Genomic DNA, 72,089 nt, shown 5'->3' with positions numbered 1-72,089 from the left:
TCTACTAAAAGTACAAAAACAAACTAGCCGAGCGTGGTGGTGGGTGCCTGCAGTCCCAGCTACTCGGGAGGTTGAGGCAGGAGAATGACGTGAACCCGGGAGGCAGAGCTTGCAGTGAGCAGAGATCGTGCCACTGCGCTTCAGCCTGGGAGACAGAGCGAGACTCCTCTCAAAAAAAAAAAAAAAAAAAAAAAAAAAGAAAGAAAGAAATTTAACCTGTTTTCATCAAGTTCTCTTAGTAATCCTCTGTTCTGCAGTTCTTCATCCTTGTTATTCTCTTGGTGGGTTTAATTTACAGTGGTTTTCCATTTTCACTCTGGGTTTGGAATATTGAAACTTTTATGGCAGAAACAGAATTGCTTTTGAATGCCCCTCATAAGCAGAAAGAACAGAGAATGATACAAAATAGCCATTGGTAAAAGAAGTCGAAAACAAAATATCTACCTCCTAAATCTACTTCCTAAATTCTGAAGGTAGATATTGCTCCAACCTTTGTTATATATGCACCCCAGTACATTGAGAATTCTTAGTGAACTTTAGTAATGGCAACAACGTCGTAAGTGCAGAATGCCTATGTTTTATTTCTTCTTGGTAAATTCATCCTTATATTTTTATGGCTAAAATAATTTGCTCTTAGATTAAATCTTTCTCCTTTGATTGGAAGAGTATTAAATCTTTATTTTTTTCAGCGGTTTGTGCCTATTAGCATATTTGAAATGAAAGAGAACTGTGTGTTGTTTCCTCTGATATTGTAAAAGGTAGATGATTTACTAAGAAATAAGAAATTACTCTTACAAATTAACTCTGTTCGTGGTTATTATTTTTCCCTTCAGCAGAACTGAACTCTTTTAATGGGCTTCCATATAAAACATATACAAATTCTATGGCAGAATGATTCAATGTTTGTACAAGTAAAACTTTAGAAACCGAGGGACAGTTATATATGAATTTCTGGAAATTGAAATTCTAGGAAAAATCCTCATCTTAAATTATCCTCATTATTTATAGGGTGCTGCAGTTCTCCTGTGGTGTGAAAGGATGTAGATTTTTATTAGCTCTCTAAACTGAGAGTGAGATGCCATCCATACAGGGACATTGACAGAATATTATTGATTCTGTCTGTAATAAAGCCAAGTCAGGGCAACTATTGTGTGCTGAGCCACCTTACTCTTCCACTGCTGCCAATTGTTTTCCTAGAGAATTGGGGTATAAAGTTGATCCTTATTAAGATTTCAAATTAGTGTAGGCTTTTTTTTTTCACTTGTTAAAACAAACTGCCTCTGTGTCTTCCACACTAGCCTTCTTGACCTGACCATGTTTTGCCCTTCTTTTTCTGCTAAACATATGAAATCATTTTAAAATGAACCATTTTCATAATTATGCAAGAGAGCGAAATCCCTTTACATTCATAAAAATATGTACTATTCCTTGGGGTGGAATAGTGAAACTGAACCCAGGTCCTGCGCAACCAATGCCTACCGCAACTGTGAGATGTTGGTGGAAGATGTCTGGATTTTTCCTGAGTAGCTGATATTGCAGAAGTGTCCGGTTGCTTCTAGGATTTTAAGTATAAACTTAGCTTCAGGAGTACAAGCATTGAAAAACTGATGTTAGCAGGGTGTCTTCCTAAGATATGTCATCAGTCTTAACATTTTGGTCTTCCTAGTGTTGTCTGTGGATTAACAACTTGGCTTCTAGGTAGACATGGCTTTAAAAATATAGGTGTCTTCATACACACATTTTCCTCCTGTGCTTATTTCACTCTCTAACCCTTCAGCATAATTCAAAGTATATTATGCTAGCTTATGAGAGATTTTATGGATTTGGATGGGAGTAAATATAAAGCTTAGTGTTATTTACCTTCTCACTTTGATACTTTTTTTTGACTGCCATGCAGAGGTGTGGGTGACATTTAAAGTACAGTTAACTGATTTGGAAGAATCTTTTTTAATATAATTCTAGAGGCTTTTAAAAGTATGAGTGGGCTTTGCATAGCAGGTGGTGAATGACAGCTGTTTGGGCAGAATACAAATGAGAATATGAGACACCTCCACATTATAAAAGTTTCAGAAACAAAATATGTTGGGTCTGATATGCGACAATGCATGTAAAATTATATTTGCTTTTTTCCTTTCTTTTTTAAGTTCTGGTTATTTTTTCTTTAGTTTTAATTTAATATAAAAATAAAATGGTTTAAATAAAATTAACCATTTGAATTGCAAACCCTATACGATGTTTCACCAATAATGTAATTGTAGTTTTAACTATTTCAAATTTTGTGCATCTTTTTTGTTGTTTTTGTAAGAAAATAAGCGGAAAACATTGTAATTAGAACACCTGAATTTAACGTTTGGATCTGACTTCTGATCTCATTTCAATTAGTACCATTTTAAGGGAGTTAACAGAGGTGAATACTTAAAACTGTTTTTAGTATAAAGTCTTAAAATCAATTTCTTCTTTTCAGCTGACATTTATTCATTCATTGATTTTTTTCCAATTTCTGAATATATATGAGACCCCTTGTATCTAACATATGGTCATATATATGATTTATATATCATGTTAACATTGTCAATGAACCTTCCATCCTTGGAGAGTGATACTGTGTGATATGTTTCACTCTGTGTCCCCACCCGAATCTTATTTCAAATTGTAATTTCCAAGTACGGGGAGGAAACTGGTGGGAGGTGATTGGATCATGGGGAGCAGATTTCCCCTTTGCTCTACTCATGATAATGAGTGAGTTCTCATGAGATCTGGTTGTTTTAAAATGTGTAGCATGTCCCCTACGTGTAAAGACATGATCACTTCCCCTTTGCCTTCTGCCATGATTGTACTTTTCCTGAGGCTTCCCTGAGCCATGCTTCCGATAGAGCCTATGGAACCATGAGCCAATTAAACCTCTTTAAGAAAAAGAAAATTACCAAGTCTCAGGTAGTTCTGTGTAGCAATTTGAGAACAGACTAACACAGTATGTAATGTAAATAACTGTAAATATATGTAGAGGATGATTGCATCATAATGTGGTCATTATGTTTTTAGAATTTGGAGCATTTCTAATTGCCTGTAGTTGAAGTGTGGAATTGGGAATATATCTGTACTGTATTTTGAGGAATGGCTAATATTTCTACAAAAGAAGAGTTGGGAATCTTCAAAGAATGGTTTGAGCAAATATTTGAACAGTGGAAAGTATTGAGTATGTGCAGAGCACTAAAAGATGCTTAGCTCAGCAACAGCGATTATTTAACAAAGGGCGGTTGATATGGTTTGGCTGTGCCCCACCCAAATCTCAACTTGAACTATAGTTCCCATAATCCCTACGTGTCATGGGAGGGACCCTGTGGGAGGTAATTGAATCACCGGAGCAGTTACCCCCCATGCTGTTCTCACGATAGTGAGTGAACTCTCACAAGATACGATGGTTGTTTTTTTGTTTGTTTTTGTTTGTTTGTTTGTTTTTTGAGATAGAGTCTCACTCAGTCACCCAAGCTGGAATGCAGTGACAAAATCTCTGCTCACTGAAACCTCCACCCCCAGGTTCAAGCAAATCGCCTGCCTCAGACTCTCAAGTAGCTGGGACTACAGATGCCTGCCACCATGCCCAGCCAATTTTTGTATTTTACTAGATATGGTGTTTCACCATGTTGGCCAGGCTGATCCTGAACCCCTGACCTCAAGTAATTCACCCACCTCGGCCTCCCAAAGTGCTGGGATTACAGGCATGAACCACCGTGCCTGACCAAGATCTGATGGTTTTATAAGGGGCTTTTCCCCCTTTGATCAGCACTTTTCTCTCCTGCTGCCTTGGGAAGAAGGATGTGTTTGCTTCTCCTGCCCTGATTGTAAGTTTCCTGAGACCATCCCAGCCATGTGAAACTGTGTGTCCATTAAACTTCTTTCCTTTATAAATTACCCAGTCTCATGTATTTCTTCATAGATGCGTGAGATGCACTAACACAGTAAATAGGTATGGCAGAGTGAGACACTACTGTAAAGATACCTGAAAATGCGGAAGTGACTTTGGAACTGGGTAACAAGCAGAGGCTGGACTAGTTTGGAGGGCTCAGAAGAAGACAGGAAAATGTGGGAATGTTTGGAATAATCTAGAGACTTGGAGCATCAGAAGACCAGAACATGTGGGTAAGTTTGAAACCTCCTAGAGACTTGTTGAATGGCTTTGACCAAAATGCTGATAGTGATATGGACAATGAAGTTCAGGCTGAGGTGGTCTCAGATGGAGATGAGGAACTTGTCAGAAACTGAAGTAAAGGTGACATTTGCTATGCAAAGAGACTGGTGGCATTTTGCCCCACCCTAGAGATCTGTGGAACTTTGAACTTGAGAGAGATGATTTAGGATACCTGGTGGAAGAAATGTCTAAGCAGCAAAGCATTCAAGAGGAAGCACAGGATAAAAGTTTTGAAAATTTGTAGCCTGATGGATGTAATAAAAAGCAAAACTCCATTTTCTGGGGAGAAATTCAAGCCAGCTGCAGAAATTTGCATAAATAATGAGGAGCCAAGAAAATATATCCAGGGAATGTCAGAGACCATCATGGGAGCACCTCCCATCACAGGCCCAGAGGCCTAGGAGGGAAAAATGGTTTCCTGGACTGGGCCCAGGGCCCCCCTCTTCTATGCAGCCTCGGGACATGGTACCCTGCCTACCAGCTGCTTCAGCTCCAGCTGTAGCTAAAAGGCACCAATGTACAGCTCAGTTCGTTGCTTCAGAGGATGCAAACCCCAAGCCTTGGTGACTTACACATAGTGTTGAGGCTGCGAGTTCACAGGAGTCAATAATGGACATTTGGAAACCTCTGTCTGGATTTCTGAAGATGTGTGGAAACACCTGGATGTCTAGACAGAATTTTGCTGCATGGGCAGAGCCAATGTGGAGAAACTCTGCTAAGGCAGTGTAGAAAGGAAGTGCCCTAGCAGAGCCCCCACACAGAATCCCCACTGGACCACTGCCTAGAAGAGCTGTGAGAAGAAAGCCACCATCCTTCAGACCACAGAATGGTAGATCCACCAACAGCTTGCACTGTGTGTCTGGAACTGCCACAGGCATTCAATGCCAGAATTTGAAAACAACCAGGAGGGGGACTATACCTTGCAAAACCACAGGGGCAGAGCTGCCCAAGACTGTGGGAGCCCACCTCTTGCATCAGTGTGACCTGGATGTGAGATATGTAGTCAAAGGAGATCATTTTGGAACTTTAAGTTTTACTGACTATTCTGTTGGATTGCGGACATGCATGGGACCGCCCCTTTCTTTTGGCCAATTTCTCCAATTTGGAACAGACATATTTACCCAGTGCCTGTACCCCCATTGTGTCTAGGAAGTAACTAACTTGCTTTTGATTTTACAGGCTCAGAGGTGGAAGGGACTTGCCTTGTCTCACGTAAGACTTTGGACTTAGACTTCTAGGTTAATGCTGGAATGAGCTAAGACTTTGGGGGACTGTTGGAAAGTCATGATTGTGTTTTGAAATGTGAAGACATGAGATTTGGGAGGGGCCAGGGGCAGAATGATATGGTTTGGCTGTGTCCCTACCCAAATCTCATCTTGAATGATAGTTCCCATAATCCATACATGTCATGTGAGGGATCCATTGAGAGGGAATTGAATCATGAAGGTGGTTACCCCCTTGCTGTTCTAGTGATAGTGAGCAAGTTCTCATGAGATTTGATGGCTGTATAAAAGGCTTTTCTCCCTTTGTTCAGCACTTCTTTCTCCTCCTACCTTGTGAAGAAGTTTATGTTCACTTCCCCTTCTGCCATGATTGGAAGTTTCCTGAGGTCTCCCAGTCATGTGAAACTGTTAGTCAATTAAACTTTTTTCATTTATAAATTTTCCAGTCTTGGGTATTTCTTCATAGTAGTGTGAGAATTGATTAATACAATAGGACTGATATAAAGGCTAGGAAAATAGGGGAGTTCCAGCAGTACATGGCAAAGACAAAAATCAAGAGATGAGAGATAGTCAAGACAATTAAAAATGATTATGATAAAATTAAAAAGCTTCCTTTTACTAAGAGTACTTTGACTCTTCAACAGGGCAGATATCAAATATGTATTAATTGGAGAAATGTGTTCTTATTTACTCAACCATTTACATGTGGTAGAAATAATTATTTTTATTGTATATGGAAAACTGATAAGTGAAAAACAATTAGCAACTTGAGCACATCCTAAATTTAAAATAGCTGTTAAGTTTTAGAACTCAGATTTAAAGTCATCTCATTAGACTCCAGTTTTTATGCTTATAACCAACATAAAATCCTGTGTGTTCCAGGAAGGGAATTCAAATACAGACACTCATAGGCTCTAAGATGTACTTGTCATTAAATAACTAGAGTCCAAGCAGAGAAACGATTTGAGGGAAGTGATGTTCCAAATTCAATGTCAGATCTACCACAAGAGTGGCTTGCTGCAGAGTTGATAATTCACTGATCTGAGGTAGCCGTTCCACCTATTAGTCATAGCTAAACTCTGGGGTAGGAACAATAAACGAGATAGGCAATTGTAATATCCACCACTGTTACAAAAAAACTTCACACTATGTTCATTAAATGTGTTAATTTACATAGAAATAAAAGCTTGAGTCATTATTCCCTAGTGGATTCTTCTTACCTGGTCTGTTCAATCTACTCTTAACTGGTCTGTGAGAATCCACCTCATCTAGGTATAAACCTATTATTTCATCCTGACTCATGACTTTCAGAACACAACAAAAAGGTAAACTGAGATAAATAGAAGCCATGTTTTGAATAAAAAACTAGTCTATTTAAACAGTTAAATACACATAAAAATGTATGTATATACCATATATAATTATTGTGCAAATGAGATATTATTCATAAACGTATGTATAAAATCTCAATATATACCTCTCAAGCCACCCCCCGCCCCATCTAAATGTGGGTCATTTTAACTCAGTTAGCAATAGCTCAATACAATATGTTCATAATTCTCTTGATATTATTCAATTATATTAATGTCAAATAGAAGCATGCGTATTTTGTTTTAAATAGGCTACTCAATGAAATATATGATTGGGAAAATCTTCTTAGTTCTAAACATTGAGCACAAATGAGCTGCTAAAATTCAAACCACATTCCTGATTCTGATCCCCCACACCAATAAAACAACAACAACAGCAGCAACAACGACAACAACAACAGTATTTCAGCAAATGCTTTTATTTCTATATAAATATATTCTGTGTACTCAGGTGACTGTTATTTACTTTTTGTCGGTATGAGTTTTAGGCACTATGGTAAACTTTTTATATATATTATATCATTTAATTGTCATCCATTTTAAAATTATAAATTTGAAATCTCAGTATCCTCTGATGCAACCTGTGGCCATATAACACAGTTTTGGCCAATGTGGTCAGGCAGAAGTCCCTTGGGAGGAGTCTGTTCAGAAAAGAGGGCAGTGCTTCAATAGAAAGCCATCTTTTCCACTTTTTAATCAACTCTCCTATCTGTTGTGAAAGCAGACATCATGCCTATAGTTGATGCAACCCATTTCAATCATGAGAACAAAAGGCACACAGGAAGAAAAATAAAGCAAAAACATTAAAGGCATCCAGGCCACTGATGTCATATGATGCTAACAGAGCAACCCTGGCCTGCTTATTATGTGAGAAAAGTGATGCTGTAAATTTTTAAAGTCACTGTTAATTTTTGGTTAATAAAATTACCACACAGACAGGAAGTTAAGGGCTAGGATAAAACATGAGTATTAGTGACTACAAAGCCAGTAATTTTTTCCTATTTTGCCAAAACTGTCTGGGTTCATATCCTTAAGGAACACATGGATTTCATGAAAAGGTCAATAAACAGCTAAAGTAATAGTAGCTTGGATATCACTACAATAATAAGTATAGCTTCATTAACACTTTATGTCATGTAATTCTTCTTGACAGTGTCCTGGATTTTGGAGAGCTAACCGTGGCAGAATTAATTTGCCCTTCCACCACCTTTTGATCTCTCTGCACTCATCCTCCTAGAACGTGTCTCCTAGAATGTAGGAGAAAATGTTTTTCACAAAGCAGGAAAACGTTAAAAAGAAAAACTAGAGAAAACTTTGGGCATTACATGAAAGATATTTTCTTTCTAAATTAATGTTTGTTTATATTCTCAGAGGTCATAAAATTATTTAAAATTTTAATGTGTATTAAAGAGTTGTTCAGAAGTTTAAGTATTTAGTGTCACACAAACTGCTTATAAAACAGTTTTTACTCTGCATCAATCTGCAAATCACAGTGGCAGTAAATGTTTCTGGAAATGTCAAATACTTTCTGGTTTAAAATCACTCCAGAATACCAATAGTAGCTCCTCATTGACATTTTACTATTCTGCTTCAAGCTAAAGACAGATGGCTCTTTATATGTGTGATATGAAAAGCAATATTCTTTTTAAAATCAAGTCGTAGTAAGGTTTCGCTAAACTTTTTGAAAAGGTGTGTGACTTCTTGTTTACATGTTTTCCATTCTGAATTGCCCTATAACTCAACAGTTTTGCTTCTTTCAGTCTTGAAGTATGGCAGAAAGCAATTAGAAATAAGAATTTCAATATGAACATTATCTCTTTTGGAGGCCCATTGGAGTTAGTGGTAAAGCAATAATAATGATTAGGTTAAACAATACTCCAGTCTGTCACCTGTCAGGGGAATTCTAAATTTGAATATTAAAGTTTGTATTTTAACGTACTACACATGCTACTTGAAATTATAAAACTATAATTAGCTGTAAGTGTGACACCTATTGAAATTAAGGTTAAAACAATGCTTATAAAATGTCGTTATTATCCATTTTTAAGCACAAGTCATTGCCTAGCATGTTTCAAAAGATGGGGGAAGCTATTTGATCTGGTAAAGTAACTAAAAGTTGTCAGTTTTTAAATAAATAGGACACCATGGCAGTGTATTTGGAGAGGAGTGATTTTGTAAGTATGATCATTAAAGTGGCTTTGTTAATACCAATCCTCTTTTGCATTTGCAAAGTATGCTTCCTTCGAGAGGCTTAGAGTGCTTTTTTAATATCTTTGTACTGCTTCACAGTAACTGTAAAAAATGAAACAAATCTCCTCTCTAAAAATGTCATTGCATAAAGAATTTTCTCTATGGGAATAAATGACCTAACATTGAATAAATAACCAAAAAAATCTATTGCTACCTTTATCTGTCTCAAAGTGTGTAGTCAGATCAATGATCCCATTGAACTTTGCATTAGTCTGAAATCATTTGATATATTTGATCAATTTAGGGTGTAATATTTTGAAAAGGAGTTGTCGATTGTGTTTAATTTATCAGTTTGTGTATTCTCAGTACTGCTTATATGCACGTGATATATAAGGGTTGTTTAATACCTGAATTAAAATCAGATGTTGACTATATACACGCAGTGAAAGATGCAGAGGTTTTGAGGTTTAAAATGTATTAGTTTGCTTTTTATTGCTGTGTAGCAAATTAATACAAACTTAGAGGTGGGCCAGAATTCTGGAGAGGGCTCAATTTGGTTCTCTGCTCAGGGTCTCATCAGGCTGAAATCAAGTTACTGGCCGGGGTTGTGTAACTATGGGAGTTAATATCCCATCACACTTTGCTATGTAATATGACCTAAGTAAGCAAGCGAGTGACTACTGAAATATGAACATGTTAAGCCTACACTCAAAGATACATGGTTGTAAGTCCTATAAACCAGGGAGTGAGCATCCTGGGAAACTTGGACGCCATCTTAGAATTCGGCCTACTGTAAGAAGGACACACACACACTCACACACACACACGAAGGCAGCATGAAGGGAAAACCTCATTTGAATTTTTTGTTGTTGTTGTTTCTTCACTGTTATCTCCTATCAGGAATAGAGATAAGGGAGAGGATTAAACATTCTCTGCTAGTTGTAGTTCAGCTATCTGAAAACTGACGTGTTTGATGAAATAACAGCTAACATGGATTGAATGCTTATGTGCCAGACACTCTTAAATTTTAGCTACATTAGCTCATTTAATCCTACAAAAACTGTGTAGAAAAGGTAACATTATTGTAACCTTTTTCATAGTTGAAAGATGTGAGGCACAAAAAGATTAAGTTGTTTATCAGGTTCAGAATGCTGGTGAGTGGCAATGATAGGATAATATGCCAAATATTTATTATATGCTCAATAAATGTAGTTATTAATTTGATTGACTATTATTTAGGATCATTAGAAAAGCAAATAGTATAGAATAACCTAAAGCACGCATACATTTTGCTGACTAGCACTGTTGGTCTTTCATATTAGAACTAGTGGAGGATTGTAGCCATCCTCATGCCAGAGAAGTACAAAATCAAATTTGAAAGAACTTCTAATTCAAAATAACTTCTGTTTAGCAGTGCCCATGACTTCTGTTTAGAAGTTCCAACACTGCCCACCTTCTCAGTGTATGGACCAAGGAAATGGAGGGAAAAAAAAGACAAAATCTTATAATGATCATAAAAATTAAAACAGAATGGCCAACCACCACCGGGTAGAATCTTCATTATATTGAAGAAAGAAGATCGATGATGAAGAGCATTCAGCCCAGGTTTGATTCAGTGGCATAACCTGACTTTGACCTCATGGAAAAAAGCTAACAAAAATAACGTGAGATGTGTTGTTTCTCTCAAAGCTTGATTTTGGCTTTTCCAAAATAAATAGCCACAGTACTGTTTCTTTTCTTTGACTTCTACCCCGCTGTCCTCTGCCCTCAAATACCGATTGTATCAACATATTATGTTCATCTAAGCAGAGGTAACAAAGCCCAGCAAACAGCTAGGATTTGGAATCTGAATCAGAATTGCTCTAGGGGGTGAAGGTGGTTGTGGAAGGAGAAAAGAAGCTGCAGCAGACAGAGGTGTAAGAAATTTAATGCCGAGACCCAATGCTACAGGAAGAAACCTGAGAGCAGAATATTACTTGCAATGTGGTTTTTCATACATTGCAGCAATTCAGATCAGCAGGGAAATATGCTCACGTCCATGAATTATTATTTTGTAGGACTCATCATAAAATTTTAAGACACTCTTTTACATGCTCAATATGGTTTCAGAAAATCTGACTTTCTTTGTTAGGAAATGTAAAGAATTACTGTTTATTTTGATTTCAAGAGAATAGGCCAGGTATCAGTTGAGACTGTAATTCTATGATAATTTTACTAAAATAATTTTATTTTAAGATAAACAATGATTCAGCAGATGTCTGCCACACTATTGTGAATAACAACGAAATTTTAATCTTGTTCAAATAGGTAAGCATGGGACATAGTCAATAGAGAAATATGTATTGGTTGCCAGAGTTAAAAAATATTACTTATACAATTGATGAGATGCAAAGAGATAGCATAATTATAAAGTTGACTTGGAATTACTGGATTAGTAGAACTATTGGAACTGTGTTTGAAGTTGAAAACTTGCATTGATACATTTTCTGAAGGCAATGAACATATTAATAAGGTAATACAAAGGATTGCTAATTCTTAGAGTTTGTTATTATTCTGCAGAACTGTCTCTTCATGTCTCTCAGAATGAGAGCATATTAGTTGACATCATCAAAGAAAAAGTTTGTTGTAATCGTTGAGTCATTCCTTATAATAATTGCTTTTAAAGTCCTGAGGTTGGCTTTAAAAGCTTGAATTATGAATATTTCATATTATGTTATTTTCATATTCCATGTGCATAGCTCATGCAAATTAATTTTCTTATAGCTTCATACTGACCTTTACTTCATTGAAGGAAATTAAATTGTAAAATGAATCTGCTTGGGAAAATCTTTTTCAGGAAATATCCCTTCCTCTATTTTGTTGAGGTTTAAAAGAAGCCTTTAGCATTCCAGGTTATTGATCTTATTATATAATATAATGAAATAAAAATTTAGATACTTAATAAAAATTATTTGTTTAAAGTTTAAAATAAAATGCTAATGTTTAAAATGTTGGAATACAGCAGAAATGAAATGTAGCTGTTACAATTACCTCCTAATATTTTTAGGATATGAGGGTAATTTTCACATCATATAGTGGTTTATTTGATGTTTTTCCAGACTGTTTGAAATTGATAAAATACATGTTGAGACATAGATATTCCATAAATATCTAAAAATCTTTAATTTGTATGTCCAATAATATAGTTACCATGAAGAAATTAAAATATACCTTAAACACCTAGAAACAAAGCAGATGTGTTTTTTACATGTAGTTATACACAATAAGCTGTTTTTTGTTTTATCTGAGGATGGCTTTGAAGAATTTTTTACATCTTTGATGATCTCAGATAGAAAATAGACTGAGGATTGTGTATTTTCTCTTCATAATATCTCAACTACCTCCAAAAATTCACAAATGTAACCTTACAATGGCTGGTGACACTGATGTTTTGTATACAAAAGAAGGGGAAAAACTTTGAGCTTCCCATGCATCATTTATTTTAAATTCACATTGCATTTTATTTTCAAAACTCTAAAATCATATTACATGGACATTACCTCCTTTATCTAAACATTATGATTCAATTTTCATATTAAAGTGTTTTTCAATGTAACATTATGCATGGAATCAAAAATAGAACTTTGGTGTTTATTCTTACACCAAAGAATAGTTTTGTTTATAAGACAAATTTAAAGAGAATATATTTATAAAGAGAGAGTCTATGGACTTTAGAATAATCTCAATAAACAATTAGTTTGGGAAGATGAAGCCTGAGAGATAAAATAACCAAATCCATAAAATCACGAGTATGAACACAGACTTGTTCACTGAATCAAAAGTAAAACAAAGACCTAATTAGTTCTTTAAGAAATTTCAGTTTTAGAAGAAGTAAAAGAAAGAATAATAATGTCTGTGGTAGTAAAACTATTAAGCTTGTTAACTTGAGGAGCTGTCAAATACAAAATATAAACAGATCTAATAATGGTTTAATAAAGTCTATGATGTCAGTTACATAAAATGTACTAAGACACGTACAAAATTCTTTCTTATTTGAACACATTTTCATAGGGATTATGACTTACATTCAAATACTATGCCAACTCTCTGGTTCTCCCAAAACCTCCCATTCCTACCTCACCCCCACTGTAGTATTTCTGTCAAAGCTTAAATTTTCTTCTCTATAATTCACTGTTTTGCTATATTTTTATAATTCTTTATTTATGTAGCACAATTTAAACTTTAAAAAAGAATGTTTATAAAAACCTGTAAACGTGTCATCATAATTTTAAATTTGATATCAACCTTTTTTGTTGTTGTTGATGTCAAGTCTGGTCTAAATCATTGCTTACCTTTTGAAGGAACTTGATCAACCAAACCATTCTGTATCTTTGCCAAAGAGTCAGCCATATAATGTGGAAGGGAAAAATTAACCTCTGTGCTCAAACTTACTAATATAATTTAAATGTTCACCTTTTATACTATCGATTTTAATCAGTATTAGTAATTCTAGTATTTATTTTATAGATGAACTAGAATCTTGGAAACAAGCAAATACTAGGTATTTTTCAATATTTCAGTATATGTAGCATATATAAAACATTAAAGAGAAGCAATGAGGCATTTTATAAAACAAAAAAATAGATTAGCAGTGCTCATTGTTATAAAAGTATTTAACCTAATATCTAAAAATGAAGGTAGCTTATAGTTATAAATGAACATAATAGACATAGGAATACATATCTTTGGCTTTTGAAGCCAAAGACAGAAATAACTTGGTGTTTAATAATTGAGTATTTATTCAATTAAATATGCAATTTTAACATAAAACATATTATTAAGTATCTAAGTTCTTATAAAACTCTGAAACTCTGAAATTATATACACAGGACATATGTGTACATATATGACTAACATTTTAATATGGATACGTGTCATGCATTATGTCTTACATTCAAATTTATGCTAATAAATATAATTAATGTACTTCATTTCTTTCGTGAAATAAAATTCTCTAAATGTTCACTCTCCCAAAGATTAGCATTCAGTTAAATGGTAGTGTCCTTAGTGTTTTATACGTAAAGTTTAAAAATATCGATTTTAATATAGCTTTCATTTCTTTCAACCATTATGTATGTGCATGTTTATGAACATATGTAAGCATAACATTAGCAAAAGTAAATTTCAAGGAAATAATGTAGTTTTATATTGAGTTTTGATTAATGTTTAATTCCCATGAAAGTAAATGAGATAACTCTTGTGGCAGAATAATGAACATACCTAACATTTTGCTTTATTAGAAGATAATCTTGATACTTTGTAGTTACTAATAAATTAATGGTCGATGAGAGGAATACATAAATGATATTGGTTGATATCTGAGTGACATTTTTGCTAAAATTCCTTCTTTATTAATGTTTTAAATTAGTCTAGAAATGACTTCCTTATTCTACTCTACAAAATGTGAAGGTTTGTTGGGACATGAGCTCTAATTTCTTTCCAGCACCAGTGTTTAAAGATCAAATGAAATTTTAAAAATCTGCAGAGTGTCTTATTCAGACTCCCAGTAATGAAGTAGATTTCCCTTATTAGAACAGTGTCATGCTTTTAATAGACAATTCAAATATTGCAAATGTTTTATTATTCAAAATATATCACAATGTGCATTATTTGTAACGAAACACTGCATTTTAGAATCATTACTGTATCAATATTGTCTGGTTTTGGACTCTATTTTTTCTCATTCTTTACCTTCATATCTTTTATAATCCAAGTTTTTAATATACTCTGTCTAGGATTTACCTCAAATATATAATCACTTTTCCATTTTGAGATTTGAATATATTTTATTCTTAACTTCAATCTAGTTCTAGTTCATATTGATACCATACAATACATTTGGAAAATTAAGTATTTTTTCACACATTAATACTAGCTTAAAAACTTGATTTTTGTAATTAATATAATTCTATAAAAATTGATATTCATATTCATAATCCATTATTTCAATGACAAAAATTTGTAGATTTTTGAAATATTAGAAGAATATAAATGTTAAAATGTTTATTTTTGGAATGAAAAATTAGACTTATTTTTTATTCAACTTATGCTCCTCACATGTTGTTTTAATTTATCTTTAAGTGATATGTAGAATTAATCATGTTAAATCTTCAATATGTACACTCTATAACCCTTTATAGAAACCATGGTATGATTTTAAAGTAGAGATGGTGGTTCAGAATATTATAATTTTCACTTTTCTGTAATCATTTTTCCAGAATATATACATTGCTTTTATTGCCAATATATATGTCCTTGAAATGAAAGAATTTCCCCCATGTAACCTTTTTTTGTTATGTTAAAGATAATTTAGACATGTGTCAATCATTTGTTGAAAAATTAGGTTTGAAATATTATAATATGCTATAATAATTACTGAACTCTGTCTCTAGAGATATGTTTGTTGACTCAGCCATTCAAGAAAATGGGACTTTCTATCTAAAATATTTTTAAGTTTCTGAAGGCCTCAGAGACTCTGTATGAAAAATGAGAAAAATGAATGTGAAATACTCTCTTTTTTCCTCAGAAAGATAATGGCAGTTGCTAGAGTGAACTCCATCAATAATTTGCAATATTCAGTGATCAAAATAATGCTTAGTTTTACGTGATTTTAAAATCACTACAACTACTATTTCATTGATTTCTCCAATTACTATTATCAGTTATTTATAATCCCAGTTTTCTCATAAAAGTCTTCTGAATGATATAAGTGTTGTCTTATTACATCACTCCAAACACTTCCCTAAAGATTTCTTCAATGAGGAGGAAATACTGATATTCCACAGCAGAGAAAATACACTCTACCCAATTGACTGAAAAATGATTGTAATAATTATACATTTCCTTTTAAAAATCAAAGTGTGTGTGTGTGCATGCGTACACATGTTACTACATGTGTAACACGCTGAAAACTTCTTTTATTTACAAATTTTTGTCAAAGTAGCTGCCTGGAGAAAGGATAAAACAGACAAAAAACAACAGAATAAAATATATGGTGAGGTTATTACCAAAGAAAAAAATATGTAATGGGACCAAACTGTAAGATTAGTGTTCTCTTCATGATCATGTGAACTTTTTAGATAATGTGTTTATTACATTTTTCAATAGAAGTGTTGAAGAATAATACAAATAAATAGAATTTCATGGGTTGAATCATGATTTTCCAGTGAACTTATTTAGTTGTCTCAGTTATCATACATGTATGATCTTTTGGTTGATACTCATTTATCAGTATCTCTTAACATTTTTTCACAATTCCATCAAAAATTTACTTCCAAATCCTCTGTGTTAAATAATTTTCCATTAATATAGCTCGAATACATTTCTGGAAGCTTACATTCTAATGTGAGTGATGCCCATTTATGAGATCAGTTTAGGTTTCTAGAGATTGAGGTTTTAAAGCAGATTTCAGTATGAATTTAGCAATTTAATACCTAATCCCATACTATAAAATATACTCAGACATATGGTGAAGGCACAGGGGCATGACTCTGCTGTTTAGCTACATTGCATGAAATTGTCTTGCCATTTCTTAGATATAAGGAGTCAAGATATATATGTGAATGTTTCACACATCATAGTAAAACAACTGATTTTTGTGTTTGCCTACATAGGAACACCATTCATTGTAACACTACATTGATAGCCTTTACATTATTTTATTTGTCTTTGTATCGCTACTGTTCCATATAGTGACTGGGACAGAGGTGAAGCATGGCAAACATTTGTTGAACTACAGGACCCTATGATTAAATAACAATAAATGAAGTATAAGATATTCCAAACTATGGGTTGTTAAATACATTTATTCCTGCTATCATTGATACTGATTTGATCTCACTTGGATTCATGTTTCAATATTTCAGTTTCTTTACATGTAACAACAATTCCACATTGAAAAAAGTGATTGCTGGGTTTTACATGTTGATGTCAATCTTTCCAAATGTTTTTTATTCACTTTCTTGCTCTAGTAAATAGCATCTAACAAAAAGAATTTTGACATTTTTTAGTGGATCAAAATATAACAATGATTCAGTCTTCATTTTTCTCACAATTATCTTTTTGTTACAGTTAGATAACAAAATCAGAAATAATAAGATTGTAGACAAAATATCTAAAATTTAATATTGTTATTTTAGCAAATGTCTGACATTTAAAATAGTTGCTTTGCTTATTACTTCTAAAAGTTTCATTTCTACTCTATAAAATTTAATTAGTAGGTAAGATTCCAGGTAAATATATATATTTACTGTTAAATAATTACGTCTTTAAAAACACAGCTTAATCTCATTTTTTAAATTTTCCAAATGTAATATTTTACTACCTGTGCTGCTAAATTTGTATTGTTTCCCAAGTGATTTAATTTTTTAAATGTTTCTTAAACTTTTTGTTTTTTCATCTTCAAAGGACCCCTCTGTAATTGGTTGATTTATAGGGCAAAACCAATAAAATGAAATGACCAAAATCTTCAAACCCTTAATAAAATGTATTTATACATACATATACTTTCCGTTCTGCTTTTGTTTTATTTATTTTCTTTATTTATTATTATTTTTTTTTTTGAGACGGAGTCTCGCTCTGCCGCCCAGGCTGGAGTGCAGTGGCCGGATCTCAGCTCACTGTAAGCTCCGCCTCCCGGGTTTACGCCATTCTCCTGCCTCAGCCTCCCGAGTAGCTGGGACTACAGGCGCCCGCCACCTCGCCCGGCTAGTTTTTTGTATTTTTTAGTAGAGACGGGGTTTCACCGTGTTAGCCAGGATGGTCTGGATCTCCTGACCTCGTGATCCGCCCGTCTCGGCCTCCCAAAGTGCTGTGATTACAGGCTTGAGCCACCGCGCCCAGCCCTGCTTTTGTTTTATAAAAGATGCACAAAGATATGCAAGTTAGTGAATCTTTTGTATTGTCCTTAAATGAGGAAATTAGCTACTTAACTCCCAGCTTCAAAAGATAAGTGGTAATCTGCACAATTGGTTGTAGAAGGATTTGCTATTTGGGATACATGTGAAGAAAAGTTTAAAACATGGCTCTCAGCTGCGTATTGCAGAATGCAAACTTTATCAGAGAATATACCAGGAAGAGAGTTTTTCTTTCTCTCACTTTCCCTGTCACTCCCACTGTTAAATTCACTTTTGGATGCCCAGAAGCTAGCAGTAGCAATCAAACACAAGTGTTCAATAAATACTTGTTCATTTATTCAAGTTACAGAATATGAGTTTTGATAAGTTGCACCAAGTTTTATTTTCATTGCTGAAAAGGCTTCAGATGACATAGCTAAACAAACATGGTTAAATTTGTGTTGGTAATTTTTTTCCTTTTTAGACAGATGATAAAGAGTCAGGAAATTAAATATAAGAACAGTCAATGTGGCACAATGAAAATAAATTAATCTTTTTAAATTTAGTTAATGCCATAGCTAAGACTTAGCATCTGATGAGGTGGGTCGGGGAGGGTATACATCTTCACCATGCTTTGTCTTTTTTTTTTTTTTTTTCCCCTCTTAACGAAGATCTGCACTGCACATAACTAAAAAGTTAAGGGTTTTTTTTTTTTAAAAAAAGCTTTTTCTTTAGAAAAATGCTTATGCTTAAAATGTTCCCATATTTGAATTTAGCTGAAATATCATTTTTTATGAAGTAAAAATTATAAAAGTTTTGAGGAGAGCAATAGTTATCCCCATACTTTAGTCAAGAAAAATCTCATTATTCTCAAAGATATTTTTTGATTTGCAACCAAGACATTATTAGAAAAATTTATGTTAAAATTAAAATGTGACAGTTAAACACAGGGAATAATTTTTAAAATCCATCCACACGCTGAAGTCAATTAATACTGTAGTTGGCACTTTGCAAATGCTTACAATTGAATCACCATAAAAACATTGTGAAAATTTTATTCCAATATTACAAATAAAAAATTGAAGATAAGAATTTAGGTAGCTTTCTCAACATAGTACACTTGGTAGATAGTAGAGACAGAATTCAAATAAAAATGCACCACAAATTAAAGACTTTACTCTGCTGAAATACGACTCTAACTTCCTTATAATGCTTCCTTTTGATTTCACCTGACTTTGCAATCACTTATTGATCTTTTATTATGTTCATAACTTGACAGCCTAGGTATTTACTATTGCTTATGGACTTCAAAAAATGCCCCAAATTATCTAATTCAACCCAATTTTATTTATCATCCAATACTTTAAAGACATTGTTATCATACACTGGACTGGTCAAAAAAAATTCAAGCTCTATTTCCTGAGGCTTCTTTCCTTCATATATTTCTGGGTTTTCTATAATCTTGTGCCCTATTCCTAGACAAACATCCCATGTTAACTTTTAGTCTTAAGTTTTCCTTCATTAATTATACTTATTTGCCTCTTTTCCTTGGATACACGTCAAGAGTTGCTTTGGAGAATATCAAGTGAACAAATTAGAATTAATGAGTGTGGGGACCATAAAGAACACTAGAAAGTAGAAATCCTGAGTCTTTATCTTAAAACGAATGTGGATGGAGAGAGTCCTTAGAAGTTATATAAACTTCTGAGGATCCCACATCCAGTTAGGGGAACTCGCATACTGAGGCTCTCAAGTCTAGTTTCAACTTGTGCATTCTGTCATATTCAGCCAACACTCAGTGCTTTCTGTGCATCTGTGCTTGGCTACTTTCAGTTGTCCAATTATTTATTTTGTTTCTGTATTTGTCCATGTTTTCTCCTCCAGAGAGTGCAAAGTTTTTGAAGTCAGTGATTAATTTTATGAAGAAGTCCTGGTATGTTTTTGAAGCATCTCATTGAATATTTTATAACTTAGCAAAGAGATCAGATGATTTTGAACAGCATTATATATGGAAAAGCTACATGATACATATTTGTGGTACCTGAACAATGCTATTAAAATCAGCCCATGATGTTTCTGATGAGATCACAAAGTTTGTATCAAGTCTTAACTCTGTATATGAAACAATTAAATTCTATACAGAAAAAGAAAACAGGAATTAACCAAGGAAAACATAAAAATCACCTTTTTAGTTGATTTCTGAAATGCAAGATACTTTGTTTTTATATTCACAACAGTTTAAACAACTGATATAGCATTAAGATCAATGATACAATAACTCAATACTTTCTATCCCAATATTACTCTAAAAGAAGAAAATATGTTTATTCCTTGTTACATAACAGGAAGGATAATCAACATTCAGTGAAAGCTTTTATTGTCAGATAAACTTAACTGTATGAATGAAGTTAAAAATATTTATCACTACAAACGATCTAAAGTTTTTACATTTTACATTTCCACTAACATTATGTTTCCCAAGCCTAATGCACGGCATTTTTAAATACAAATATTTACAGACCATGTAACACATTTAAAATTAAATATCTCTTTAAAACAGTGACATATAAATGCATTAGTATAATCTTATTTGAATAATAATTACTTAAGCAGATTTGTTTAACAAGAATATAATCAATGAGAGAACACTTTCTGAATATGAACCAATGCGGTAGATGACCAAATCGCCAGGGCCTTAGACTCCTTGCTGCTTCCCCTCATTTTGTTTCTGATTTCTACCCACAATTCCAAAGGGCCAAACATGAGACCTCCTGGGCAAACCCTTCTCTGGTTTTTATTCAAGCCATTGATGGCCTAATAGTTTAGTAGCAAGTTTTCTTAGCAGGTGATAAGGTAGTCTATTCGGTTCCCTACCTGGAGATATGCAAAATCTAGTCATGTTTCTGTGACCAACAGAAGTGCTTTTTATAACTGGGTATGTCAATGCTCACTTAGGAATGAGTTCATATGTGGATCTTATTCTCAGTCATTAATCTAGATTATATTTAAACTGAAGTTCTGTAGAGATGAATGTGTCTTCACAAAAGTTCCTGTTGCTGTTTTATAACTAGAAGTGATGTTACTATTCTTGGGACAGGGTTAGTAGTAACCCAATAATAAATGTTCTTCCTCTCCCATTGTAAGAATCAGATCACTTCTGCACTATTACTGAAAAAAGAGAACATTCATTATGGAAGATGCTATATGAACATTTGGATATCTGAGTATTATTTTGTTTATATAACACATATTATGCTGCTTTTGTAAAAAAATCCCAACTAGATTTTTGTTTGAACTGTTGACAACTTTGCAAAAGCTTAACTTTTACTTAACTCTACAATCTTATAAAACATTATTACTTTTTTCTACTGCCTTTTAATTAACAAATAAGTTTTTTTCTGATTATGAATGGAATGACATCAAATAGAAGGTTTTATAGAATATACTGGCAGATACTGTATGTATTTTGTTAACAAAAAGTTTAGTTTTTACATTTTTAAAATCATTTCACATGACATATTTCAGTTTAAAGGATGGGACCAGATCTTAACATAAACATGCGATATGTTAGAAGCAGATGTATAAGTTTGTCATAAAAATGAGCAAAATAAATTTTCTTTATAACCAAATGGCAACATCTGATTGTACATCTTGGAATTCATTGCAGGTAAATGAGCGTGATCGTCTCCTAAGATTTGTTGGTCTCTGAGGTCTTCCTTCAATCAAGTCTAAATAGATGTCAGATTTCAGAAAACGTGTATAACTGTCTTGTTCCATGAGCTGATATACTCTGCTTTGTGCAGCATCAAAACTGTGGAGGGTAGGTTGAGTGATGCTCTTTGTAATGACTTCTTTGGTGTGAAAATCAAGGTTAACCTGGATAAACAGGAAAAAAAGTGATATTATAGTTAATATGCTTATATAAACAACTTTGAGAAACAGTACAGGACTGATGCAATGTTGGAGTGGGCATAGTGGACTTAGAAGCTGATATAGTTTGGATGTGTGTAGCCTGCCCAAACCTCAGGTTTAATTGTAATCCGCAGCATTGGAGGTGGAGCCTGGTGGGCAGTTATTGGAACATGGGAGTGGATTTCTCATGAATGGTTCAGAACCATCCCCTTAGTGCTGTCCTCGCGATAGTGAGTGGTTTCTTGCAAGATCTGGCTCTTTAAAAGTATGTGGCACCTCACTCTCTCTCTCTTTTGCTCCTGCTCCTGAAATGTGAGATAACTGCCCCTCCTCTGCCTTTTGCCATGATTGGAAGCTTCCTGAGGTCTTCTCAGAAGCAGATGCTGTTAGGCTTCCTATATAGCCTGCAGAACCATGAACCAGTTAAAGTTATTTTCTTATAAATTATCTAGTCTCATGTATTTCTATTTTTTTTAGCATATACCAAAAACTTTATTCTTTCTGTGGCTGAATATTCCATTCTATGGGTATACCACATTTCATTTATCCATTCATTTGTTGCTAAACAATTGGGTGGTTTCCACATTTTGGTTATTGGGAACAATGCTGTTGTGAAAACTGGTGTTTATTACAGTGCAAGAATGGCCTAATATAGATGCTTGAGTGTTTTCCTCTATTCTTGACTAGCATTTCATCTGGTTCTTATCTCCTGGAATTCCTGGTCCTTCTTACTCTCTACGAATTTAGAATAATGGCATATTGAACTGCTAAAGATCATTTAAATAATTAAAGCATAACTCATTTTCAAAATAGGTAACTAAACCTCACAGAGGTTAAATTATTTGAGTCTTGGGAAAAAATGAGCTGGGGCATATTCGAGATTTTAATATGGGACTTCTACTTATTCCAGTGCTTATTTCATTACATTATGATGCTTTCCTCCAAGCAAACATATGCTGCAGTATGAATGTCTTTTAAAGATATAAAATTCTTTAATGTCTTGTATCATAGCACTGCATATATATCTGGTTCTGATGGTAGTAGGTTTTCAGGTAGAGGCTTTCTTTCCCCTTGTCCATAACACAATGCAACTAGTTGCCTTTTTAAAAAACCAAAAACAAACAAACAAACAATAAAATGATGTAAAACGTTGGTTTTGGGAGAATCACTATTTATAAAACACATATTAGAAACATTGAAACTCTATTTAATTAATATTTGAGGGCAGTCAAGTCATATTTGCTAGTCTTATAACCATTTTAGCAATTGTTTCACACAATTACTTCACACTGAGTTTGGAGTAAAAGAAAATCTCAATTGTTTTCCACTTGAAAACTTGCCTAGTTAGGTTTACCTCAGTTGTAAGATTTTTCTCTATTGTAAGATTTTTCTTTTAACCTGTCTTTAAAGTAGCCCTAAAGCAAACAAAAGTCTGTGTAAATAGATGAGCCAAAATTAAAATGGTACATGATACAAACTTCTTGATGTCTCTTGACTTCATCACTTATAGAAATCTTTAGTTTCTATGAGAGGTTGCTTGTGCTAAAGTGATTAATTAAGTGAATGAATCTAAATGTTTCAATTACTCATATTCACTCTTAGCCTAGAAAGAAAATAACTCTGAGAAGTGACTTTAATTGTACTTTTTCTTCTATGATAGTATTTTACAATGTCTTCCATTTGTATGGATAAATCTGTATAAATATCTTCACTCCAGCAACATCATGAACATTCTGGTAGAATGTATGAGGGTACAAATTTGATAAAGGCAGATTACCTAAAAAATTTAGCTCTGAATAGACATTTCTCAAAAAAGACATAAAGTGCCATTTTGGACAAAATGTTCAACATCATTACCCATCAGGGATATGCAAGTGGAAACCGTAATGAGATATCAACTCACTTCAGTTAGAACGGCTATTAATGAAAAAGACAAAAAATAACAAATGTTGGTGAGGATGTGGAGAAAGGGAAACTCATGCATTGGTGCACTTGTGGCGGGCATGTAAGGTAGTTCAGCCATTATAGAAAATAGTATAAGTATTTCTCAAAAATTAAAAATAAAACTATCAGATGATCCAGCCATTCTACTTCTAGGTATATATCTAAAGGAATTGAAATCAGCATGTTAAAAAGATATCTATACTCCCATGTTTATTGCAGCACTATTCACAGTATACAAGAGATGGAATCAACCTAAATGTCCATCAAAGGATGAATGTATAAAGAAAATGTGGTACATAGGGGACACTATTGAGGTATAAAAAAAAACAAAGAAACTCGGTCATCTGTGGCAACGTGAGTGAACCTGGAGGACATTATATTAAATGAAATAAGCCAGGCACACAAAAATAAGTACCACATGATCTGACCTGTATGTAGAATCTAATAAAGTTGCTCACATAGAAGTAGAGAGCAGAATAGTGGTTACCAAGGGCTAGGTAAGGTAGGAAGGATGGGAGGATGAAGAAAGGATGAATCAACAGGTACAGAGATAGATAGGAAGAATAAGTTCTGGTGTTACATTACCTAATAGGTGATTATGGTGAGTAATAATACATGGTATATTTCAAGAGTGCTAGAAAAAAACATACTGAATATTATCAACACAAAGAAATGATAAATGTTTAATTTGATGAACATGCTGTCTGATTTTATTATACAATGCAGTATATATATTAAAACATGACAATGTATTCCATTAACATGTATAATTATTACATGTCAATTATAAATAAAATTAATAAAAATAAGTTGGGAAAAATATAATTCACAATTTTAAAATAAAATTATTAAAAAATTTTGAAAGCAGTTATGCCTTTTTACAGTTATCTTTACTGTACCTCTTTTGGAGCATCAGTCTTTATAAATTTCTCATATATTGCTTTTGCTTTAAGGTGAATTTGTTGAGGTCCTTTGCTTTTCTTGAAATCTTCACAGGCTATCCAAAATTCAATATTTTCCTCACTGAATTCAGTTTTAAGAAATCTGGTAAAAGCCTCTAGTCCATCTATCAAGAAAATAAATAATATAACTACAAATATTATTAATGTTGGAAACATTTACTGATTGATAATAAATAAAACGTAGTTGGAAATATTAACAGAAAAGCTACATCCTCCCTCTAATGCAGCACCGCAGCACACATCTTGCACAATACACATGAGAGACCGCATGTAGTTTTCACAACCATAAAAGGAAAGTATTATTCCCACTGAAATAAGGCCAGTATCTCACTCAGGCTTAAGTTTGACTTTAGGACTAAGATTAAGAGGGACCCCCTACAGTGGACCTCACTTTGTGTCTCTTTTATCCATTCTCCTCCCAGAGCGTGAGGGGTGATTGCACAGAGTCAAGAAGCCATTACATTTGGAATGGATCCTACCTACTTCTACACCATGCCTTTGAATTTCAGGATCTTGAGACTCCCTGACTAAAAGCTCTATGCTTCCAGCATTTACACAGCCTTTTCTCCAAGTCCATCTACCAAAAACACACTGACTCACTGGTAGGTATACCCTTAGGCCTGACTATGAACAAGGCTTCAATTTGCAGGCTGAAGTGTGTACTCAAATGTGCGAAGAGCTGCTCACAGCGTGAAACCAAACCTTGGGGGGAAAGAAAAAGGTGCTAGGTCATGTTTACAGAGCGGAATTGTTAAGTGTCTGAAAATTTTAAATTCAAACATCATCTTCCAAGTGGCTTACAAAGTATATTTGTCAAAGCAGAAGGATAACATATATATTTATTTTAAAGTTATTAGTTTCTATAGCTCATAAACATTTAGACATACAGCATGGGACCTCTTTTTCACATTTTGTCTTGCCCTATAAATGTTAGAGGCAGGTATCAAGTCTTGTGGAAGACAGTCTGGGCTCAAATTAGTGTTCATTTAGTTACTCTGTGGCCCTTAGCGTATTACCTTTTCTTTGTGTGTCTTAGTTTTTCAATATTTATTTATTTATTTATTTATTTATTTATTGAGGCAGAGTCTCCGTCTGTGGCCCAGGCTGGAGTGCAGTGGCCGGATCTCAGCTCACTGCAAGCTCCGCCTCCCGGGTTTACTCTATTCTCCTACCTCAGCTTCCTGAGTAGCTGGGAGTACAGGCGCCCGCCACCTCGCCCGGCTAGTTTTTTGTATTTTTTAGTAGAGACAGGGTTTCACCGGGTTAGCCAGGATGGTCTCGATCTCCTGACCTCGTGATCCACCCGTCTCGGACTCCCAAAGTGCTGGGATTACAGGCTTGAGCCACCGCGCCCGGCCTAGTTTTTCAATATTTAAAATTAAGATAATAATGATCCCCACCTGATAGGGCTGTTGAGAAAATTAAATGTGTTAAAATACACAAGGTGTTTGAAACAGTAAGTGGGACATATTAAGAACTCCATAAGGGCTCTAATGGTGGCTGTGATGATGATGGTGATCTTGATAATTTTTATTTAAGGCTCACGAATATGACATTTACATAACTAAAAAAGTGGCAGACTTTGGATTCAACCCTAAGACAATGTGACTTCGAAACTAGGGCTCTTTCAACTATCCTTTTTAACACTCTACTTATTTTTAAGCCTTTTAAAAGTTAAACTTTTTTTATTTTGAGAAAATTATAGATTTACATGAATTCGTAGGAAGTAATGAGAGAGACCCCCATGTACTCTTTATCCAGTTTTCACCAATGTAACAACTTGGAAAACTACAGTGAAATATCACAGCTAGGATAGTGACATTAATTAATATAATCAAGATACAGAAAGTTACAAGTATAACTCATGTTGCCCTTTTACAGCCACCTTTACATCTCCCCACATATAACTCTTTTTAACCCCAGGTAACCACGAATCTGGTCTCCATTGCTATAATTTTGTCAACTCAAGGATGTTATATAAATTAAATCATACAGTATATGTTGTTTTAGATGTTTCTGTTTTCCACACAGCATGATTCTGTGGAGATTTATTCAGGTTGATGGATGTATCAATGGTTTGTTTCTCTTTGTTGCTGTATTATATTCCATAATATGAATATACTATCATATATTTAACCATTCTGCCATTGAAGGAAACATGAGTTATTTCTTTCTTTTTTTTTTTTTTAGTTATTACAAATAAATCTGCTATGAACATTTATGTATAGTTTTAAAAAATGTACACAAGTCTTTATTTATCTGGAATAAATTCCAAGGAGTGAAATTGCTTGGGTGTTTGGTAGCTGCACCATAGAAATGTGGAGGGAAGGGAAATATGTTCCTAATGGATTTTTCAGATAAACTTTCTCAGAATAAATCACATTCGAGTTGGATTTAAATGAGTTTTAGCAATCTTTCTTTAGATTCACTCTCACTCTCTAGTTATAGCCCATTTCTCTTTCTGCTGTGCTTATGTAAGTTATTGCATAAGGAAATATCATGAGTCCCATCTGGACTTCCCACTTGGTAGCATCTGATAGTACTGACCCCCTCCTTTTTCAAATACTCTTCCACATAGGATTGTAGGATGCCATATCTCCTAGTTCATACTGTGTGATCGTTTCTTTGCGTGTTGTCTGTTTAGGTTTAACTCCCTCTGTTCTCCATTAAATGTGCTATTTGCTAAAATTCTGTCCTTTACATTCTCCTTTTCCTTCTTCTTTCCTTTATCTTCCCTATTTGCCCATCTTCTCTCCTGACATTTTCCTGAACTCCTTTTTTTCTGACATCCAACTGTACTTTATGCATATTGTTAACACCTACAGACAAAATGAGGCATTAGAAACAATTCTGAAAAACAATAAACTTTTTCTTTTACATGTTGATATCATTAAAATATTTTAATCTTCTTACAAGAAATTTTTTTAAAAAATCTTAACTTCAAATATTCCTCTAGCTACTAACATATCTTTTTTCCTTACAAATATAAAATCTTTGATTAAGTTTTCTACACTTCGTCCCTTAATCCCCTCGATCTCATTTACTTTCCAACACACAAAAATGTGGTTTCTATTCAACACTTTACTAAAATTATTTTTGCCAAATTGACTTAATGTTATAGTTAGTGAACATTTTGTTTTCAGTCCATATGTTATTTCATCTCTCCACAACAGCAGGCACGGTAGAGAATTGCCTGTAATTCTCTTCAATGGCAGCTAAACTCCAGAGTTTCGTATTACACCTCTGACTATTGCATCCCCAAATCCTTCTCAGTTTATCCTTCTTCATCTTTCCCTTAAACTCATTTCCTGAAAAATTACTTCAACACCCAAATACAATCAATATGCAGATGATTCTTAGAACTTATCTCAAGCCTCTTTTTCCGGAGCTCCAAGTTCATATCAAGCAACATGTGAGAAATATCATTGAATTGGCCATTGAATTAGTCATATGAATGGTGCATTTATCATCTTTACCCCAAACCTTCCCTGCATACATTTCCCATTTATTGACTCTATCCACTCAGGGATATAAATGGGAACCCTGGCATTTATTCTCAGGGATTTTTAATTTTCCTCTTATCTCACACATAGCTGATAATCAAATCTTGTAAAATTTCCCCTTTCATATATCCTACGTCTGTCTTTTTATTTTTGTGCGATCTGTAATTACTTTTATTTAGACGGGAACTGTCTCTCACACAAATTATTATAAAAATCTCCTAACTAGTGACCCTGAATTGAGGTTTTCCTTGTCTCTTCCTCCAATCTCCAAGTGTATTATCCACATTCTAGTCAGCAATATCTTTCTGCAGTACAAATTTTATTATGATTCTTCACCGTTTAAAATGTCCCAATAGCGTTCATCTCTTCCTACCATGTTTTTACACTGATTTAAGCTCCACTCACAGAGAAACATGTATAGTTCCATTCATGTGCCATGTTCCTGAATCTCTTAGTTTTAGCTCCTGTTGAGAATACTTTTCCCTTCCTATTCTAAATCCATAAAGCAATTTTATTAATCTAATCCATACAGCCTATATTCATTGAGGTTGAAATTACATTTCATCTTGTCTGGAGAAACTTCACCAATCTCTAAAGAATGAGTTGGGTGTCCTTCATATATGGCCTTTTACTGTGCTGAGTAAACTTAAAATATTGTACTGCAGTTGCCTGTTAACTTTTGTTTTCCAGGCTACACTGTAACATACATAAAATGAAGACCCTTGTCTAATTTGGTGACCCTTGTCACCAAATTTCCAGTACCCAACATGAGAAATAACGCAATAATTATTTAATAATACTAAAATAAATTATCAACAAATAATTGAATTAATGATAACAATACAGAATTATATTTAAAAACATGAAACAGTTCTAGGAAATATTTTGTGTACTAAATGAAATATCAGACCTATCATATTTATAAGAGATATGGACAATCAGAGCTAGTAACATAAAGCAAAAAATAAAATAAAAATCCACAAAATTTTGTCCTATTGTGAATATGGACAAAAATATGTAATTAAAAATAGACCAGTTTATTTAAAAAGTTAATTCTTAGCTTGATGACGTTAAACAATTAATATTCTAGTTTCATGCTTGGCAAGCAAAATTTTTAATACACTTTGGCGGCTTCTTTGGTCATATGAAAAGGTAGAGAAATGGCTATCAGTGACAGTTTTATTTCTGAATCTATATTATTAGTTTGGAATTCAACCTTATGAGTTTTGCCAATGTGAGCCTTCCACTGAGAGCTGGGTCTTTCCTGGCATGCCAACAAGATGACAGCATCAATTTTGAGAACTTGTAAAGCAGAGTTCGTGGTGAATGCCAGTCTATATGACTTTGGACAAGCTGGCAAACATTTCTGGAGGTACACTGCTCTCTGTTGGATATCACTATAAGTTATTCAAATATATCTTATAATGTATTCCTTATTTTGTTCAACTACTTTATTAAATATGTTTGTTTGCATCTTGAACTCCCCACTGAATAATTCATTAGTTAATCTAAACAATATTGATCACATGCTATGTTCCAGACACTGGTCTAGGTACCAGAAGTGGACAAAGCCCTTGATTTGATATTTAATCTATAGAGCCCTACCTTAAATAGAAAAACAGATTATTATTACACTATTAAGAAGAGGCGAGTCATTACAAAGTAATGGGAACCAGACTTGTCCTCCTACCACAAATAACTATAAAACTAGAAAAAATATTGAGGCTGTAGTTTTCAAGCAGAATACAACTGGCAACAGGGGAGAGGAAAAACACATAAAGTGAGTGCTAGGCTTGTTCTGGCTTTCTACCTGGGGGCATTTTTAAGACTGGAATGCATGAAGACGGAGGCTAAACAAACTAAGAAGTCTTGCTGAATTGAGGAGGCAGAGATACGAGTTTGGGCATTATGATGTATTTGGAATTTGTGGGTCAGGCTACTGAAAAAAGGAGACATGCAGAAGGGTGTGGGACAGTTTGAGTGACCTTGTACCAACTTGTTCTCTCTTTTTCGTCACTTGTAGTTCTCAAAAATAAATGTACAATGCGCTGACAATGCAACATCCTGAGATAAGAAGAAACTGACCAGAATAACCCTGCCCTGCTCCTTTGCCACCCCAAAAGAGGATCTTCTTTAACACTTTAGTCCAGGGATACCTGTATTCCCTCAGACACAAAAACCAAGACAGGCTGCTTTCTGGGATCCCTCAGCTGCAGTGCAATTGGAACATCATAGATAAGATTTAATTCACTCTTAACAGCTTTTCTGAGTGTTGAGGGAGCAGCTCATTATGAATACTAGGCTTCTATTATCCCTTGCTGCCTATTTGCAAGTACTAAAGTTGCTTTGCCCAACTAGTTGTATCAGTGTTCTATCATAGTGGATTTGTGCAAGTAATCAAAAATTGTAGCCCAAGATATAGGGGGCTTAATTGGTAACCAGTGCACAGTGAATCTGCTTTATAAGGGGACTCGGAAGCCTGCATGCAGTTTTCCTGCAGAGTCTTGACTGAGGGCTAAGCTGCACATGAGCAGGGCAAATTTTGTGAAGTCTAGAAGAGGATAGATGCTATGGGACTGAGGCAAATGGAGATAGGAGAGTTTTGATAAGTCTGGATGACTTTGGATTTCTGGCTCAGCCATAGAAGAGATACCAAAGAAAGGTCATGTTTCTGGTATAAATACTATGTCTTGTCCTACTGCTAAGAAAGCTCTTGTCCTCATGCTAAGACAATTCTGAGAGACACCAGCCTTAATCAGAAAAAAATCAGGAGGATACAACAGTGATTTAATTCACTTCCAGAAAAATGATTCAATACTCTTTAAGGGAAGAACACATAATTTAGACTTCTATGTCTTCCTCCATGCTCACACGCAAAAAAAATTTAGTCATGTAAGGAGATTTTCATGACTCACTATCAATATTTTGTTTGTTGATAAAATATCAATAAAAACTGATCATGAGGTATCTAAAATGTTAGAAATAGCAGACAAAAACTTTAAAAAAGCTCATATAAATGTTTTGAAAAACACAAAGTTTAAAAAAGACAAGACAAAATTTAAACTATAAAAATAATCAAGTTGAAATTCAGGAAATAAAATGTAAAGTATTTAAAATAAAAAAATATTGGATAGTCATGGCAACAGATTAAAGACTGCAGAAGGGATGGGTATGCTAGCAAGCAGTTGGATAGAAGATAGATTTACTTAATCTAAATAAGGTAAGAAAGGAGAAAAAGAAAAAGAACAACAAAATGAAGAAACAAATAGAAAATAAATAATAAGATACTAAATCCAATTCCATATATATCAATGATGAGATAACATTTAAATGAGCTAAACATTCCAATTAAAAGTCAGAGATTATCTGACTGGGTTAAAAAGTAAAAACAGACTACATATTAACAATAAGAGACACATTAAGTGAAAAGCATCAGGAAGACAAAGAAAATGGATAAAAATGTTACACAGTGCAGAGGTTAAGCATAAGAAATCTGAATAAAAAATCTTCACATGGCTTGAAAAAGTAACTTCAAAATAAGGAGTATTTCTATTTTGTAATTTTTATGTGACCAATTATTACTAGTACATAACAATCCTAAACATATATGAACTTAATTTAGAGCTTCAAATTACATGAAGCAAGCTAATAGAACTAAGAGAAGTAGAAAAATTCACAATTTAGGTATAGATTTTAATTCTGCTTACTCATTAATTCATAGAAAAAAGGAGACAGAATATCAGTGACAATATATAAAACTTAAACATCATTAATTCGACTGAATTGAAAATTACAAAATGATCTACCAAACACATCTTTTCAAATGCACAAGGAATATTATCCCAGATAAACTCCGTGTTAGACTCATAATATGAGCCTAAATAAATTTCAGAAAACTTGGCACCTTACAGATATGTCCTTTGCCCACAAGGGGTTTGAATTAATAACTGACACTAGTAACATAGATAAAAACAAAACAAAAATAAACATTTTAAAATAAGCACACAATAACCAGTGTGTTTGTGATAAATATGTAATAAACACAATAACCTACATGTTAAAGAAATCACAAGGAAAATTAGGAAAATATTTATACTTGAATTATAGTGAAAGTACAGCAGATCAAAAATTTGTGAGATGCAGCTTAAACAGTGGTCAGAGATAATTTTATTACACAAAATGGTGGTCTAGTAAAAAAAAAAAAAAAAGAAAAAAAGAAAAAGAAAAAAAAAAACAAGAAGGGTATAAAAATTAAGATCTAGTTTCCACCTTAAGAAACTTGGAAAGAAGAGCAAATTAAATACACAGTCAGTAGAAGAAAAAAGTAAAAATAAAAACAAGAGGAAAAATATACGTAATAGGAAAACTACAGAGAAGATTAACGAAGTCAAAGTTGGTTCTGAAAAACATTAATAAAATAGAACCCCTAGCAAGAGTCTTTCACATTAGGAAGCAAACCATAAATATTAGTATAGATCTTACATATATAACAAATAAATGAATATTATGAATGACTTAATGTCAGTAAATATAATTTATATGACATAGGGAAATTGTTTAAAAAAACAATAAACCTATACCCAAACTGACACTTGAAGAAGTAGAAGATCTGGTAGCCCTAATTCAATTAATAGATTTTGTAAGAAAACATTTTTCTCCCCCCCAAAATACCTGGGACCAAATTTAGTAAATTCCATCAAACATTTAAGAAAAAAAAATGTATTTTAATCTTACACACTTGCTTCAAGAAAATTGAGAGGGGGTGAACACTTTCCACCTCATTTTATGAGATGAGGATAACTCTAATACCAAAACTTGACACTCTCCCCCATAACAAAATAAGTAAAGACTAAGAAAGAAAGGAAGAAAGTTACACAATATCTTTCATGACTATAGCTGCAAAGATTCTATACCAAGTATATTTTTTAAAAATCCAGCTATTTATAAAGAAGGTGCAAATATTCTGGCATTATGGCTGAAAAAAGTTGAAATAAATGTAGCTTTGTCTGTTCAACTCATTTTAACTTAGATTGCCACATTTTGTTTTAATGTTTACAGCTCTCTAGAACTATTCCTCATGGTCAATGACTATTACTAATATAAAAAGTTCCATATAAAATGAAACAAGAAGAATACATTTCTATTGGTAGAATTACGGTAATAACTAAGAGGTTTTACATTTATAACATGTTTAGAGGTTTTGAAGGTTAAGTGTTATTTATATACATTACCTCATTTAATTTTTATAACAGATACATGGAATATGTCTTATTTTCATTTTCTTAGATGAGAAAACTGAGATTCAGATAAGTTCAATTGCCCCAGATTTCATACGTGTGTGTGCGTGCATATTTTTTCTCAGGACAGCATTGTCCCCTTTGGTAGGCAGAAAAATAACCCTCCAAAGTTGTTCATGCCCTAATCTGCAGGACCTGTGTGAAAAAAAGGAACTGAATATAGTGCAGGACCTTGAGATGGGGGAGATTATCAGTGTAGATCCAATCTAATCACATGAGTCCTTAAAAGTAGAAGATGCAAAAGAGTAGATCAGAGAGATTTGACCTAAGAAGGACTTGACTCTGCTGCTGGCTTTGAGTATGAAGAAGATGGACATGACCCAGGAAATGTAGTATATTCTACAAGGTGGGTGTCTTAGTCTGCTTTGTGTTGCTATAAAGGAATACCTGAGGCTGGGTAGTTTATATAGAGAAAAGGTTTATTTTACTCATAGTTCTGCAGGTGGTAAAAGAAGCCTGCTGGCATATTCTTGGCTTCTGGAGAGGGTTTTGAGTCAAAACATGGTGAAGACCAAAGAAGAAGTAGGCATGTGCAGAGAGGGATCAAACCCGCGGGGCATCCTGGCTTCATAACAATCTACTCTCGAGGGAATGAATCCATTCCCCTGAGAACTAATCCAGTCTTTCAAGAGTGAAAACTCACTATTGCTGAAACTGCACCAAGCCAATCCTGGGGGAACTTCTCTCATGCTAGAAACAAGTCCCCTAGGTGCCCCCTTCCAACATCACCACATTGAAGATCAAATTTCAACCTGAGATTTGGGGTCAGGGGACAAACAAATCACATCCAAACCACAGCAGTGGGAATGATCCTCTGTCTGTAGCCAGCAAGGGAAGGAAGTAGCTGGTCTATAACTGCAAACAGCTTAATTCTGCCAACAATCCAAATGAGCAGAAACGGGATTCTTCCTTAAACCCTTCAGAAAAAGAACAGCCTGCTGACATCTTGATTTATTTTGATCAAATCCATGCTGGACTTCTTACACAACTATAAGATAATCAAATTGTGTTGTTTTAATCACTGTAGTTGTGGTAAGTTGATACAGCAGCAACAGGAAACCAATACAATCCTGAAATTATTCTTTTTGCATCACCATTTATTCCTCCTTTATATAGACCTTATCTTCTTTGTCATGAAGCATCAGTTTTTAATGTTGTAAGCAATCTTTTTCATGTATGAGAGTTCCAGGAACTTACTGTTTAGGAAATCAGTAGTTAGACAAAGACATGACAACCTACAGAAATCCCTAAGCTTTATAGTATGGAATGATTCCAGCCACTACCACGAGAAAAGGATGACATAGGGTCTCTTCTGCACCATGGCTTCTTCATTGGGATGTTTTCAACTGGACAAAGGGAGATCAATTTCTTTTCCTCAGTAAATTGACCATGAGCAACAGATGTTAGTAGTTACATATTAGTTAAGAAACTAGAGAGACAAGGGAAGGTTGGGCTCAAAAAGAATTTGACAAGGCATTGTAAAACTGACAAGCAACTTAGAGAACTTGTCTGCAGTGGTGAGATGCTGATAAGATAATTTCTAGTCAAACACAACTCTCCAATGAAGGCCCTATTGCTAAGTGATTCCTGAATGAGTCAGCAAACTCTGACCACTGAGAAGCAAGAGTGATCAAGTTGCTCTTCTTTCTCTAGCTCAGTTAGTGTATTATTTTTAAGATTGATTTCTCACCCTGAGTGATATGCTTTTCTCAGACTGTAAAAGGGAAATATAAATGAACAATGGTTCTTTGAGGCATTTTGATACATTGTACATTTCCTTCGAATACCTAGAAATATATAGGTTTTCAGAGTAAAGTTAATGGTCTAGCTACAAAATAATTGCCAAAGTGAACAACAGGGTGTCAGATTTGCTGGTTGTACTGTGGCTTATTAATAAGCGCATAAGCACCCACAGGGATTATTGTTCCTTAGAACGTTCTTATTTGATTTTCCTTCCCATAATTCCTTTCACCATCTGCATTTGAGAACTTGGGCTTGTATAAAAACAGTTTGTGCCATGAATTGTCCAAGACTATATTCCCTTAATTTTTGAAAACGAAATTGCAATATCCTCTCAAGACTTCACGTAAACCTGGAGCCTTAGACTGATGACTTTAGGAAATAAGTTGAATAAGTATTGCTTGGCTGCTGATTGACAGCAGTTTGAGAATTTATTTCTTTTCCATTATGTAACTGGAGGGATGGTTTTACTACTTAGTCTATGGTTTTACTTGTCTTCCCCCCCCCCCCCTAATTTCCCCTCCTCTGTCTTCTATAATGATCTTGGAATAAAATAAGGAGACAAAGACAAAACATGCTGACATGCTGTGTTAGTTCATTTTGCATTGCTATAAAGGAATACCTGAGGCTGAGTAATTTATAAAGAACATAGATTTATTTAGCTCATGGTTCTGCAGGCTGTACATGCATGGCAGCAGCATTAGCTCAGCTTCTGATGAGGCCTCAGGAAGCTTTTACTCATGGAGGAAGGCAAAGGGGAAGCCAGTGTATCACAAGATACGAAGCAGTGAGAAAAAAGGCAAGTCTCAGGCTTTTGTAAACGACCAGCTCACATGTTAATTGAAAGAATGAGAACTTGCTTATTACTGCAAAGACAGTACAAGCCATTCATGAGGGATTTGCTCTGTGACCCAAATGTCTCCCACTGGGCTCACCTTCAGCTTCAGAGGTCACATTTCAGCATGACATCTGGATAGGACACACAACCAAACCATATCACATGCCTTTCAAACACTAAATTGTAATTGAAGTATAATTTGAAACGTGGGACAATGTTTAGGTATGTAAAAGAAAGTCACAACAAAAAACAATAATCTATGCACTAACTGGCCTGAACTAAACTTTAGGCAGTTAGCCTTAGCCTCTGCCCAGAACTACTTAAAACAAATTCTTCTTGAGAACTTTCCCCTTGATAAATAAATTTAAGATAATGGAAACCAGCTATTTACTACCTATACTTACTTAATCTTGCAAGTTGCTAAAGTATTTGTCCTTTTTCTAAGTTAATATCCATTTTTTACTAGACTTAATTCTAAACAACATTCTCTTAATTTATCTGATAACTATCTTCAGAGCCGACAGATTCTTTCTAAGTTTTTAAATATAATTCTAAAATGTCTTATTTCTTATTGCAGGGTCAGTATCTTAGTATGCTTTGCTTGAGAGTTGCTATAAAGTAGATTTCTGAAGAGAATTTCTTGGCTAGATATTAAGAAATAACTGGAAGCAGGATAGCAAAATAATTGTGAGAAGATTTTCAGGTAATCTTAATTAAAAAGAAAGCAAAAAGTAGTCATATGGAAATGTGCCCTCTGCTGATATTAAAAAGCATACCATTGGGTGTTATTGATCTGTTTGTTTATGATAGAGTCCTGCCTTTCCCCATTTCACAATAAGAGGCATTTGTATCTTGTCCTTCCTTGTTCCTCAGTCACTATTCAAATGGAAATTAAAGCAAAGTTTGCACAATAAAATGCCAGTTACATTACAAGGAAAGAACAACCTGTTTCAAGGTCATATTTCCAAAGAGGAAAGTAAGTATGTTTTATTTGGCTTATAAAGTTGCACTGACCCAGTGAAAGCATAAACGTTTTCAATTTTAATCTATTGCACTCTAGCCATATGTTATGCATAAACATGGATTGATCAGTTTTTAAATATCAAATTATTCCTAAGGTGAGTTATTAAATAATCTTCATGAATTCAGGAGAATATGACCATTACTTCTATAATTAACAGATCAGAATTATAATAAATTTTTTGTACTGTCAGCTAAAAGAAAATGCCAAGAAGCCAGATAGCTGAAATTGTTATTTATTAAAATAACTTTTTAACCTACCTTTTAATTACTGATTTAAAAAAAAAAAAAAAAAAAAAAAAAAAAAAAAACAACTTAGTCTGAACCTGAGAACTGTGTTATATATTTAAACAGTATTTACACAAGTTAGGAGTTTTGAGTGTTCATTAAGGTCTTAGCACATGCTATAGGCTTTTTATTGGCACAATTCCATTTAATTTTCACATCAGCCCTATGGAGTAAGTCTTGTGCTCATGTTTATAGATGAAGAAGTTGACGTTCAGAGAGTTAACTTGCATTAAATCTTACAGATGGTAAAAGATAGTGCAAGTTCTTGAACTCAGGTTCATCTTATTTAAAATTACAGGACCTTTACAAGTAAACTGCCGTAAAGAAAAAGTCCCTACTGTTGAGGAATATGGAGATTAATAGGCAAGACAGGCATGTATGAACCAAGGACTGAGGAAGGACAATTGAAAGAGTGATTTATTCTGTCCAAAGTAGCAGAGGAAAATCAGCTTGCATAAAATTCAAGTAGAGGTCTTCCAGAAAATAACATAAACATTATTTCAAATAGAGTCCTTCACTAATTCACAAGCATGAGTGTCGACTCTGTGCCATCTGCTGTGCTCTGAAATATTATGCAAAAGCCCTTTGTTACCACGGTTAGTCTTGTGCTTGATACAGATACTCAAAGTGAAGTCAGCGTACTAATATCAAGAAAAGTGCTATGTATGTTCTGAGTGCTCACGATGCATTAACTAAAGTGAATGGATTTTGTTGGCATAATATGAATATAATAGTAAAGGAAAAATACGAATTCAAGAAATGAATAAAGGATGGATGAGAAAGAAGTTTATTAATTAACATTTTAGGTAAATAACTTTTTAAAAAGTAATGTGCAATGCTGTGCAAGATTATCCCAGCACGTTAGTTACTTCCTGTTTCTCTTACTTACTTTGGGCAGCTGCATTAAGTCAGTTCACAATGGAACCATTTCTCATACAGAGGCAGTAACTTACTAAACAGTCCTTTAGAAGGCGGCAGTGGTGAATGCAGCTGCCAAAAGTGCTTGATAGAACCTGGGATTAGAATTCACACTGGAAGAAGCTGGCTCAATGTGTCATACAAATATGAAATGCTTGTAATTGCATGTTTCTAAATTGAAACTCTGGCATCTGTTGGAGTATTTTTCTGATGCCAAGAAACCAAATGAAACAAAAAGTCAAGAAAATCTGAAGTTGGAAACCCAAGTACCGTATAATATCCGAAGTACTAAGTTGCATTGTTTCTTCTGTAACATTAGACTTTGTAGGTCTGATTTGCCATAGAATGTGGTTTCTTTTGCCATAATGAATGGTTTATGTGATCCGTTATAATTTGGACTGGATTTTATTTATTTTTAATCTTTAGATAAATTAAGAAGTTGAGTGCTTGTTGGCCAGGCATGGTGGCTCACACCTGTAATCCCAGCACTTTGGGAGGTCAAGGCAGGCGGATCACGAGGTCAGGAGTTCGAGACCAGCCTGGACAACATGGTGAAACCCCGACTCTACTAAAGATACAAAAAATTAGCCGGGTGTGGTGGTGGGCGCCTGTAATTCCAGCTATTCAGGAGGCTGAGGCAGGAGAATAGCTTGAACCTGGGAGGCAGAGGTTGCCGTAACCTGAGATTGCGTCATTGCACTCCAGCCTGGGTGACAGGGTGAGATTCAATCTCAAAGAGAAAAAAAAAAAAAAAAAGTTGAGTGCTCATTATGGTTTAGCTTGAGTCAGAAATTTAAATTTTTAGAGCACTGGAATTCTTTATCTTGCAGAAAATTGGTAACCAAAAATTAGGAACTGTAACTTGAAAAGCCACAAGGTAAAAAGTGTAAGAAAAAGTACTCATTTCCTTTCCCAAAAGTGAAGTACACATTTCCTTCTAGTCTTTACTCAAACTTAGCAATACGTATTTTCCAAAGTATAGTCAGTTTGTATTTTTAAATCCAGGATGTGCAATGACTTACATATTCTACTTCCATCCTACATGTTACAAATTATTTTCAGAAATTACTTAGAACCACAATTCGGAGTGTAAAAAGTTCAAGTAAATAGTTATTAATAAAAAGGTTAAAACTATTGTAGTTTTTAGCAATGACTGGATAAAAGGGTACACACGGAAGAAGAACAGTTATGTGGTAGTGGAAAGATTTTCTAATTGAAATTCCCCTCATGAGATATAACATTTTCATTCAGATAAGCACTTATCAACAATGTGAGCTGGTTAGAACATCTTTCCATAAGTCAGCCTTCCATATTCTAGGTGTGCACTTACAAAAGCCTGCAAAACTTTTGATAATGTTTACGGCTGACAAAAAATGTTCAAGGCCCGGTGCAGTGGCTCATGCCTGTAATCCCAGCATTTTGGGAGGCTGAGGCGGGCGGATCATGAGGTCAGGAGATCGAGACCATCCTGGCTAACACAGTGAAACCCCAGCTCTAATAAAAATACAAAAAACTAGCGTGGCGTGGTGGCGGACACCTGTAGTCCCAGCTACCCGGGAGGCTGAGGCAGGAGAATGGCGTGAACCCGGGAGGCGGAGCTTGCAGTGAGCCGAGATCGCGCCACTGCACTCCAGCCTGGGCGACAGAGCGAGACTCTCTCCCCCCCCCCCCCAAAAAAAAAAAAAAAAAGTTGAAACTTTACTCTGTTCTTTTTTTACAAGTCTCGTTCATCCTCCTCTGTTTTGCATGTATTACAGGCATCATTATCTTCCTATTACAATTAAAAGGAAATCTAGAAATCTTTGGATCATCCTTTTTTGTTTCCTATTCCTTCATCTTGTCACTCTATAACATACATACACATTGATTAAGTCAATAAGTTTATCCTTTTTTTTTTCCTAAGAGGGTCCTTACTTTGAGTTTAGCTTTTATATAACAACCTTTTAGGTAGTTCATATTACATGCATGGAATTTTACCTTTCTAACCATCAGTTATCTTTTTAACAAACAAAGGCTTCCAAAGTTTGTTCCCAACTTAATTATATAATGTGTTTATTACTCTTTGCCTCAAAGTAAACTTACTGCTTTTCCAGATCATGTCAAAATCTCTTAGTACTCTAAGCGTTTCCTTGCCTTTATCTCAGGAATTACCTTTTCTTTTGCCAATTGAATTATTGCATACATCTATTTGATCACTTTTAGTGATCTTCTAAAGCCTACATGATATACTGCAAGTTCTATATAATATTTTAAAAACTATTTAGCGAGTTATTTTAGAAGTTACATATTATACAGCAGTGTCATTTTACTTTCAAGGGTGCCTTACACAGAGCCATATACATATATGTAAACAAATAAAAACACATATGTGTGTATCATATACCTCTATATTTTATTGGCATCAATTGATTTTATAAGTTCAAATTGATAAAATTAACTTTTATAAAGCCAATCAAGTGAGAAGATTGATAAAACTAAATTAAAAATTTATGATTATGAATAACAGATATAGTTTGATATTTCATTTTTGATTTATTACTACTTTTTAAATTTAAATAGCCCTTAGAAATTACTGGTTTATATATATGTAGTATTAAACTACAAATTTTTATTATTCATTTTGAAACTTCAGACAAATTTGACAATAAATAGAAATAGCAGAAAAAATATAGACTTATAGCTCCATCGAACCAAATAAGAAACAGAATTTAAATTATTGATGGACTTCATTGTGTTAAAATTTACTATATAACATTCTTGAGATCATTTTCCAAAGTATTTTATTCTACAATACATTTGGATTTACAGACATATTTTTCAGAAGGTAGTACAGAATGTAGTACAGATTCAGAAGAAGGCAATACGCCCCCCATTCAATTTCCCCCTCTTATTAACATCCTACATTGGTATGGGACATTTGTTGCAATTAATGAACCAACACTGATACATAATTTTTAACTGAAGTTTATACTTTATTCATTTTTTTAATTTTAAAAGAGTTAAACTATGTGACTAAAATTTGAATAAAATAGAATTATCAGAACACCTCCCTGAATCATTTGATTTTTGTGGAATAGAGCAAAAATCAATGACCTTTCTGTTTTGGTCTCATGGATATACTGTCTGTCTCCCTAACCCACCATCCGTTTTCAAATTGTATTTTTCAGTGGAGAGTTATTTTGGTTTTAATTCCCTAACTAAATTACATTGTTTAACGCCCCATTCCTATACTGATTCTCTGCATGGATGGTCTCCTTCTCTCCTTGTTCAGCTAGTGAATTTTGATTAATCCCCTAAAATCTAGGGTAAAAACCATCTATCATGTGGTTTCATTCCTAAAACTGCTAATAATCAGTTTATGATGGTTCTAGTATTAACTGTTTTTGTCAAACTGAACACCAAAATTTCCACTGTATTTGGTTTGATTTATCACTTCATTTCCCATTTGACTAAACTGAATAAATTTTGTTTCCTTTTAATAGATATACAGAATTTGAGAAAAGTATACGTTTTGCAGCATTTTATAAAAGAAAATTTTATAAAAGGAAATTTTGTAAAATTTGATAGAGCAAGGTCTTTCTTGAAGTGTGTGTGTGTGTGTAGGATCTTTCTCTTTAAATACACACACACACACAAACACACACACACTCTTCTCCTAGAGTCAAGTAAATAGAAATAAACTGAATTTAACAATTGCAACCAAAAGACTTGTTTTAGGTGATTATTTTAAGCTTTATAATTTAATATTATTATAAGCATTGTAATAAAAAATAATTTTTTTTTTTTTTTTTTTGAGACGGAGTCTTGCTCTGTCGCCGAGACTGGAGTGCAGTGGCCGGATCTCGGCTCACTGCAAGCTCCGCCTCCCGGGTTTACGCCATTCTCCTGCCTCAGCCTCCCGAGTAGCTGGGACTACAGGCACCCGCCACCTCGCCCGGCTATTTTTTTGTATTTTTTACTAGAGACGGGGTTTCACCGGGTTAGCCAGGATGGTCTCGATCTCCTGACCTCGTGATCCGCCCGTCTCGGCCTCCCAAAGTGCTGGGATTACAGGCTTGAGCCACCGCGCCCGGCCATAAAAAATAATTGGATTAGGAAAGATTGAGTAAAATAATACTGGTAGTATAAATTTTGTGAATTCAATATAATATATTTAGCGTTGTAATCATGACAGGTGGTAATATCCAGTGGGTTAGTGCTGATTTCTTTAAGCGTGTCTCTTCTTGATTTAAATTACAGATAGTTTGCCGCTCTTTAATATTATTGGTAGAGAAAAGAGAGAGTAGCAGATTCGATTTTGTCCTTTTGCTTTTTAGCACTTTTAAAGAAGAAAGATTACAGAATGCTAGATGAGGATTTTCTATAGGACTAATTACCCTGCTAAATCTTTCTATGCTTTGAATGAGTAATGAAACTATGATGAAATTATTATATACCAATTTATTAAGTGAAAACAATCCTGTCTATATGTTATTGTCAATTGAAATTTTAACCCTCTAATTGATCGTCATCCAGTTGTAAGTAGACTGGAAACAGAAAAAAAGATTATTAAGCTGGTTAGTAATTATTATTTTTTATAATAGCAGTTATCATTGGCATTTGTGTAGTGTCCAAAATTTATTGACTTCTTATTCATCATCTCATTTAATCCTGACAGGAATCTATTTCTGTTGGAGCTAAAAACGTTATCTTCATTTACAGTCGAGGAAGCTAAAAGTCAGAGTGATTAGGAAGCTTAACTGAGATTATACAACCATTTATGTTTTAGGAGAAACCTAAAACTCAAATTTCACTGGAATTCTGGACTAACTTCTAGAAACAAATTCAGTTATATTATTTTCCAGGGGATGTGCTAAGTTTAGGAATCCACAGATGAAAAGACGTATGTTTCCTTCTAATACTTACATTATAAAGAAATTAATCCCAGTCCTATTTGTTTTTGTTGTTTTGTTTTGTTTTGTTTTCTCCGTCTCTGACTGGTGAAGAGTCTAAAGGGCAGTGTGGTACCAAAATGTTGAATATAAGAGGAGATTTTAAAATAAACACCTTTTGGGGACATGAATTATGGAAGCGAGTTTTACACCAGTTATTGTAATTAATCTATAAAGAACATATCTGAAACTGAACCAAGACAGTGGGAGCAAGAAAGTGAGTACGGGGGAAGTTTGACATAGATTTGGCAAGAATTTTAACAACAGTTTAGAAATTGTTGTATACGGGGGCTGGACACAATGGCTTACACCTGTAATCCCAGCACTTTAGGAGGCCTAGATGGGCGGATCACTTGAGGTCAGGTGTTCGAAACCAGCATGCTAAAAATACAAAAATTAGCCAGGTGTGGTGGCGCATGCCTGTAATCCCAGCTACTGCAGAGGCTGAGGCAGGAGAATCCCTTGAACCCAAGAGGTGGAGGTTGCAATGAGCCGAGATCATGCCAGTGCACTCCAGCCTAGGCTACAGAGCAAGACTCTTGTCTCAAAAAACAAAAACAGAACAAAACAAACAAACCAAAAAAAAAAACAAAAAAGAAAACAAAACAAACAAAAAACACCAAAAAAGGAATTGTATACTGGAAATGAAGACAAGTGAATACAGAAGTTGAGGAAGGCTGTTTAAGTTACTTTTCCCAAAAATAGGAAGTGATAGTAGCTAGCATTAGAGTGAAATACAAGGAATAAATGTTAAACTGTGTCAGCACGAACTTTCTTATCACTACTCTCCATTCTCATTGATCACATCCTTACCTAAGTTTAAGCCTTGATTTCTCTACCTATAAATATTACAAGTCAGAGGCAGATATCTGCTTTCATTGGCAGAGGGAACGTTTTCAGGTATCATCTACTGATACAGAATTTTTATATCACTAAATTCAGGAGAACATGAAAAGGTCACCAAGACCTTATAAAGAGTTGAACAATTAAGGAAGGGAACAAAACAAAAAAAAATTACGTCAGAAAAGAAAAGTTGTTGTTACATTAAATGGAGCACAGTATTTGAGGCTGAAATACAGATACTCCACTCCCAACTGATCTGGCAACAGGAATCCTTTCTTCCAGTAGACACCTTAAAATTGTGAAAGGCACGGGCAATGTTACAAGGAGTAGTTAGAGTAGTCTGGCTAACCTCATCTTGGAAGGGTCTTGGAAGAACTGGGAAATGATTGTATTTTAGACAAAGACTAAGGTAAGAAACTGGACAAGTTGAAGGTACAAAAAAACAAAAGCTCTGGGCTTGAGGTGAATGTTTGTCAATGATAAAGCATTGCTTTTTTTTAGCAGACTCTGACAAGTTCAGGGCGGAGAATAATAAATCTGTGATTGCCTAGCCACATCACCTGCTCAGTTCAGTCTTTCTATCTGAAAGAAAACATAGAATGAATAAAGATAATAAAGTTCACTCATTTGCTACCTTATGTAAATTGATCCTAAAGAGTGACAGTCCAGGGGGCCTGCCTCCTAAGCCATCCTGTATTATCATAGTGTTCGAGAGTCAAATGAAGTCTTGATGCTTGTCCTCACCCTCCATCTCATAGACAAAGCTCCACCTTAAATACACACTCGATTCTCAGCATTTCTACAAAATTTTGCTTTAAAAGTAGACAATTGATGTGAAGTACAGAATGAAGAATTTATAAAATTTTTTAAAACTGTGTTTTTGTGGGTTTCCTGAATGTCCATCAAAAGAATTACTTTATATTTTTAATCCCTGAACAATGAAACTAACATGAATAGTTTGTTAATCATGAATTTAATGAAACCGAGGGTTTCATTCAAAAATCGGAAATATTTAAAAATTGAAACTAGCTACAGTATAAATAACTAACATTTCATCCACAGTAGGTAATTCTAAACAAAAAGAGAACCTTAAAATTTTCCATTATTTGAATTTTCTATTATTTAGTTACTTCTGTTGATCAGAAAATTGAATTATTGAAAATTAACAATCAGAGAAAAATTTTGTGACTTATTGTTTCATATAATTACATGCACAGTTTGTGTCATTTTCCATTAAGCAATAAAGTATTTGGTGAAAGTACCACTAACCTCTATGGGAAAGCAGTTTGTCAAATGATTCACCCCATTTCACTGCCTCTTCAGGGGAGACTCTGTACGAGAAACAAAATGTTTTATAATGGAGTGTGCAGAAAGTCTGTTTATGAATCTGTTCTAACATATGCTATTGTACTGCTCTTTTCAATTTTATTTCACAGTTTCTCCTTTGATGATAATATAAGGAAACTTGTATTTACATTAGAAACTTTTAAAACATTGTTCAATTTTCGTTTAGAATTTGTCTGTTGAATAATGTGTTAAAATAACATTAATTTTTTTCTCACGGATATGTGAGTTGTTTTATTTTTTAATTAAAAATTAATCCTTTGTTAGGTTAAAAGGCACAGAGAACAAATATAAAGAAATCAGGTCTACTATCTGTTTAAATTCAGCAAGTAGAAGAAACTAAAGTGACAGTATCTTTCAGTTAAAAATAAAAGATTATACTGCAATTTCCTTGAAGTTGTAACCACACTAGGCTGCAATTTTTTTTTTAACGGATACAGGAAGTTTGACTAATAAAGTGTCAAAGGGATAAGAAATATAAGATATTTGACTACAAGAAATATTCTAGAGATGCTGATAATGTGGAAAATTGAATATATTTTCTTGGATTTTTTTTATTATACTCAAATTTGGAAGAATTTGTATGAAACTAGTTTATACGGTTTTTGCATTTTCTTTTTGAATTAAATAAATGCTAAGTATTAAAAGACATTATTTGTGCTTTACTTGCTATAATGAGGGTTTTTTCAAACTACTGAAGAAAGAGATGAATAGATCTCTACTATGACAACATTGCATTGTGAAAACTCTTAAATTAATGAGCATTTTATCAGGTTATAAGAAGTAAAATATATCATTTAAAACTGACAGGTATATAATTTTAAAAGAGCAGCTTTAAGTGTTCACGTGATTATTCAATGTAAGCGATTTAATTCAAGTGGTTTAATTGTATGACATATTTCTAGTCTCTTCAAATGAAATTTCTAACTTTCCTTATACTACTGTGTAATTTTCAATAAAACAGAAATCCCTAATTGCATTTTTCTTAAATCGTTAATGATAGAATCAGCAAAATCTTCCTCAAAATACTGAAAATGTATTCACCTTGTTTCTTTGGCCAAGTGCCCAGATCTACTGGAGCAGGTGTCTTCATGAAACTCAGGTTTCTGCACAAGAAGACTTAGTCTATTTCTTTTTTCCTTAGCTCTGTAATAAAGAGGCCTTCGTGTCAGGACAATGTAGATGACAGTTAAAATCTCTTCTGTAGACTACCAGAAAATGTTGTAATTGGTAAATACCCACGCCTACCCAAACCCACTCCCACACACTTAAATACTGTATTTGTGGAGGAATTAGGCTAACATATGGAAATGTTTCTCCTTTTGTTCACCGATAATCAAGTATTTGAGATTATATTTCAATAAAGATTGTACTAGTTCCTCTGTGTGGCTAAAATTGTTACACTTTTTTTTTTTTTTTTTTTTTAATGAGAACACTAGATTTCACAGTTAGTTGTTTACACCTAAGAAATAAGAAGGTGTTTTTTCCCCAATTAAAACAACGCAATCAATGTATTTTCCACCCAATAGTTCAAAAACAAGTGGTAATGAATCTTCAACCTCAATTATACTTTTAAAAGTATAAGACTGACTTAAAATTGTATAATTTTACCTGATTTTGGCTTCTTTGCTTGTTTCTTCTTTTCCTGAACCATGTATTAACTTGAAAAAAGTTTTTTCTTTTGATTCACACATATTTATTTGAGAAAAGAAAAGCAATGTTGTTTCCATCTTCCCTCTAAAATGAAGAGATGTCTAATTTATTACATCCTTCTCTAGTTCGTTTGTTAATGCTATTCCATACGTATACATAGTATAATAAAAAGTTATCACAACTCTTGTTGAGCTGTGTTTCTTTCTGCCTCTGCAGAAATGCAGAACTGAGGAAATGAAGTACAGTTTGGTCCTAAGTTGTTTAGGGAAATGATACCACAAATTTGCAAAATGACTCTTGGTCTCCAAGATAAAGACTAGTATTACCACAGTGCAACTTCTCGTTCAAGTTTGCGCAACCAGAATGGTTCTTTAATAGACTCAAAAACACTGTCATTTCCCACAGGAACTTTTCAAACAGTTAAGTGTGTGGACTGTGTGTTAAAATGTGTTATGACAAAGTATTATATCAAACACTAGGAGATATTTTCCCCAGTTCTTAAAAAAGTATTTTTCTTACTGTTGTTACATGAGTTAAGTAAATCATATTTAACTGACATAAGATTATGTAATGTTAATCACATTGGCTTAACATATTGTAACAAAATAAGACAATAGATCGGAATTTTATGGTTAAAAAAGATCGTAGAAAGCATTTAATTTAGTAGTGTTGGGCCGGGCACAGTAACTCACGCCTGTAATCCTAGCACTTTAGGAGGCAAAGGTGAGCAGGCTGCCTGAGCTCAGGAGTTTCAAGACCAGCCTGGGCAACATGGTAAGACCTCATCTCTACTAAAAATACAAAAAATTACCGAGGCATGGTGGTGCGCACCTATAGTCCCAGCTACTCAGGAGGCAGAACCACGAGAATCCCTTGAACCTGGGAGGCAGAGGTTGCAGTGAGCTGAGATCATGCCGGCTACTTCACTCCAGCCTGGGCAACAGAGCAAGACTCTGTCTCAAATAAATAAAAAAAGTTTTAAGCACAGATCTATAGAATGATTTTAGACATTTTTGAAATTTTTATCAGTCTGTGATGAAATGGAGAAAAATAATATGAAAAGGTTTTTTTCTTACAGCTTTATTTTAATTCCTTTGATATAAAGGACTTTGCTATTTTGAATTTGCTGTCCTGACTCTTTTGTTGTTAAAATGTTCCTTATAATGTAAAAATGTTCTTTATAATGACATGGATTAAGTAGAGATGGCAGTTTTTATGTTTTCTAATGTCTTTATTTAAAAAAATGTCGACAACTTCAAATTGGTTTAGCCTCCACTTCTTTCACTGTTTAATAGAATCCAAAAGTCTTACAAATGCAGTTATAGTCCATAATTCAAATTTTATTGAAAAATAAACCAAAGTTCACAGGTATTAGGCAATTTAATCTTACAAAGTTTCAGAGACAGGCCAGTGGAAAATCTGGAGTTATCAGAGCCTTTGATCACCTACTATGTTCTTTAGCCCTTCCAAGAATCTTTAATCTCCAGTAGTGAATGCTTTCATCTAAAATGGTATATATTGAAAGCTAAGTTATACAAATCTAAAAGAAAATTTTATTTTCACTCTTTTTGAAGTATTGCTTTACCAAGACAATTTATCAGGGATACCTGCTAAAAGCTCAAAACATTTATTTATATGAATTTAAAGAATATCTAGTATACATTTATACATATACCCCCTGATTCCATGACTTGTACTTCGAGCATATTTTAAATCTCTCAACTTGGCTGATAATTGAAAAATATTATGTATGATGGCATTTTGCATCGAGTTTATGCTGGAACTGGATGCTGATAATGCAGATTATGCTTCCACCCTGCTGTGCCCTAATAATGGTTAGTATCCACTATGTTTATATCAGTCTAATCCTGTGAAGGTGAATGAGACCAAGAGAAAATCATAGGAGCATGGACATCAGCCGGTCACTAGGACTATAACCTAACTGTTAACTCAGAGAAGTTAAAGACGTAAAATTAATATATTTATTTTTCATACGATATGTTAAATTTGGCTGGGCATGGTGGCTTACGCCTGTAATCCCGGCACTTTGAGAGGCTGAGGCGGGTGGATCACGAGGTCAGGAGATTGAGACCATCCTGGCTAACACGGTGAAACCCCGTCTCTACTAAAAAAACCACAAACAAATTAGCCGGGAGTGGTGGCGGACGCCTGTAGTCCCAGCTACTAGGGAGGCTGAGACAGGACAATAGGCAGGAGAATGGCGTGAACCCAGGAGACGGAGCTTGCAGTGAGCTGAGATTGCGCCCCTGCACTTCAGTCTGGGCGACGAAGTAAGACTCCGCCTCAAAAAAAAAAAAAAAAAAAGTTAAATTTGTGTGTGAAGTGTGTTATACACAATGCTCATAGAACTGTGGAGAAAGAAATTGTGAAAATACGGGCACAAGTTGCCGGGTGCAGTGGCGCATGGCTGTGACCCCAGCACTTTGGGAGGCTGAGGTGGGTGAATCATGAGGTCAGAAGTTCAAGAACAGCCTGGCCAAGATGATGAAACCCCATTTCTACTAAAAATACAAAAATTGTCTAGGTATGGTGGCAGGCACCTGTAATCCCAGCAACTTGGGTGGCTGAGGCAGAGAATTGCTTGAATCCGGGAGTTGGAGCTTGCAGTGAGCCGAGATCATGCCAGCCTGGGTGACAGAGTGAGACTCTGTCTCAAAAAAAAAAAAAAAAAAAAAATATATATATATATATATATGTTTTTTTATATGTATTTTTTTCGTATGTTTTATATTTTAGAATTGCTTATAAAATAATATATTTTGTATTCTCACCGTAAAACAATAAGTATGTGTGTAAACATTCTTTTGGGCATGGTCAGTTATTATTTAAACATTTTTACTTTTAATGTTAAGGTTTTGTGTGTGTGTGTGTGTGTGTGTGTGTGTATCTACCCATGTGTTTCCCTTTTCTAGCTCTCTTCACTCCTTTGTGCAGGCCTGGAATTCTTTTCCATTAGCATAAAGACCTGTCTTCAAATTTTCTGTAGTGCAGGTCTGCTAACAACAAATATATTCAAGTTTTGATTTTCTGAAAAAAAAAGTTTTGTTTATATTATGAAGTGGCTAAATCAAGCAATTTAACGTATGTATTATCTCACATACTTATTGTTTTACGGTGAGAACACAAAATATTTTATGAACAATTTTCAAATATATAACATATGAAAAAAGTGTCTTTTTCCCCATCTTCAGGTGGACGATATTTTCACCAGAAAGAATCCTAGGATGATTTTTCTTTTCTTTAGGACTTTAAAGGATGTTACGCTTTTGTCTTCTGAACTCCATTATTTCTGTTGAGAAATCAGTGCCAGTTTTCTATGTTCTAATATGTCTTTCTTCTCCTGTGACCACTTTTCAAATGCTTTTATAACTATTTTTAAAACTTTGGTTAAGATAGAAATGGTGTTTTTTCTACTTGAAATTTGTTGAGCTTCCTGGTCTTGTGGGCTTTAGTTTTTACAGCAGTTGAAAACTTTTAGGCACTAGTTGTCCCTTTTTTTGTTTCTCTTTCTCCTATCTTCAGATATTCCAGTTACAGTATGTTTGGCTCCTTAACACTGTTCCTCTGGTCACTAAGGACCATTTTTTCAGCCTCTTTTCTGTCTCTTTCTCAGGTTAGACAGCTTCAATTGCTATGTCTTCAAGTTCATTAATCTTTTCTTCTCCAATAACTAGTCTCCTGTTAAACTTGTGCAGTAAAATATTCATTTCAGCTACATAACTTCCATTTTTATAGTTTGCATTTCCTTCCTTATTATACTATTGTTGGTTTTATATTCAAATACTTAAAAATATTCATAATAGCTGTTTTGAAGCCTGTTCCAAAAATGCATCTCTGTAATTCTGGATCTGCTATTATTGACTGGTTTTTCTGCTAATGATGGCGTATTTTCCTGCTTCTTCAGATCTCTTGTAACTTTTTATTGGATGCTGGGCGTTTTGAATTTTATGATGTTAAATATTCAGGATTCTTTTATTCTCCATTTAATGATGATGAAGTTGCTCTTGGCCAACAATCATTTGTGTATCACCTCTGTCTTAAAGACCTGTGTTTAAATTTGTTATACTGGATCTACCGTAGATTTAATTACTAAGGCATAATGATTCTTAAATCTCTAATGCATTCCCAGGGTGTTCAGTAAGGTTTTTCTACTTTGGAGGATAAGAACTTAAACGTACCTGAACGTGGTATGAGCTCTGTAAATTAACCCACATCCCTGGCAGGAATCCTTTGTCAGTACTTATGCAGTTTTGTTTTTCATCTAAGTTGCTTGGTATTCAGCTAGACTCAAAAGTACTCTGATATAGTACTTTTAGACTTTTTCTAGTACTTTGTCTTGTAAATTTCAGTCCTCTCACTCTCCTTGAATTTAGATCACTATTTCCTCAACTCAAATTAGTGTTTTGCTCTATTTAAGGAGTACCCCTATAAACTTCTCAATTTCTAAATTCTAAATTTGAGATTTGTGTTCCTTCCCTGCACTGCAGTCTTTAAAGGAAGGCAGGGGCTTACTGTCTCTGGCTCTCTTCTGTTATGGATCACAGTTCTCTATGCCTCTCTTAGAGAGATAGAGAGAGTTTTCTATCTCTTATTTTCAGTGGCTAAAAACCAGTGTATTGTGTATTTTTACAGTTTTCAAGCTGTTTATGGCAGGAAGGGATGTGTCAGTTGATCATAATAATCATCGTCATCTGTAAACATATATATAATATGCATATACAGTATTATACCCTGTTACCTGAATTCCATTAATACTGTTACTGTTCAACAAATTTATCGTAGTTTTAAAATTAATTTTCCTATATGTCTCAATAGATTTATTATAAATATTATTAATTTTAATAACCCTTTTTCAGTTATCATAACTTTATTTTCCAGCCTAATATCATTGGTTTATAACTTGAGTACAGTAAATTAATAGTTGGAATCTTTGTCTTCTTTTCCTTGGCATTAGGAGAAAGTAAGGCTAACTTAAATGAGGCTAGGCTTCAGATTTATATTTTGTGTATGTGTACATTTATACAGTTATGTTCCTTATTCTCTTATAACATTGCATAGAAATTGGCCTTTGTACATTTCTATTATTTTCATGTGAAATTAATTTCTCTGTGTTTTTTTTTGAATGAGGTAGATTTCAAGAAAGTTTATTTGGTTTAATTTATTTAATTTTAGTAATCACAACGGTGGTAGTACTAGTAATCTAAAAACAATTTAAAAATGAATAATTAGTGGCAGTTCTAATTATCATATTCTGTGTCCTTGAGAAAAAAGAATTCTTAATATAGAATAAGGGACATGCAAATGCAATAGAGAATAGTTTAGTTAAAAGCACTTTAGTCTTGGAAATTTGATTGCAAGCATCAATGTAAACAGAAAATTGCTACTGTGTTGGTCATTGTTTCTAGTCTTTTATAGTGGACAGATCTAGGATATATATAATTCCTGCCTGTAAATGTTTTCTAGTCTTTTCCACTATAAATACTTAGAAACAGTGACTAATGCCATAGCAATGAGACCTAGATTATGGTCTTGAAATGTCACTTCTCACTCCAAGAAAACTAGGTTTGCTAAAGACATCGCTGATTCCAGGTCTCAGACAGGACATAGCAAAGTTGAGCCTAGCAAATATTGTCATATCAGTTAGCAAATAAGCCATCAAAGACTGATCAATTTAAAATTCTTCAAGAATTTTGTGGGTTTTCTACTAACCAAGATGACACCATTTGAACTGCAATAATTTTAATAAGTGCAACGGATTAAACAGATCAAACTTATTTATATCTATGAGTTCATAATGATATTAAAAAAGAATTGCCTACTTTCAGATTATCAATAGAAACTAATCCATTGTTATTAAAATTGTTTAAGAAAGGGAAAAAATTAAGCAGGTAGCCTGCAATTTTTATTAACTCTATCATGGGTAACGAAATACTAGATGAGATAAATTTTTTAATAAAAATACTCTAACAAACACATAAAAATAAAAATAAAATAATTACATTAGAATCTCATCATTTTAATCCCTAAAAAATGATTAAACTTAGGTATTGTGATTCAATGGTTGTTAAGATCATATAAAGACATGGCAAAATTTTGTGCTTTTTATAGCCTTGCTATAAAAAGTTTTTTTTTAAACTTATAGGTTTTTAAAAAGACCAAACTTAAGTCTGATTCATTCTCTGGACCCAGCTGTCAATGAGTAGAAATGACAGAGGACAGAAGATGGAAGAACATGTCGAACTGCACCATAAATATGCAATCACCAGAATCCAGACCCTGGGGGCAGCTACAGCACAGTTCTTCAACAGATAAATTGTAAGAAAGAGAAGCAGATTAAAATAAGAGGGAAATAGAATTGTCTCTGTGGATCAAGTGAAAAACCATAAACTTGTGAACCAAATAAATATAGCTTTACAAATAAAGGACTAATTGCCTAATGAGTTCTGCCTGAAAGTGTGAATGTTTGTTTTTATGTAGGAAACACCCATGTTCCTATACTTATCAAGCAGTCAAAATCAACATAATATTTTACTAGCTATTTTGAGAATAAATTTGATAAAGAGCATGAGGTAAGATAATATGAAAAGAATTTATATACCAGAAACCAACCAAGTTTCCCTTTTCACAGTTATCCCCAAACTATTCTCAATCATAGTAATTTAACTTTTTTTTCTTTTTTTAACACAGCAACACTGCAAATCCTGGATCACACTTGTCTTCTGAAATTTATAATACCCCAATGGAGTTTCACCATGTTGGTCAGGCTGGTCTTGAACCCCTGACCTCAAATGATCGGCCCACCTTGGCCTCCCGAAGTGCTGGGATTACAGGCATGAGTCACTGCGCGTGGCCATATCTTTTTAAAATATAAATCTGATCGTGTTAAAATAAAAATACTACTACTACTAAGAGTAATAGTAATGAATAAAATATAACAAAAAACAAATTCATTGTCTTTCTGTAATGCAAAGGTGAAAGGGACATACACAGTCCTAACATCACACAGTGAAAATGTTAAATATGATTTCTTAAGGTAGCTCACAGGCAGAGAAGCAGCAAAGCACATACTTTTTCTTTCACACTTGCATCATTCCACATAAAAGACTTGTCACGGGCACAGGTCTGCATGACACATTGTAAAAGGGCTATAGGTGGGAGACCTCATCTCATCCATTCAAAATATTTATAAGGAAAGAAGGATAGATAGCATCTGTGTAACAACGAGAGTGTCCTGGATTAAGAAAGGGAGAACTCCAGAGTTCATTATTAAGTTGGTGCAAAAGAAATTGCGGTTTTGGTCATTACTTTAGCACCAACCTAATACATTCTTCTACTGAGCTATTTCACAAACTGTTAGGCAAAATTCTTCCTAAACTACAGTTAAAGAAGAGGAAATGATCATCAGGGTCATTCAGATTTGCCTCTGCTCATTCCCTAATGACAAACAAAATTAAAAGCTTCACGCAGCTTCCTGATGTGGCCCCTAACCATCCTTTCAACCTCTTTTCTCGCCTCATCCCTTCTATCACTTTAACTCCAGCTGTTCCTCATTCTTACCCTTCTTAGGATGGGTCATGCTGCTTTGCAACACCTGGTCTTTATGCGGTCAGAAAAAATTATTCAAATACGTTGAAAGGGAAAAAAAGATTACTGAGTGTCCTATCCAGTATGTCCTTTGAAGTTATTTTCCCCTTTCATTGTCGTTTAGGTATTTTATAGTTCTATAAATCATTGAACACCAATAATAATGAGCATGCTTTTTTCATTTTTATTTTTTTAGACTGAGTGACAGAGTCTTGCTCTGTGGCCAGGCTGTAGTGCAGTGGTGCCATCTCGGCTCACCACAACCTCCGCCTCCCGGGTTCAAGTGATTCTCCTGCCGCAACCTCCGAGTAGCTGGGACTAAAGGCACCCACCACCATGCTCAGCTAATTTTTGTATTTTTAGTAGAGACAGGGTTTCCCCATGTTGGCCAGACTGGTCTTGAACTCCTGACCTCAAGTGATCTGCCCGCCCCGGCCTCCCAAAGTGCTGGGATTACAGTCGTGAGCCACCGTGCCTGGCGAATTAGCTATAACATCTTACTGATTCTCTCATTAATTAGTGAGTTAAATACAATTTTATGTTATTTCATTTTATTTTTTGAGATGGAGTTTCGTTCTTGTTGCCCAGGCTGAAGTGCAATGGCGCAATCCTGGCTCACTGAAACCTCCGCCTCCTGGGTTCAAGCGATTCTCCTGCCTTAGCCTCGCGAGTAGCTGGAATTACAGGCGCCTGACACCACACCCGCTAATTTTTGTATTTTTGGTAGAGGTGGGGTTTCACTATGTTGGCCAAGCTGGGCTCGAAATCCTGACCTCAGGTGATCCGCCCGCCATGGCCTCCCAAAGTGCTGGGATTACAGGAGTGAACCACCGTTCCTGGCCCAAATAAAATTTTAAATACTTAATATCTGCAAGGGAGTCATGATTTTGCCTGTGAAGATATACTTTAACAAAATAACCCATTTCTTCTCCATTGATTTACCTTCTTATCCATTGGATACAGTGGTTACTCTTTAAATATTAAGCTTAGACATTGCATTATTTCTTTTCTTTTTTTTTCTTCTTCTTTTTTTTATTATACTTTAAGTTCTAGGGTACATGTGCACAACGTGCAGATTTGTTACATATGTATACATGTGCCATGTTGGTGTGCTGCACCCATTAACTCATCATTTACATTAGGTGTATCTCCTAATGCTATCCCTCCTCCCTCCTACCATCCCACGACAGGCCCCAGTGTGTGATGCTCCCCTTCCTGTGTCCAAGTGTTCTCATTGTTGAATTCCCACCAATGAGTGAGAACATGTGGTGTTTGCTTTTCTGTCCTTGTGATAGTCTGCTCAGAATGATGGTTTCCAGCTTCATCCATGTCCCTACAAAGGACATGAACTCATCCTTTTTTTTCTCAAGGATCTAGAACTAGAAATACAGTTTGACTCAGCCATCCCATTACTGGGTATACACCCAAAGGATTATAAATCATGCTGCTATAAAGACACGTGCACAAGTATGTTTAATGCGGCACTATTCATAATAACAAAGACTTGGAACCAACCCAAATGTCCATCAATGATAGACTGGATTAAGAAAATGTGGCACATATACACCATGGAATACTATGCAGCATTATTTATTTTCAAAGCTATTTATGACTTAGCTAGGCAAAAGTGACCACCCCATCCATGGGGCCCCACTTTATCAATGTAATTTTATCATAACAATTGCCAGATTCTGTTGCAGTCATTTTATCACCTATATTATATCGTACTTGATTCTAACTTCTGGCTATAGGAAATTTTTTTCATATTCATTTTTGTAAATGGAGTATATAGCACTCTGCAGCACAGGAATATTTAGTACACATTGTAATACAAAAAACATGTTGAAAACCACACAAATGTTTGCTATAAATAATTATTATAAGACTAGCACAGTTGCAATTATTACCCAGGTTAAAAAAAAATAGTACTTTGCCAGCCACCCAGAAGTCATGTGTCCCACTACAATGACAAATCCTCCATCTCTCTATGGGTAACTATTATCTTGAATTTTATAATGATCACTTCATTATTACAGATTGTAACCCAGGTATATATCCTTTGATATATTTCTCTTTTCCTTTTTTTTAACTTGATATGACTTTTAAGTCTCTTTTAATGGTGCCCTATCAATTTCTTTTTTTTTTTCCTTTTTCTTTCTTATTTGTTGTTGTTGTTGTTGTTGTTGTTGTTGACAGTCTTACTCTTGTTGCCCAGGCTGGAGTGCAATGGTGCCATCTCGGCTCAATGATACAACCTCCACCTCCCGGGTTCGAGGGATTCTCCTATCTCAGCCTCCTGAATATCTGGGATTATAGGCACATGCCACCACGCCCAGCTAACTTTTGTATTTTTAGTAGAGATGGGGTTTCACCATGTTGGTCAGGCTGGTCTCGAACTCCTGACCTCAGGTGATCCACCCACCTCTGCCTCCCAAAGTGCTGGGATTACAAGCGTGAGCCACTGCATCGGCCCAATTTCTTTCTTTTTCTTACAAATTAACTGTTGGTGAACAAGGCTGTAGTTTCCTGTGCAGTCTGGATCTTGATGATTGTACATTAATGGTGCAGTGCAACATATTTCTCTGAGTGACTCGTCTGAATGATCCTTGCAAGTAATAGCCTATTGGTGTGGTAAATATTTCAGGAATTAAAGGAATAACTATTTGTGGTCATTGCAATTGACCATATGTACATACATTGTAGTTGTATGATAACTTATTTCCTACCACATGCAATGACTTGCCAAAATGAAAATTTAAAGCATATGTAATACCCAAAACTACTCTTACTTCCTTTTTACAACATATTTTAATTATTTATGTAGTTGTCAAATTTGATACTTCATTGACTATATCCAAAAAGATTGAAAAACGTACCTTTGTAAATTCATAGAATTATGTAATCACCTGATGGGTTCTTCTTGCCCACTGCACAGGTAAAGTTGATTCAATGGGACAGTGGTATTCCAGTAGAAATAAAGTTTAACAACTGCAGGGCTAGCAAAGAAGAAGAATGGGAGTTTATTACTCAACTCAGCCTCCTGGAAAATTCAGAGGCTAGGGTTTTTCAAGAACAGTTTGTCAGGCAGGAGCCTAGGTAATGGAGAATGCTCATTTGTTGCACCAGGGATGAAATCCTAGCGAGTCAAAGCTGTCTTTTTTTCACTGAGTCAGTTCCTGGGTGAGGTCACAAGACCAGCAAAGGAAGTTTCTTAGTATGAGTTACTACTGCAGGTGGTGCCACCTGGTTCATGAGAATACAGGGTCTGAAAAATACCTCAAACACAAATCTTAAGTTTTACAATAGTGATGTTATCTATAGGAGCAATTGGGGAGATTACAAATCTTGTGACCTCTGGCTTCATGATTCCAGAACCATGATTTTAACCTTGCGGCAAATTGGGATAATTTTACAAAGATGGTTTCGGTTCCTGAGTAAGGAGTGGGTTAGTTTTGGAAAGAGACTGTCATCATCTTGATTTTAAACTATAAACTAAATTCCTCCCAAAGTAAGCTTGGCCTGTGCCCAGGAATAAACAAGGGCAGCTTGGAGGTCAGAAGCAAGATGGAGTTATGTCGGATTTCTTTCACATTCATAATTTTCGGAAAGGCAGTTTCAATCGCAGCTGTGAATGAACGTCATCCCACAGTTCAGAGAGTTAAGAATGTGAAAAATTAAATGACTTGCTCACTGTCAGCATATTATTAGCATGGTTGAAACTAGAATATTTTCATAACTCCAATCCTTTCCTAAGCTTATCTGCAAGTGGCTTAAAACTTTTGGCTGAGAAAATAAATGTTTTAGTGGTTTCCCATGTTCAGCATCTCTCTCTTTGCTTGTGACTTTACTAGACCTCTGTGAGGTTCCTTTTCCTCTGAAGTTGACCTGGATCACCTGACTGCAATTGTGTTCGATAGGTTTCTCCCCTGAGAAGTTACTTTTCTGACCTTTACATACTATATTCATGGGAAGCAAGTCACCAAGTTCAACCCACACTCAAAGGCGAAGAGGGCAGAATTAAGGTTCATTAAGGTATTATTAGAAATAATACGCATATTATTTCTAATTTTCATAAGGTAGAATTATCTTTTTTCCTCTATTTATTCAATACTTTATCAGTAGAGACTCATGTATACTTATATTTTGAGTTATAATCCAGTACCACATTATTTATTTTCGTCTTCCAGCTTTGGACCTTGGTAATTCATTCAGATTGACTCTTTGTTGCAGCAACTATTAAAGTATAGAAAACGAAAATTATTAGATAGCAACAGGTCCTACAGAGAAAATTTTAACTTACTGTGATGTATTTCACTTATTTTTAAAAAAAATAACTTGAGAAAAAAGTAATACAATTTTTTTTTTTTTTTTTTTTTAAGTAGCGTCTCACTCTGTTGCCCAGGCTGGAGTCCAGTGGCACCATCTCTGTTCATTGTAACCTCCTCCTCCCAGGTTCAAAAGATCCTTACACCTCAGCCTCCCAAGTAGCTGGGACCTTAGGTGCATGCTACCACTCTCAGATAATTTTTTTTTTTTTTTTTGTAGAGAGGGGGTTTTGCCATATTGCCGAGGCTGGTCTAAAACTCCTGGGCTCAAGTCATCCGCTTGTCTTGGCCTGCAACGTGCTGGAATCACAGGTGTGAGCCACCATGCCCAGTCTATGATACAATTTTCACTGCATTTTGAAAGTAGATAGAATAGCATATTGAGTCTCCATACAATTAACTCCTGACTTTAAAATTAGCAATGTTTAATTATTCCTTTTATACTTTTTTGATGAAATATTTCAAATACAAATCTAGACATTAATATTTATATTTTAAAACTTTAGGCCAGTTGTGGTGGCTCACGCCTGTAATCCCAGCACTTTGGGAGGCTGAGGCAAGTGGATCACGAGGTCAGGAGATTGAGACCATCCTGGCCACCATGGTAAAACCCCGTCTCTACTAAAATACAAAAAAATTAGCCGGCGTGGTGGCTCACGCCTGCAGTCCCAGCTACTTGAGAGGCTGAGGCAGAGGAATTGCTTGAACCTGGGAGGCAGAGGTTGCAGTGAGCCGAGATCATACCACTGCACTCCATCCTGGCGACAGAGCAAGACTCCATCTAAAAAACAAAAAACAAAACAAAACAAAAAACTTTAATATATATTTGTGAAAGATATTTTCTTAGATAACTACAATGCCATTATCATACAAAAAACTTTAATATTCTGACACCCAGTCCATATTCAAATTTATTTGATTACTCAAAAATGTCTTCATATAGTTTGACAGAATCTTAAAATATGTCCACACATTGCCATTGTTATGCTTCTTAAACCATTTCTAAATAGAACATACTTTGTTCCCTCACCCCCTCCCATTTTTTTTCATGGCATTAATCAGTTGAAGTAACTGGGTGACGTAGAGATTTGTGTCCATCGCTTGTGTTCATATAAATGAAAGAACTAAAGGCTTAATTGCATTGTTTACCTCCTTTTAGCTAAGAATGTCTCACAGATGGTGATGTTCACCTCATAATGTGTCACATCAAGAATAATATAATGACTGGAGAACCTAAGTTAGTTAATTGATTTCAGCAGGCAATAGCACGGTTCCTTCATTGTAACACTGTGCTTGTTTCCCCACTGGTCAGCATGTAATGCTTTGGTGGTATATGAATACTGTTCAGCATGTAATGCTTTGGTGGTATATGAATACTGTTATCCTTTACCAAATATATTGACGATCGTTGCCCAAGTCTATTATTTAGATAGCAATCGCAAAATCATCTTTTCTAATTCTGTATCTTCCATTTGATTTACATGGTTTTGTAAAAATAACTTTTCCAAGCTGGGAGTGGTGGCTTATACCTACAGTCTCAGCTACTCAGGAGGCTGAGTTGGGAGGATTCCTTGACATCAGGAGTTTGAGGTCAGTCTGGGAAACATACTAAGACCCCATCTCAAAAGAATAAAATAAAATAAAAAGAATAACTTCCTCATTAACCAGGACTTTTTTGTTTATTCTGACATACAGTTCATTTGAAGGGCTAGACAAATAATTTGTCTCCCGTAATTACTAATTTTCATGGTATTGAGTTGTTTCTCTAGTACTCAGGGTATTTTGTCTTTATTTGTTTTTATTTGCTCTCTTGCTTTTTGACTATTATTATGACTTCATGGGTTATTATATAGTCAATGTGTTAGGTATCAATTTCAGTTATTTCTCTTCTTAATACTCAAATCGCCTTATCCTGGCCCAAGCGAGCAACTTCAAGGTGGCTCCTGGGTCATTAAGGAACTAACCCATTAGCTTTTTTTATTGTTTCATTTATTTCTGGCACAACCAGATGCTCAAGCTCATCTGTACATTTCTTGTCCCAGTCCTAAAATCAGTCATATTTCCAAGGAGCTCTAATCCATTTAACTTGGGAATAATATTTACAATCCAAAATGAGGGTGCTATGGGTGTTCTTTGCTGTAGAGTTGTTGTCATTGCTTCTAGAATAAAAAGTGTATTTTCAAAAGAAGTAAAAAGTTCATACTTTGATTTTATGACTTTTTTTTACCTGGGAAATTATTTCCTAAAACCCTTATTATTTTCTATGCCCTACAAGGCACATGAAATGATTTAGCATTATCGGTATCAATATTACCACCAAAATAAGGCTACTGAATAACATTTAAATTTTCTTTGTTTTTCCTTTTGTTCTTACAATATATTCCACCGAGGATATGTATTCAAAATATGAGGTTCTGTTTTTTCGCTATATTATTATGTGACTTGGTGTTATTCAAAATATATAATAATATCAGGGAAATATTACTTTTATCCATGTCATCCTTCTCTTTCCATTCTCTTCATACATACATGTATACATACATACTTTATATATTTTTTTCTGCATACAGATATATGTGTATCACTTCATACAGATACAGGTATATATTTCTTCTATATCTGTGTATAAATATAGATATATGTAAAACTCTGGTTTATAAAAATAAACCAAACAATAATAAGTAAATGTATCTTTTAGTGTTTCTTTTTATAAGTATAAATACACCCACAAATATTTAAAGTTTCCCACCATAAAATACAAATGCAACATACTATCTGTATTTCTCACCTTACCATTCAAAATTTTCCATACACAAACTGTTCTGTAAACATTTTTATTTACCTTGCTACTTTTACTTAACAGATATATGCAGGAGATCATTGCGTATCAGAAAATACAAATCTCCCTTATTTTTCTACTAAATTATATGAGTATTTTATAGTCCAAGATTATATAGGTAGCTTTGAAACATTGCCAATATAAATAGGCTGTAGTCAATAACCCTGTGCTATGTCATTTAATTTTTGTGCCTGTGTATTTTGGGGATAGACGCAGGTTTGATGAATTTAATGCTAAGTGATAAATACTGTGCTGAAAATCTGTCTCTCTAAAGGTAACCTATTTTGTGTTCTCACCAGTAATGAAGGAGAGTGTTTGTTACCCCAGGGCTTCACCAACAAATTGCATTGTCAAGCTTTTGGATTTTTACCGTGTAATAAATATGAAGTGATTCTTCATCATTTTCTTTTGTTTTGTTTTAGTGTTTTATGCTTGATTTTTGTTTAAAAAATAACCTTTTATTTGGAAATGATTATACATATAAAGAAAGGTTGAAAACATAATAAAGTGAATTTATATAAACCTTTCACCTCGCTATCTGTAAAGTTTATATGTCAAATAATCGTGGCACAATTATCAATACAAGGAAATTCATGTTGGTAGAATACTATTCACTAAATTATAGGCTCCATTCAGATTTCACCAGTATTTCCAAGAATTCATGTCCTATAATGTCTCTAACTGTGTATTTAATTTCGCTGTTTCTTATAACCGAGGGTGAGTATAGTTTCATATATTTAAAGTCCATTGTATTTTTTTTTCTGTGAACTCTGTTGTATAGCTCTTGCCCATTTGTCCCTGAGGTTTTGATCTGTCGCCTTTGATTTGTAAAAACTCTTTAAATGCTGGAGATGCTAACACTTTTTATATGTTCTGTGTTCTATTTTTCTCACGGTTTGTCTTTTGGCTTTTGCTTATGGTTTTCTAGTGTATGTTTTAATACAATTCTCTCTTTAATATAGTCAGATTTATCAAGTGTTTGAGTTTATTACTTTTGGATTTTGAGTTATATTTAGGGAGATTTCTATCCTCTATGAGGCTGAATGAAACATGCCCAAGGGTCCTGTTAGCACTTGTATAGTTTCATTTTTAATATTTAAATCTTTGGAGCATTTGGAATTTATTATCTCCTAAATACAAGGTAAGAATCTAGATTAATCTTTTTTTTTAATGGTTATTCATGTGTCACACCATAATTAATTTCAAAATTCCATCTTTCCCCACTGATTTGAATTCAACTTTCTTTTCTTTGATATCAAATTTCTCTACATATTTAAATCGATTTCTAAACTTTGTATTTGTCTTATTGGTCTATAAAAATGCAGGAATGGTATGTTTCAAGTTGTGGAGACTATAACATGTTACACACTTAAAAAACTCAGTCTTCTTCCTTTTGTGTCAGGATTTTCATGGCTATATTTGTTTATTTTGTTAATGTTATTGTTTAGGTCAATGTCTGGTACTGGATTCTGTGGCAGGAGCGTGGCAGAGACATTGTAGCTTTACTTTGATTTCATTTATGTTGTGTCTAATTTTATTTAATATTGTCCTATTTAAAATTGTCCTGTGTGTATTTCAGGTGTGTTTTAAAGTTTTGACTCAGGTGTATTTTATATTTTTGTGATTTTGTTACCCTTTCAAAGAGGAGAAAATAAGGATCTAAGATATTTTTCTTAAAAATCATCTCTAAATGGGAATGTTGGAAATTGTGTTACTGTAGTAATGCATGTATAAATCTTGTACATAAAAAATGACTCGTGCTTTCCAGCTTCAGCCCCAACAAATAAAATGCTTAGAAGTCGTCATTTCCATTTTTACAGCAACAGTAAAATAACTGAACCATGATGTCTTGGACTCAACAGAGAACTGAGGTCACAGGGCAAACCACCACCTGAAAATCTGGAGAGACAAGTGCATCTAGAGAGGGATAGAAACTGAAATCTTCTTACCTGGAACAAAAGCTGCTGGAACTATGAACTGATAGGAATACTTATGTGGCAATTTTAATGAACTGCTTGAGGTCAAGTGAAGACTAGTGTGAGGATGAGAGCCTCCTTGGGGCTACAGTCTTAGGAGCCCTCATATTTCTGTGGCCTTTCATTCCAGAAATGCCACCAGATTTTTATGACGAAGGTCCAAGAAATATCCCTTCTTGGCTCTGGCTAGGGAAGGAGAAGACTAACCGCTATGGGCATGATCATAGCCTTCTCCATAACGAATGCTTATTTTCCAAAGAAAAGGATTTTGCCAGTGTTCAATTCTGAAACTATCTCAGCTGAAGGAAGAGAACCTCCTTCTGCTTTCCTGTCTCACCTATGTGGTGGAAAAACAGAAACATCAGGAATCAAAGTTTCACAGAAATAGACTCAGAATGGTGTAGCCAGAGAAAGGAGTAGGGGGCTTAAGATAAAAACAAAACAAAACAAAAACAAACGAACACACAACACCTCTACCACTGAAGAAACACTTGTTTTTATTTTATTTTATTTTTTGAGATAGGGTCTCACTCTGTCACCCAGCCTGAAGAGCAGTGGCATGATCATGGTTCACTGCAGCTTAGATCTCTTGGGCTCAAGCTATCCACCCTCTTCATTCTCCCATGTAGCTGGGACCATGGATGCACACCACCACTCCTGGATAATTTTTTGATTTTTTTTTCTTTTGTTAGAGAGGGTAAGTCTCACCATGTTGCCCCATCTGATCTGAAACTTCTGGGCTCCAGCAATCCTCCTGCTTCAGCCTCCCAAAGTGCTGGGATTATGGGCATGAGCCACAGTTCCCAGTCTGAGAAACACATGTAATGTTTGTGAAGGTCACAGCCCCAAGACCATCTAACTACCTCATCAACAGGGTATAAAATAATCATAAAAATGAATTCTTCCTGAAAGAGCTGCAGGATCCAGACTTTCGAACAAGAGTACCCAAGGAAGCCCAAAGTCAAGTGAGGAGACAAAAACAAGGACAGTAGAAGAACTTGATTTTAAAACTCTCTCATGTTGTCTCATCATGTGAGATGCCGGATATGACTTTCTACTGTATAGAATAAAAGCTCTTCGTGGGCAGAGACCATGTTGTATCATCTCGTCATCTTCTGTTCTAAGAAAGAATAGGCTGTCAGCGTAGCTTTTAAAAGTGGGAATATGGGTAAATAAAACACTCATGATTTCATATTTTGAGAATTTATACAGGAATTATAGAAAACTCAGAGACTTAAAATCCTGATTCTAGCATATTTATTATTGCATCCAAAATATCCATTTGCAAATGTTGATATTTCTTCCTGTACACATGGTTTACATTTACTATAGATGAGCGGGTAAATCAGAGGAGGCCAGTAATGACTAAGTGTGTATTGTAGCTGGCATCTCTGTTGGAAAGTTTTTCATAATTTTGTTATTTTTAATTTTACAAACATTTCACACAGAGTCCTGGAGTGTTTGATAATGAAATTCCCTCCCATCTCCACAGGCACATGTTCATTCACACCACTCTTTTTTAAAGATAAAGATGGTTGCTATTTTGTTGAGGTTTGTACATTTCCCTTCTGGTCTTGATTGAACTTTCTGACATTTATCAGTAATTACCTATGACTCCAAGTTTCCTTCAGTGATGAGTTACTGATTATTCTTAGGAAGTGTCTGCAAGAAATGACTTTTGAGAAAAGTTTTAGTTGAAACCTTCTTTGGTCATAGGTTTTATTCTGTTCGTGGAACCTGGCAACTTTCATGCCTATTTTCCTTAAGTGATAGTCAAAAGGGTTTTGTTTGTTTATTTGCTTTAAGAAATACTAGAATATACATAGCTAAAAGGAGGTAATTTAAGTTACAGTGCTGATGCCAAAATTAAGGAAGGTAACTATCAATAATCAAAATATGTGTGTGTGTGTGTGTGTGTGTGTGTGTGTGTGTGTGTGTGTGAGATAGAGAGAACCAGAGAGAGAGAGATTTTCTTCAGAAATGCTTTTGTTTAAAATATTGCTTATAAGTGGATTACTAAGGAACACAGGAGAGCCTTAAATTCCACATGACTGAGTTTTATCCTTGGGACATAAATAACACTAAAATTTTCATATATGTTGTTTTATATATATACATATATACACATTTATATATACATATTCACACACATATATGCATATATACATATATGTGTATATATAACATATATAACATATATATACATATGTATATATATAACAAATACATTGCATTGTTTTGTATTTGAAACCTGTTTCATAATTTTGTATTTAAATGTTTCACATGAAGTTCATAAAAATGATTTAAATACTAAAATTTGATATTTTTCTTTTCATTTAGTCCAAAAACTGGAGAGAAATAGCATTTCAAGTGACATTAGAGCTCAGCTCACTGGAAAGTTAGATTTAGATTTTCTTCAGGCATAGTTCATCACGCATTTTCATAATCTGGATAAAATAATTTTTGAGGCTGCTATGGTCTGAATGTCCTCCAAAATTCGTGTGTTGAATTTTTTTTTTTTTTTTTTGAGATAGAGTCTCGCTTTGTCACCTAGGCTGGAGTGCAGTGGCGTGATCTCACTCACTGTAACTTCCTCCTCTCTGGCTCAAGAGATCCTCACATCTCAGCCTCTCAAGTAGCTGGGACTACAGGCGAGAACTACCACATCCAGCACATTTTTAAATTTTTTGTTTGTACATTTATTTTAACTTCTGGCGTACATGTGCGGGATTGTTACATAGGTAACTGTGTGTCATGGGGGTTTATCATATGCATTATTACATTACCCAGGTATTAAACCTAGTATCCATTATTTTTCCTAACCTACTCCCTCCTCACACCTTCCACCCTCTGATAGGTCCCAGTATGTGTTGTTACCTCTATGCGTCCATGTGTTCACATTGCATAACTCTCACTTATAAGTGAGAACATGTAGTATTTAATTTTCTGTTCCTGAGTTAGTTTGCTAAGGATAATGCCTCCAGCTCCGTCCACATCCTTGCAAAGGACATGATCTTGTTCTTTTTTATGGCTGCACAGTATTCTATGGTATATATGTATCACATTTTCTTTATTATTATTACTATACTTTAAGTTCTGGGTACATGTGCACAACGTGCAGGTTTGTTACATATGTATGCATGTGCCATGTTGGTGTGCTGCACCCATTAACTTGTCATTTACATTAGGTATATCTCCTAATGCTGTCCCTTCCCTTTGCCCCCACCTCACAATAGGCCCCGGTGTGTGATGTTCCCCACCCTGTGTCCAAGTGTACTCATGGTTGAATTCCAAACTATGACTGAGAAAATGTGGTATTTGGTATTCTGTCCTTGTGATAGTTTGCTCAGAATGATGGTTTCCAGCTTCATCCATGTCCCTACAAAGGACATGAACTCATCCTTTTTCATGGCTCCATAGTATTCCATGGTATATATGTGCCATATTTTCTTAATCCAGTCTATCGTTGATGGACATTTGGGTCAGTTCCAAGTCTTTGCTATTGTGAATAGTGCCGCAATAAACATACGTGTACATGTGTCTTTATAGCAGCATGATTTGTAATCATTTGGGTATATACCCAGTAATGGAATGACTGGGTCAAATGGTATTTCTAGTTCTAGATCCTTGAGGAATCACCACACTGTCTACCACGATGGTTGAACTAGTTTACAGTCCCATCAACAGTGTAAAAGTGTTCCTATTTCTCCACATCCTTTCCAGCACCTCTTGTTTCTTGACTTTTTAATGATTGCCATTCTAACTGGTGTGAGATGGTATTGCATTGTGGTTTTCATTTGCATTTCTCTGATATCCAGTGATGATGAGCATTTTTTCATGTGTCTGTTGGCTACATAAATGTCTTCTTTTGGGAAGTGTCTGTTCATATCCTTTGCCCACTTTTTGATGGGGTTGTTCGATTTTTTTTTTTTTTTAATTTGTTTAAGTTCTTTGTTGAGTCTGGGAATTAGCCCTTTGTCAGATAGGTAGATTGTAAAAATTTTCTCCCATTCTGTAGGTTGCCTGTTCACTCTGATGGTTGCTTCTTTTGCTGTGAAGAAGCTCTTTAATTAGATCCCATTTGTCACTTTTGGCTTTTGTTGCCATTGCTTTTGGTGTTTTAGTCATGAAGTCCTTGCCCATGGCTCTGTCCTGAATGATATTGCCTAGGTTTCCTTCTAGGATTTTTATGGTTTTATGTCTAACATTTAAGTCTCTAATCCATCTTGAATTAATTTTTGTATAAGATATAAGGAAGGGATTCAGTTTTAGCTTTCTACATATGGCTAGCCAGTTTTCCCAGCACCATTTATTAAATAGCGAATCCTTTCCCCATTTCTTGTTTTTGTCAGGTTTGTCAAAGATCTGATGGTTATAGATGTGTGGTATTATTTCTGATGGCTATGTTCTGTTCCATTGGTCTATATCTCTGTTTTGGTACCAGTACCATGCTGTTTTGGTTACTGTAGCCTTGTAGTATAGTTTGAAGTCAGGTAACGTGATGCCTCCAGCTTTCTTCTTTTGGCTTAGGATTGTCTTGGCAATGCAGGCTCTCTTTTGGTTCCATGTGAACTTTAAAGTAGTTTTTTCCAATTCTGTGAAGAAAGTCATTGGTAGCTTAATGGGGATGACATTGAATCTATAAATTACTTTGGGCAGTATGACCATTTTCACAATACTGATTTTTCCTATCCATGAGCATGGAATATTCTTCCATTTGTTTGTGTCCTCTTTTATTTCATTGAGCAGTGGTTTGTAGTTCTCCTTGAAGAGGTCCTTTACATCCCTTGTAAGTTGGATTCCTAGGTATTTTATTCTCTTTGAAGCAATTGTAAATGAGAGTTCACTCATGATTTGGCTCTGTGTTTTTCTGTTATTGGTGTAGAGGAACGCTTGTGATTTTTGCACATTGATTTTTGTATCCTGAGACTTTGCCGAAGTGGCTTATCAGCTTAAGGAGACTTTAGGCTGAGACAATGGGGTTTTCTCAATATACAATCATGTCATCTGCAAACAGGGACAATTTGACTTCCTCTTTTCCTAATTGAATACCCTTTATTTCTTTCTCCTACCTGATTGCCCTGGCCAGAACTTCCAACACTATGTTGAATAGGAGTGGTGAGAGAGGGCATCCCTGTCTTGTGCCAGTTTTCAAAAGGAATGCTTCCAGTTTTTCCCCATTCAGTAAGATATTGGCTGTGGGTTTGTCATAAATAGCTCTAATTATTTTGAGATATGTCCAATCAATATGTAGTTTATTGAGAGTTTTTAGCATGAAGGGCTGTTGAATTTTGTGGAAGCCTTTTCTGCATCTGTTTAGATAATCATGTAGTTTTTGTCTTTGGTTCTGTTTATATGATGAATTACATTTATTGATTTGCCTCAGCCTCCCGAGTGAGGGTACTACAAGCTTGCACCACCACGCCTGGCTAATTTTTTTCATTTTTAGTGGAGACAGGGTTTCACCATGTTGGTCAGGCTGGTCTCGAACTCCTGACCTCAAGTGATCCAGCCACCTCAGCCTCCTAGAGTGATTACAGGTGTGAGCCACTGTAATCTTCTAGGGAAGAATCTATTTTTCTTTATTATTTTATCATTGTTATTATTATTATTATTATTATTAAGACCAGGTATCACTCTGTAACCCAGGCTGGAGTGCAATCGTGGCTCACTCTAACTTCAACCTCCCAGGCTCAAGCGATCCACCTGCCTCAGCCTCCTGAGTAGCTGGGACCACAGATATAAGTCACCATGTCTGCTGATTTTTTACTTTTTATTTTTGTAGAGATGGCTGGTCTCAAACTCCTGGGCTCAAGCCAGTCTTCTGCCTCAGCCTCCCAAAATACTGGGATTACAGTTGAGCCACGGTGCCTGGCCAAGAATGCATTTTCTTGCCTTTTCCATCTTCTAGAGGCTGCCTGCATCCCTTGGCTTATGGCTCCCTCCCAAAGCCTACAATGGGGGTTTCAGTTTTTCTCCCATGGCATCCTTTTAATACTGATTTTCTGCCTCTATCTTCCATGTTTAGAGACACCTGTGACTACATTGATTGCACATGAATAAACCATGATAATCTCTCTTTTAAGGTCAACTAACTAGCAAACTTAATTTCATCCATTACCTTAATTCCCCTTTGCCTTGTAACTTAACATACACACAAATTTTGAAGATTGAGGCCTGGATGTATTTGGAAGGTGATTCTTCTTCTTATATCCTTTTATAGCAAAAAAAAAAAAAAAAAAAAAAAAAAAAAAATCCAGAGAACAAGGTGGGGGTAACATTAAATCATGTTGATAGTTGAGATTTTGGTTGAATGACAATGTGCCACATCCAAGGTAGAAGTGATTTGGAGTCTACATGCATTTTGTTGTTCAGACAGATTTCTGCTACGGTCTCTCTGACTGATGCTTACATTTTAGAATTCAGATCTCTAATAAAAATGTAACTTTGGAAAGAATAAGAATTTTTTTTTTTTTTGTCTTCACAAGTCATTTACGTTCTTTACCTCTTTACCCCTGGTACAAAGTGGTTCTTTTAATATAGTGATATATTAAAGTTATTCTCTGAGTCACAGATGAGTGATACATTCTCTGAAAAGGAAAATATGACTAATTTGCCTGATAGCAACAGCCTTTCAGAGCAGTTTTTCCCAACTATTTCAAACACAAATATGTTTTTATAGTATCAATATAATTATACACCATGCTTGTTGTGGTACTTTCAGCATCTGTTGATTGAGAAATACACCATGACAAAAACTACAGTGATTTTAGTATGCTTTTAAATAAGTATGTACATTATTCATCATGGCATATATGTGTTTCAGATAATGGAATATATAAGTGCATGATGTAATACTGCATATTTATTTTACATCCATGACTTATACGCGAAAATATTCACCTTCACTTTGTAATCACTCTGCACTTCAGAAATCCGTGGTATACCAGATTATAAACTACTTCCTAAAAGCCAAAACCGCTCAACTCTATCTCTCCAATCCTCATCACTGATTATATTTTTGTTCAAAAATGCCATTGTCTTATTTTTGACATGTAAATAGAAGAAGCAAGGTCCTAAACCTACATGGAAAAAGTGTTGAAAATTCTAAAGAAGTATGCAAGTAAATCGATTTTTCATTCTTATCTCTAGTAGTTGTCTTGCATAAAAAAGATGTAATTTTAAAGTAATATACAAAATTAAATAAGATACTCTCATTAAATTATACTTAATAGTTTAGCCCACAGTTCTCAGAACAAATCCTTAAAAATGGTTGAGTCAAATGCACATCCAAATTTTACACCTGACTGAAGCCTTCAAGAAACAGGATCCTTACTTTTGATAAACCCAACTTCCATGCAAGTGAGGAGTATTTTGTAGGCATTTATAATAATATTAAACTCTCCACCTGAAACCTGAAATATATTGTTTCATTGAGTTCTCTATACTGGAGAGATTGTTTTGGTTTATGGGAACATAATTAGAAAATAACTTTTAAAAATAATCTGTTTGATGAGATTCATAAATTCATAATTATCAACGGACAAATAGTGCATTTTCATAGGCTTCTCATTTAATTTTTCTTTTTTTTTGCTTTTCATTTTCTGGTAAAATTGCTATTTACTAGAATATTTATTAGAAAAAAATACAGAGTTAAAATTTTAAATAATCATCATAATACAGATATTTCTTGTTTGTTTATTGAGATTTACTTGGAATAATGTAGAGAGCAAATAATGTAACTAAAATAATTACATAAAAGAGATTGTTAAAAATTTAGGTTAGTAAAAAGTAAAGGTAAATGTTAAATTACATGGTTTGGCTAGCAAAATAAATCACTTCAACTTATCCCATTCATTTTTTAAAAAATAATACCTTTAGAAGTATTATCTTTCCATTAAGATTTGGCCTGCAGTTCCTAGATATTTAAACAGTTCCCCTAGTTTACTTAGATGATGCATTTAAAGTTGATTTTACTTAAATATATCTTGGAAGTAGACTGTAGTCTTTTTTGGTCAGGTGACAGTGGTATTACTTTATTTTGAAATAACTACCTGGATTTAAGATTATTGTGGGCCTACAAATGCAGATATCATGTTAACAATTTATAACTTTATAATAGTTAAAATTTCCTGAAATCTGATGGAGAAAGTGAATTATATAAGAGAAAGCTACTGGCATATTTCCATTGCTAGGGGCTAAAGGCACAGAACATTTACAGATTAAATAGTGCGTAAATTTTAGTTTATGTGCCTATTATAGGCACTGTCGACAGGAAACAGGATGCACGCAGTGTGAAACATGGC

General features: G+C 34.6%; 1 protein-coding gene across 1 annotated transcript; it reads right to left on the bottom strand.

The window, feature by feature from the left end:
• Positions 1–18,884: 18,884 nt before the first annotated feature.
• Positions 18,885–47,398, bottom strand: RGS18 (regulator of G protein signaling 18). Its single transcript, XM_001113061.5, has 5 exons — positions 46,997–47,398; positions 46,430–46,531; positions 45,311–45,372; positions 24,601–24,767; positions 18,885–21,721 (listed from the first exon to the last, which is right to left on the bottom strand). The coding sequence occupies exons 1-5, from the start codon at positions 47,113–47,115 to the stop codon at positions 21,464–21,466; spliced, it is 708 nt and encodes a 235-aa protein (XP_001113061.1). The 5' UTR covers positions 47,116–47,398; the 3' UTR covers positions 18,885–21,463.
• Positions 47,399–72,089: the final 24,691 nt, after the last annotated feature.

The sequence above is a fragment of the Macaca mulatta genome, chromosome 1 (assembly GCF_049350105.2).
Source record: "Macaca mulatta isolate MMU2019108-1 chromosome 1, T2T-MMU8v2.0, whole genome shotgun sequence".
In the NCBI taxonomy this organism is placed as follows: Eukaryota; Metazoa; Chordata; class Mammalia; order Primates; family Cercopithecidae; genus Macaca; species Macaca mulatta.
The sequence above is the reverse complement of the archived record's forward strand: the minus strand, read 5'-3'. Positions and strand labels throughout refer to the sequence as shown.

Coding starts and splice junctions, on each gene's coding strand:
- RGS18 (XM_001113061.5), bottom strand. CDS start 47,115: ATGGAAACAACATTGCTTTTCTTTTCTCAAATAAATATGTGTGAATCA. Junction 46,532..46,996: donor AGCAAAGAAGCCAAAATCAG/GTAAAATTATAC, acceptor TCTTTATTACAG/AGCTAAGGAAAAAAGAAATA. Junction 45,373..46,429: donor CACTTGGCCAAAGAAACAAG/GTGAATACATTT, acceptor TTTCTCGTACAG/AGTCTCCCCTGAAGAGGCAG.